This window comes from Liolophura sinensis, chromosome 13 (genome assembly GCF_032854445.1).
Source record: "Liolophura sinensis isolate JHLJ2023 chromosome 13, CUHK_Ljap_v2, whole genome shotgun sequence".
Taxonomy (NCBI): domain Eukaryota; kingdom Metazoa; phylum Mollusca; class Polyplacophora; order Chitonida; family Chitonidae; genus Liolophura; species Liolophura sinensis.
This window is the reverse complement of record NC_088307.1, coordinates 4802746-4874834: the sequence shown is the minus strand read 5'-3', so window position 1 is coordinate 4874834 and position 72089 is coordinate 4802746. Positions and strand designations below refer to the sequence as shown.

At 38.9% G+C, this 72089-nt stretch overlaps 2 protein-coding genes across 2 annotated transcripts; one reads left to right on the top strand and one right to left on the bottom strand.

Moving 5' to 3' along the window:
- Window positions 1-13185: 13185 nt before the first annotated feature.
- Window positions 13186-22025, bottom strand: LOC135480413 (mitochondrial adenyl nucleotide antiporter SLC25A24-like). Its single transcript, XM_064760243.1, is given in 15 exon segments — window positions 13186-13538; window positions 14308-14452; window positions 14966-15133; window positions 16128-16217; window positions 16219-16242; window positions 16516-16575; window positions 16577-16669; window positions 17397-17482; window positions 17485-17524; window positions 17526-17555; window positions 18583-18614; window positions 18617-18693; window positions 19278-19365; window positions 19513-19639; window positions 21900-22025. Coding segments are annotated over 15 exon segments (1362 nt in total). The 5' UTR covers window positions 22014-22025; the 3' UTR covers window positions 13186-13350.
- Window positions 22026-27427: 5402 nt separating this feature from the next.
- LOC135480454 (sodium-coupled monocarboxylate transporter 1-like) lies at window positions 27428-54689 on the top strand. The gene is made up of 16 exons (XM_064760291.1): window positions 27428-27784; window positions 28249-28317; window positions 32904-32955; window positions 37358-37425; window positions 37784-37864; window positions 38354-38427; window positions 39008-39145; window positions 40448-40583; window positions 41877-41965; window positions 43853-43965; window positions 45129-45199; window positions 46100-46186; window positions 46954-47144; window positions 47848-47948; window positions 51009-51142; window positions 54445-54689. Exons 1-16 carry the CDS (start codon window positions 27428-27430, stop codon window positions 54550-54552), a joined length of 1869 nt encoding a protein of 622 aa, XP_064616361.1. The 3' UTR covers window positions 54553-54689.
- Window positions 54690-72089: the final 17400 nt, after the last annotated feature.

Below are 72089 nucleotides of genomic sequence, written 5' to 3'. Positions count from 1 at the left end.
GTTTCTTCACCAAAATGTCACTAAAACCAGCAGTAAAATTTTGCTATATTCTGAACTAAAAAGTTACACATACATATATCCCCCCCCCCCCACCCCACCCGTATGAGGACTGCCAACCTCTAAAGCCTATTAAACCAAATTGGACTGATAAATGCTCTCTAACATGCATAAAAACACAAAACATTTTGTGGTCCAAAGTCAGAACAAAATTATATGACTTTGTCTGATTACATTCACTTAAAATATTTTAGTCCTTAACACTTGCTGTTGCAAAAACCTCTCAATAGACACATGTACTCCATAAGTGTTGTGAACACTTTAAATTACACAAGGTTCCAGGAGTGCTTCCCTTGGCTGTCATGTCAGTGATGCTAACTGTAGTGGTTTTATGATTGTGATGCATTCATGATCAGATTATCAAGTGAAACAATTGTTTCACATGTGTTCCAGAAGAAACTGCTAAGTGTGAAAGCTTTTTGTGTGAACTTGATAATACACTATTTGAAGCGTGGATGATTGTATGTACCTTGTAAATACAAAGTTTGTACCTGCTATGTGAAATGAATGTTTAGGCGATTTAGTGATTTATATTTATCTGCCTCGTTAAGTAGTCTTATGGCAAAGATGCTGTATCATTTTGTTAACATTTGAGGCCGACTTTGTGTACATTTATGTGAATGAGACGTTCACGTCAGTTTTGGTGAACAGAATGTTCATTTGTGCTGTAATCAAGATGCACATGTTGTTCGCTACAACATTGATACATGTGTGTGTGAATAAAACGTTTATTTGTGGGTTGCGTGAACATAATGTTGATGTTGTTCACTAACAAGACATTGTAACGGTGAACGAAATGTTGATGTGTCATTGTGTCATTGAACAAGATGTGCATGTTTGTGAACATGTTCATTGATGTGAACAGACAAGTTCTGTTCATATGCATATACTGGTCACATTGTGTTGAACTGGTATGTCCAGGTGTGTAGTTCATTGTTCAAGATCGATTTCTCCATTGCATAATTCCTTGCGAAGTGAATAGAAATCTTCAAATCTGAGTCCATCAAAGTGCAATTTCACCCAGATAATCCATTGAATGAAAATAGAGCTTAGGTTTGTTTGAAAAATTACTTAATTTGTATTTAAAGCAGTGAAAACAAGAAGCTTTGATTACAACTTTTTAAACTTAAATCATGCCAGAGCCCAAAAGTCTCTCTGGCCAAAACTTCTGACTTCCAAAACTCATTTTTTTTTGTCTCCTTTGTTGACTAACATTGATTCTGCTTGTACAATTAGTAACACAGAAGAAAGGTTTATTTGGCAGTTAAATTAATCAGGGTATTTCTTCGTAGCCTAATTGACCGAGAAAATGCACGTACCTGGAACCAATGTCCTTGAGGGAGTCCAGTTGGACATGCCCTCAGCATCGTGTGATGTCAAGTCTCTTTTGTATGCACATGTATAATGTGTGCATATGTGCATATCAGTACAAAAACCCGCTAGAAATTTACATGTCAAGTACAGTATCCTCTAACCAGTTTTGAAAGTCACCAATGATAAAATTGCTCCACAAACGTGTCTTGATTAGAGTCTGAATTTGGCTATTAATGTAAAGTGCGATTTGTTTTAATTTTTTTTTTTTTTTTTGTGCTCTTTTTTTATTATAATTTTATTTTTAATTTTGGGTTCCTGTGTGTTGACTATAAAAACCCGGTTGTAGGACAATCTTTTCATTCGCTCAAAGAGATCTACGAGACCAAATTTTGAGGAACCCACCATGTTGTGTTTAATTCGAAGGTACCTGTGCAAAATAGTCGTTTCTTTACTGCATATTCCATATTTTCACTTGTTTTATATAAGTTAATATTTGTCTTTGATACCTTGCAACTGAATGTGGCTCATCGTGTGCTAGCCTTGCAAGAGCTTTGATTTACTTCTATAAATTTTAGATACAGCCAGAGTTTTAAATGACTATAGATCCAGTATTATTGTAACAAATAGCGACCCAATTCCGAATGCGAGCATAACCTTTGTATACAAACCATTATTCAATGCCATTTTAGTTTCCCATATGTATATTTTAATTGTTTTCATCAAACACATTCTTTTTTTTTTTGCAATAGTGTGTTTATTGATCTTGTTGCCTGGGTGACAGGGCAGGTGATTATTTGTATACAGGTAGTATTAATTAGTACATGTAATTGTTGTATCCACTCCACTGGCAAGAAGTTTGTTAATGTAGCATCAGGAGTCTGTGCTCAGCTTGTTTAGTGAAATGGCTGAGTGTGATATACTAAAGCACTCCAGAAATCTACAGTGTGTTTACCTTCATGGCCAAATTGATTATTCACATTGAAATAGGCCTGATTAATGTTATTAACCTCTGAGCTGCACCTGGTCAGCCGGATTTGCATACGCCTGGTCAGCCGGATTTGCATACGCCTGGTCAGTCGACTTTGCGTACACCGGGTCAGCCGACTTTGCGCAGGCCTCGTCAGATGACCGTGTGAACGCCTGGTGAGATGACTTTGCGAATGCCTGGTCAGCCGGCTTTGCGAACACCTGGTCAGCCGGCTTTGCGAACGCCTGGTCAGCCAACATTGAGAACACCTGGTCATTCGACTGAAACAACAGGTGAGAATCCGGCTCATGTATATATTCTAATGTACATGTAAGGAAGGACTGACTGTTACGTGTGCACAAGTCATAGCTTCATGATATGGATGTGTGCTTTTAGTTCAATACTACTACACGTATCTGCCTAATTCAAGATTTCATATATATATATATATATACATACACATATATATAGCCGTGTACTTTTTCATTGTCCAATATTTCTTTTACCTTGTGTAAAGACGTGTGTATAGATTATAGCAAAGATATGTGGTCACTTGCTATGATTGTTTTGCTTTCACCCTGCAGATTGTGTAGATATGATCGAGAAAAATATGATCGCCTGCTTTTGTTTTGGGATTTTTTCCCCCCTTTTTTTTTCTGATTGTGTGATTGGATGTATGTATTTGTGAGGTATCAAACCCTTCATGGCTCTATGTATGCAGGCAGTCATATTCCAATTCCCTATTTAAATGAGTATATATAAGCCTAACTTGTCCACTGCTGTCTTTGCTCTGTATCGTGACCCTAATTCTTATGGCCAGTGTGTTTGGTATAGACATGTTTCTATAGACATGCCGCCTTTCCTATCGCTGTCTGTACAACTGTGTCTCCTTTCATTTCAATGCCATGGTGGTCATGATCAGCCAAAATAATAAAGAATAAGAAATCAAACCTTTGCTCTTCTCAGTCACTTTTTCTCTCCCGTAATGTGAAGTGTTAATGCATGTGCATCAGCCAGTATTTACTTTGGTGTTTTACGGCATATTCAATAATTTTTCACTTATAAGACGGGGGCCAGCATTGTGGCTGAAGGAAACCAGGCAGAGCCCGGGGGAAACCCATGATCATCCACGGGTGCTGGCAGACTTTCCCACATATGGCAGGAGAACTCCCTTGAACTTGCATTGGAGAGAGTCTCCTAGGTCATTGTGCCGCTCTAGTGGGCTAACCGAGTGGGTCATAAGTGTGTCTGCCAACAACCTGTGTGTGGTCATGGGTTTCCCCCAGGCTGTGTGTGGTTTCCTCCCACCATAATGCTGACCGATGTCGTATGAGCACGGCATAAAACTGCAATCAATGAAATAAATAAAAGAAAGGCAACAATATATGTATATATGCATCCATAATGTATTCCACAAAAAGTTTAAAAAGCAAGCTTTTTATTTTTGTGATGTTGCATAAATGAGATATGGCAACAAGTAAAGTAATCAAAATCATAACCAATAAGACAACTGAAAGTGCTGCCATGTTATGTAAATATATATATATATATAACCCGAGAACTCACCAGTTTCTGTCTTGCCATGATATGTCTGAGACAGTGCCGATGTGGCGCTAAACCATAATCATTCATTCATTCATTCATCGGTCTCTGAATCCACTTACCTGGCATGCCTGTGATACGGATGACACGATATAATGTCTCTAGTTTCTCTAATATGGTTTTATATGAATTCCAAGTTAATTTACAGAGTTATCAAGCTAGTCAGAACATAATTCTTGTGGCCATTTTGGTATGCTTTGTCCTCTCTTCCGATACACAGGTAACTAAGTTTAAATAAGTGGTTAAATTGTCTTTCCTTTCAACGAGGCACCTGACTGCCCATTGTGGCCATTTTGGTATGCTTTGTCCTCTCTTCCGATACACAGGTAACTAAGGTTAAATAAGTGGTTAAATTGTCTTTCCTTTCAACCAGGCACCTGACTGCCCATTGTGGCCATTTTGGTATGTTTTGTCCTCTCTTCCGATATACATGTAACTACGGTTAAATAAGTCATTAAATTGTCTTTTCTTTCAACAAAGCCCCTAACTGAAAGGCATCAAATTTTTGTGAGAAGTCAAAGCTATTGCAAATTTGCGCTTGTTGGCACACAGTGTATGGCGTACTATGACTGTACACAAGCAGAACAAGCCCTATGTGTATGTTATATGAGAGGGAGGCTAACAGACTTCAAGCACCATCACCTAAAATGGCCTGATAGGTGCTGTTGACTGCTTCATGCTGCCAAAGCCTCAAGAACTGTGGAGTCAGGAAATAGAGACTGAAATTGAAGACAAATGGACAAATATGTCCACCAAAAATGAAAACTTTATGCGGAAAACGCTTGGGAGTTATAGCCCGGATACGAAATCATGTCTATTTATATTTATTTTATTTGATTAGTGTTTTACGCTGTACTCAAGAATTTTTCACTTATACGGCCGTGGCCAGCATTATGGTGGGAGGAAACTAGGCACAGCCCAGGGGAAACCCACAACCATCCGCAGGTTGCTGGAAGACCTTCCCACATGCGGCCAGCATATCTATCTATCTATCTATATATATATATATATATATATATATATATATATATATATGGCTGTCTGGTTACCATGACTACCACAGAAATTGACAATTGCGAGTCGTGAAACATCATCATCTGTGTATCTATGTAACCACCAAAAATTAAAACCCTGAACACAAAATCATACATATTTTTATAGTATATATAAGGAAACCATGACAACTGCAAAAATGGGTAGTTGTGACACATTGTCGTGTTTATCTATGTATCCACCAAAAAACAGTTATAGCCCTGACACAAATTCATATCTATTTATGCAGTATATATGTAGGCAATCTGGTAACCATGGCAACTACAGAAATGGACAAATGCGAGTTGCCACACATCATCAAATGTGTATATATGTATTTACCAAACATTAAATTTCTACGCAGAAAACAGTTGGAGTTCATAAGAAAACAGTTGGAGTTCATAAGAAATCATATCTATTTATATAGTATATATAGGGAAAATGGCAATCGGGTAACCATGACAACCGCACCAATGGACAAATGTGAGTCACAACACATCATCTGTGCATGTGTCCACTAAAAATGAAAACTCCTCTTTGAAAACAATTGGAGACATAGCCTGGACACAAACACAGATGAACAGACAGACAGATGAACAAATTGCTATAACATTATACGCTTCGCCTAACGGTGGGGACGTATAAAAAATGGACTAAGAATAAAACTGAAAAGTTACCTTCCTCTTTTCTCTGATCTCGATATTTGTTATGGTTTTCATATTTTTCAAGGCTTTCCAAAAGCATGTAAACCTGTAATCAATAGGAAAATTGCCCAGGATAATCCCAACTTAGATGACTTTCAAGTTATATTTTCTCTTTTGTACCCTCCTCCAACATTAATAAAAGATGTATTCTACCCATGAAACAACAATTAAAATTGGTTTGGCCTTAATTCTATCATCAATTAGAATGCAGGTCATTTTGTGCATGATATAATTTATTTCTTTATTTGATAGGTGTTTTACGCCGTACTCAAGAATATTCAATTATACAACGCCGGCCAGCATTATGGCAGGAGGAAACCGGGCAGAGCACAAGGAAATCCCACGACCATCCGCAGGTTGCTCCAAGACCTTCCCACATGCGGTGCATCATATAAGTATCATTGTGATTTCAAGAGCCCTGTATATCAGGCTGACAAAGCGGACATTCTTGCTCCTGCCCTAAATGATAGGCATCATGCAAGAAGATAAAACAATCTTTAATATTTGCTTGACTAGCAAAATTAAGTCCTGTTGTGGATGTATGCTTGGAGTTTTATGTCGTACATTTACTTTACAATTTTTAGGTCCTGTGATGACAAGGAGTCATTCGGTATGTGTACATACACTTCTCGTGGCAGTGCGAGTCTATGCCACCAAACTGCCGCTGCTACTGAAGCATCATGCAGAAGACACCAGATAGGACACCCCACTCAGTCACATTATACTGACACCGGGCCCAACCAGTCCGGTTTCCTGGTTCCAACCTCTTGGTGCAGCAGCAAAAAGAACCATTTTAAAGGTTTTTGGTATGACCTGTCTCACGTTTAAGCGTAGGTCTCTCGACGTCAAGGCAGACACTCTTACCATTAGGCCACTGAAGCAGTGCGTTATGATTTGGAAGGGATTATCATTTAGCTTATTAGTGAAAGTTTTAGCCAATGAGTGAAGTGGGCAATTAATGCTCTGAGATATAAAGCAAATGTGGACAAGACATAAAGGAAGACAAGGCATATTCTGAAATAAAGAATTTCTTGTATCTTTGGTCTAAAGTTCAACAATCCAAAAGTGCATAAATAAGTGTTTATATGTAGATGTTAACCTAGAGATTACATTATAAATGTAAAATATGTAAACAAAATAGTGATGGTGCTATATTTCACGCTCCAGTCGCTTTAGCTGAGATAATGCTGAACCATTATAGTCGGAATACATTCTAACACCTTATGAATACATCACAGCTGCAATCAATGGTAGAATAGGTCAACAGATCAAAGGAGGTCAGAAAGAAGAAAAACAGCATGTCATATCAACAGAGAAAAGCAGGCAGAGATGTACATACAAGTACAGGGTTGACAATGATGGTACCCCTGGTAACTTGTACATCATGCAATCACATACTACACAATAGTGAAATATATCATGGAGTCTTCATCGAAAAAATAAAAATAAAAAAGAACACCTACCAGTGCCCTAAATCCTCAAAACATTCAACCACTGGACAAGGCATTCTTATGGATGTACAACTTCTTGGTTTATTTAACACGACGTTTCGATGCAGATACTAGCATCGTTATCAAGTGAATGACATCAAAAATTACCACTGCGCTTATATATGGCAAGAGAAGCAAATGTCAACAGATAAAACAAAAAGAGGGTAAACAGTCCTCAGGGGATTAAGGTGTCCTGGGGTGAGTGTTGGGGTACTGACTAGGCTCGGTGGGGTTCCTGAGCAGTTTGGAGGATTAGCAGATCATAAGCTGAGGGGAGGTAGGTGCCGTGATCTCTGTTCAGGCTGGGCTTTAATCTCTTAATCTGGATGGCTTCCTGTAGTTTTCGTTTCTTCCAATGCCATATATAAGCGCAGTGGTAATTTTTGATGTCATTCACTTGATAACGATGCTAGTATCTGCATCGAAACGTTGTGTTAAATAAACCAAGAAGTTGTACATCCATAAGAATGCCTTGTCCAGTGTATCCCCTCACCGACTTCTAAACGCCACTTAAGCAAACATTCAACCAGTGTACATTTAGAACAATTTGAAAACAGAATTCATAGCATTTTGTGGCTAAAATGTATTGTTCAGGTAGGTGTGCATATGAACTGTACAGCGATTAGACAATAACTCCAGTCCAGATAAGATAATATTCCTCAACCACACCCAAACATGCGCTATATTCGTTGTCTAATTTTCTAATCAGACAGACAATAAACACTGTAGTCTGTCAGCATCTGCAGTTTAGCTTTGCCGTTTGGTTAAAGACAAGTAGCACTATGCAAGAAGATGCACAGATTTTATCATATGTATGTGACTGGTATGAGAAAAGAATTCACTAAACAACTACATACGCATAGCTTAATCATACACTGAAACAAGGAAGGTTCTAATTTTCACCTGGGGACCATTCCATAAAGTGCACGTAACCTTACGCATACGTAACTTCCACGGCGCCAATCATGTAGGTATTACATTGCCATGGCAGTTATGTGTAACTTCCACGGTGGCCAGTGTAGGTATCACATCGCCATGTTATGTGTAATTTCGATGGTGACCAGTATTGTAGGCATTGCGTCGCCATGGTAGTTACGTGTAAGTTCCATGGCGACCAGTATTGTAGGTATCACGTTGCCGTTACATGTAACTTCCATGGCGGCCAGTATTGTAGGTATTACGTCACTATGGCAGTAACGTGTAACTTCCACGGCGGCCAGTATTGTAGGTATCGCGTCGTCATGGCAGTTATGTGTAATTTCCAGGGTGACCGGTATTGTAGGTATCACGTTGCCGTTACATGTAACTTCCATGGCGGCCAGTATTGTAGGTATCGCGTCGTCATGGCAGTTATGTGTAATTTCCAGGGTGACCGGTATTGTAGGTATCACATCGCCATGGTAGTTATGTGAAACTTCCACTGCGACCAGCATTGTAGGTATCACGTTACATGTAACTTCCATGGCAGCCAGTATTGTAGGTATTACATTGCCATGGCAGTAACGTGTAACTTCCACGCCGACCAGTATTGTAGGTATCAAGTCACCATGGCAGTTACGAGTTACTTCAACGACGACCAGTACAAGGCACCATGGCAGTTTATGTGTAACTTCCACGACGACCAGTATTGTAGGTACTACGTCGCCATGGCAGTTACCTGTAACTTCCACGACGACCAGTATTGTAGGTATTACGTCGCCATGGCAGTAATGTGTAACTTCCACGACGACCCGTACTGTAGGTATCAAGTCACCATGGCAGTTACGTGTTACTTCCACGACCAGTATTGTGGGTATTACGTCGCCATGGCAGTTATGTGTTACTTCAACAACGACCAGTATTGTAGGTACTACGTCGCCATGGCAGTTATGTGTAACTTCCACGGCGACCAGTATTGTAGGTATCAAGTCACCATGGCAGTTTATGTGTAACTTCCACAGCGACCAGTATTGTGGGTATTACGTCACCATGGCAGTTACGTGTTACTTCCATGACGACCAGTATTGTGGGTATTACGTCACCATGGCAGTTACGTGAACGAGTATAATAAGATTTAGCCTCATATCTACACAGACAGCTTTTCTTTATGCTCTGTATAAATGGTTCACCCTAGCATTGGAGCTTACCCTGAAGAAAATCCTACAAACATATCCATAAATATCAAGAACAAGTTTGCATCGGAACAATTTAAAATATAATATACACATAAATGTAGTATCAAAAAAATTTTCAAACAAATCGGAGTTTCAGTTCAGCTCATGTCACTACATACACAAACCAAAAATGAAATTCTACCAAGTATATCCATGAAATTTGTCAAATGCACCATTATAACTAAATACAAGTGCTGGTGAAAAAGTGTAGCATTTTATATATATAACAATAACTCAAAATGTCTAAAATTTCCAAATTAAAACAAGGCACTGATAAAGAATATGTAGGCATAAAATGATGACAATATGTACTTTAAAAACAATGCATCAGCAGTAATAGATTGAGTGCAAGTAAAACGTCAATTGATAATTGATAACATCAATTTATTAAATTTAAAAAAATATGTATAGTTAAAAAACATGCATGACTTGGTACAAATTTGTCTTTTCCAGGTGATGATATATAGATATATATATATATATATATATATATATATATATATATATATATATATATAGAGCTCAGCTTCGGGAGCTATTTTTTGATCCTTGGGGCTAAAACTGGGAACAATATACAAGTCTTAGTGAACTTTGAGAGTTGTAAATTATGCACTGTTTTGGAAAATTTGTGGAAACTTTCTACACCGCCATGCTTAATTGCGTAATAAAATATACCTCCAAGTTCATCACAGTTGATTTAAATATATGTGTAAATAAGAGACAAAAAGGAAGGAAGTAAACAAATGCATCAATTATGCATGATTCTATGTCACTAAAAAGCCAATATGTTACTGATTTAACAGGCAGTTTAAATTGTGTAGTCTTGGAAGATTGAAACATGACAGAAAGTGACTATACAGATCACAGCACCATGGCCTAAAGTTTGAGCAAAATAGCAGTGAAAAGAAAACATAGATAGGTTACACATTATACATGTAATATACATATATATGTAGAAGGCAGCAAATAGACACTTCAGAAAAACACCTATGTTTCAAGATAAGGAAACCATTTTGGGACATACTCCTAATGCATACAAGGACACCAACAAAACATTTCATTCAAACAAAACTTTCCTTAAGATCAGTGTTTTTCAAGAGGTTAATAACACGGAATATAACATTTCTTGAAATTCAAGTAATTGAAAAAAATTTAAACAGGTAACTTTTGCCCCTGAAAGTCCATTTCTGGGGGCATAAAAATGTCAAGAAATATTTTTATATGAAGCTGAAACGTTTTTGGTTGGATATCATCCTATATCTTCCAATGCCCTCAAAATGGTATATTTCTAAGATCAAACCTGTAAAGGCAAGGTAAAAGGAGAAAGTTATGGATAAAAAAATATAAGGTTATTTTACAGTTTCCTCCCTGTTCACAGCTAGTAACTGACTAATCAATGAAATAAAAAAAAAAAAAAAAAATAAAATAAAATAAAAATAAATAATCATGATCACAGCATTTTTGATCAATATGCATGACTGTGAGAATTATGATTGGTTCTACTGCTCTGTTCAAGGTCAACCATAGTTCAAAAAGGCCTTTGCCACTTTTATGAAAATGGGTTTCATTCCTCTTCTCAACATGAAGTTTTTGAAAATAATCTGACACATGAACACCAGTCTGTATGATAACATGCAAATCTTGCTTTAAAACATGAATTTCAATCCAGTAGTTAAACCACCCCTGAATTTTCATAAAACCAGTTTTTACCAGAGAATGTGCTGCCTCAGAATTTCACCTCCACTTGTAGCTTTATTGAACAAATGTACCATATAATTCAAGAAGAAATCTGAGTCAGCATCATAGGTATAAGAACTTGTATCACACCTATCTACTGACAGAATATACCGTCTTATATACTTACATACAGTGCCTCACCAAAAAAAAAAAAAAAAAAAAGCTTGAACTATTACATGTATAATAATATCACTAACATATTACCCAACATCAAATGTTTGTTCATCTAATTTGTTCATTGTTTTTTTTCTGGTCAGCATTTGATCGACTTTTCTTAAATATCTCTACGACAACACGTACATCCTTTTCTACAAAACACTGTTAACAATTGTCCTAAAACAACAGTGTCTCAACTTCACAACCATAAAATTCACCAGATGAAATATATTTTTAAACAATCTTGGATACAGGTATGAAAGTAATTACAAATTACCATAGTAATACTTTTACCCTTGGGTAGGCATACGACACTTTGGCAAGCTTAAGGTTTGATGGGTTGTAAATGGTACGGGCTAGGGAAGAGGTGTGGAGGGGGGGGGGGGGGGGGGGGGGGAGTGCAGAGTTAGTGTGGTGGGCTGTGGTATCTGTTTGAAGGTGGTCAGGTCTAACTGTACCAGATATTTTGCACAGAGAATTTTACCTTTGAAGTTTGGATTTTGAAACTAAAGTACATAAAAATTAAAAAAATTAATTCGCGAAATAGTATAAGGAAGTGGCAAGAGGCCTTTTAACATATAATATGAAAGGTGAGATGGTTCGGCCATTTCATAAATCAGTGAGATCAAAGTAACAGGTGATGTCACTGTGTCGCCAAGATGACACAATAAAAAGAGTGTGTTGTTCTGTTGGCTTGTTTCACAGATTCCGAAAATTATAGATCATTAGAATCTTTAACATATCAAAATATGGTATACATATATTCATGTAAAATGGTTAGTAACCTTTACAGTAACACATCATAATGGCACATGAGAAGAATTTTGACCTTCTCATTTACCAGATCCCCGACTTTGACCATTGGTTGACACTGACATGTAGGAAAAAGGGTAAATGACTGCGAACTCACCACCCCCCACTCCGTACTCCACCCCACCCCCTGCCTTCCCCTTGAAAATGGCAAATACATGTCATCACAATTCCCTTTTGATACTTAAGATACCTTTTTAAGATGAAGAAAACCCATTGAATCGGGCAAAATGAGCACAAATTTAGGTCAGTAATATGCAGTAATACCCCTTACAGACATCAGGTGTACACCTCAGTGCGAGGTATAGATGAGGTATACATGGGGTAAATGCCTCATGCACACCTTAGTGCGAGATATAGATGAGGTGTATATGGGACGAACGCCTCATTCACACCTTAGTGTAAAGTATACATAAAGATGAGGTGTATGTGAGGTGTATGCCTCATGCACACCTTAGGTATAGATGAGGTGTACACCCCACCTATATTATCCTGCCACAATTACACCTCAGCCATATGCGTACACCTCAGATATACCTCAGGAATTTTGAGCAGTGTTTGAATATGAGATAATGTACCACAAATACACCTCAACAATACTGAAAAAATCAACTCAGATGTACCTCAGAAATTTGAAAATATGTACATTAATACATGTATGTGACTTGGAAGAATGCCACATACAAGAAAGCTAAAACACTGCACAACTGATCCATATTAGATCAGCACTAAAATGTAACAGTCCTTTATATAAAATGTTTAAAAAGGTAAAATATAGGTGAATATAGCAATATTCAGTATGAATATTGTAGGTATGCTAGGATTTGATAGCGTGAAGTTTCCTATTTCCGAACACTTTTTAGTAGTTCTGCTGCAAAAAGCTGTGATAAATGCAGTATGCAGGTATTTACATGTAAATATATATATATATACCTTGACATTATGAAGACGAACAATAAATGCCTAAGAGCTGCTCAACATTATACATTGTTCAAATCTCGCACAGGTCATAAATGTAAAACAGCTGCTAAAACATCTGTGAATACAAGATATAAATACAAACGCAAGATATAAACCTTAAGAGCCCATGATTGGCACTTGGGTTCTTTAAAGTCACTTTCAAAAGAAAAACATAAAAACAGAATTCAGATAATTAATACATTACAAGATGATTCCATTTAGGATGCGATGGATAGCGCAATTTTTTGATGAAAGTAGTACCTGATGTTTTGTTTGATTCTTAATACAAAAAGTCAAAATAAAAAGAGTGCGTACAGATAATACTACCTTAAAGGAATACATTTTCTTGTTATACCCAGTTTACCATGTTATTTCGGATTGATCCCGAGATACTTTCGTGATCTTTCGTAGACGACGTAGCTTATACTAACTGCCGGCGCCACCTTTAGGAAGTTTGGGGCGATGCCGCGGTACAGTCCTCTTGGGCCGTCCTCTTTCAGGATCTTTGTGAACATGCTGACCATGGTGTCCTTGGCAGCAGAACCACCACCAGCAGCTGTGGAAGAAAAGATCACAATATCATTCCAGAGAAACCAACACAGTGTCATTAAACACACAAGCATAAATTTGCAACAAAAGCAACATCCGGCCAAAAGTCAATGTTTTCTTGCATTTCAATCAATCATTATGTGAATGTTAAAAGATACAATGTCAAAAATTTGATCACCAGTACAGCTGGAGAGACCGATCGCCCGACAGATAGACAGTGACAGCCAGGGAGAGCAATGTATGACTTCTCTTGGTTGTTTCCTTGGATTCAGAATCGTGAAGATAGTCACACAACCATTTTTGTAATCATATCATGGTATCAATCGACAAAAATTCAAGGATGATTTGGCGATGCTGGCTTTGAGATTTCTACACTTCAAATGACTTAAGGAATTTCTACACTTCAAATGACTTAGGGAATTTCTACACTTCAAATGACTTGGGGAATTTCTACACTTCAAATGACTTAGGGAATTTCTACACTTCAAATGACTTAGGGAATTTCTACACTTCAAATGACTTAGGGAATTGGTGCATACAAAATAGAAAGACGGGTTCCAGATGTAAAGGTCAGTGAAATTGTCCACGTGAACACAGAGGTAGCCGCTCAGGGCTCAACATAGTAAGAGCCCTGTACACCACTGGGCTAACCCTCTGGTCTTGCACACCAAGTGAGGAAGCACTTTGACTCTATCAGTATTTCCAGGCCAAGTATCTTTTATGACTGTTCATCATATAGCTGACGAGGCTGACTTGAGAGTTTCCTGAGGACTAACCTTGTGCCTGTAGCCTTGTCCTGACTAGAGCAAGCGGGTAACTGGCAAACTGACCACATGTACTACTGGTTGTTCCGCAGGCTAATAACACCATGATATTGGGATCAGTGTTCTTGTTTCGCTCCATGTAGAATCCCTTCAGAGTCTACAACACACAGAAACAGGGAAGGAATGAAAGCAGGATGTAAGGCATGAAAACATCACATAAAACCTTAGAACATTACATGTATTACAGTACACATGAAAATAAGGCATCAAAACTTCCCTATAGATTTATCCCTGAAATGAAACGACTACTAGGGGCTCAATCATACATTTATATTGTCTTTTATGTGTTGCTAAGTCTATGTTGCTTACATACGTTGCTGGGCCTATGTTGCCTTTTAAGCCTTGTTATGTTTATGTTGCCTTCTATGTGTTGCTATGTGTATGTTTGGTGTATGTTGCTTTCTATGTGTTGCTATGTGCCTTTTATGCGTTGCTATGTGCACGGTGCCTTTTGTGTGTTGCTATGCATGATGACTCTTCCTGTCAAATCGAATGAATGAAGGAATAATTAGGCCTTCCCTACTCACAGATGATACCTGCAACCCACATTTAGAAATTAAAAAAAGGGCATGAACTGGACAATAAATAACAAGAAAGTAGGTAGACCCACCTCATATATGGCCAAGTCAATTCCAGCATACGGAATAATACCGAGTATGTTGGGTAGGTAACCTCTGTAGAAGGCTTTCAGTCCCTCTTTCTTGTAAATCTTCATAGCACAGTCAAACATGCCATTATACTGTCCCGTTTTACGCAAGGCCAGGCGTGTTTTCATCACCTGGACAAAAACAGCTTATGATTAGTGCTTGTTTGCAAAAATAGCAGAATAAACATCAGGGTTATTAATACCCTAAATGGTCACAGAATTCAGCCACAAACACAGCACATGCTTTGGCATATTAGAGTGTTCTGATCTCAAAAGTAAGATTTGAGCATTTATTTCTGCTACAATTACATATACATTGGCTAAAATGAGCAGACCGAGTGTCCCAAAATTTAGAAAAAATAGCGTATTTCATTAATTTCTACAAAGTTAAAATGTTTTCATGAATAAATAAAACATTTCAGTCTACAAAACCTCATGAATTATGTTCATAAATTGCTCCAAAAGTTACATTTCACACGTCAAATTTGTTGAGGATTTAAGGTACATTCTTTTCTTCCTGGAGGCAAATAAGGTACATTCATACAGAATGCCAAATCAGTAATCAAATCAGTGTTTTACGCCGTACTTAAAAATATTTCAAGGTGGAAGGAAACCGGGTAGAGCCTGGGAGAGACCCCTCACCATCTGCAGTATGCTAGATGGCAGACCTTCATGCGTACGACTGGAAAGGAAGCCAGCATAAGCTGAAATTTTAAACTCACAATGACTGTTTTGACCCCAGGTTCCTGTTAGTGTGCTGTGTTAGCACACTAACCAATGGGCCTTGAAATCATATAACCCCAGATCTGCCAGCAACCTGGGGACGGTCCTGGGTTTCCCCGGGACTCTGCCAGGTTTCCTTCTACCATAATGGCTTGCCACCGTTGTATAAGTGAAATATTCTTGAGTACGGGCGTAAAACAAAATAAACATAACCTTATAAAGGCCGTATACATGTATCTTTCTCAATGACACAACATGATATAACCAATGGCAAAGTTTCACTGGACTGGAAGGATGAATTTGGGCAGCAACAGCAGAATATATTTGTTTTCATGAAGGTTTCATAGAATTTTCACTATTTCTACACAAGCGTGTGCATTCAAAAATCAGTGCACTGACTGACCTCCATGGGGTATATGATGGTCTGCGATGTGGCCCCAGCGAGAGACCCTGAACATAGCCTCTCTATTACACCCAGCTCCTTCTTTCCCCCCTTCCCCACGCATCAATGTCTTGATCTGAAACAACAACAACATGGCATATAAGCAAATAAACAAATAAGCACGTATATACATCTGCAGTTTTCAGCAATATACTTCCTATACTCCTCACAGTGAGGGAGCTGTTCACATTACTGACAAACACCTCTTGTTATACCTGTGCTACCCCCTGCATTTGACCTTCAAAACTTCTGTTTGTAAAGATGTTCAACCTTGATGTTATTTTCGCATGCTTTCCGCACCCCAATCCCCCCAGATAAAAGCCTTACCCATATTCCCCACCCCACTTACCTGTTCATAAGCCATAAATTTGAGTGCAGTTTCTGGAGCTATTTTCACCACATTCATGCCCGTTTCCTCGCCATAGTGACTTGACTCCGCCTTCCTGTAACATCTGTTTGAAGCCACCTACAATGCTGAGATTGTTGGACTTTGACCCATGCACCTAACAAAGGCAACAACAACAACAATAAATGTCCATTCAACACACATACATATAATATACCCTAATGTCTAACGTTTTCAAAGGTGAAAGAGCAACTTTCATTGAGATTCGCGTACGCTGTTAATTTGATTTTAGAACAAAACTATATCCTTTGGGTTCGCCAATTTTATCAGTCTACACAAAAAATTGCCATCAGAACATGCGCATAACATGAAGAATTACAAAATACAATACACATATACATAAATATACTGTATTTGAACTAAATTTTGGCCCTGACTAAGTTACTCACCATACCTTACTCTGAGAGCTCTTGATTGCTTCTGACTGATAGTAGAAAGGTGTTTTAAGGTTTGCTTGGAATGGAGGACTATATTATAATGGACAATTCACAGTTTCTGCAGGGAAAGTAACATTCTATGACCTTCAACTGCCTTAGACAGGCACTTTTTGGGGCTGAATGTTTAGGCCAATACAATATTTACACGTCTATGTTTTCGTGAAAAATATGTCATCAAATACAATACCGTATGTAAAGGTTTCAATTCTGATTCTGCCTTAAAATGATACTTTTGACACCCACGCTTAAATTTTTGTGAGAAGCAATCAGCCAAACCTCACAGGAAAAATCTTATGTGGCCCTGTATGGCGGACGAATCATTGAGAATCAGGCAAAATGTGCCACTAGAGAAATGACCGACAAAGTTAAATACAAATGTTAACAAACCTGAAGAAGTATTTTGAGACGATCAAGTGGCGCTGTGGAAGTCCGTGAGACAGCCCCCGCCATTCCTCCTGCCACAAGCTGGCGCACCATAGCCCCGTCTTCAGTTCCTTCTCTGTGAAGTCATCAGGGGACAATAACATCTTCACCTATGTCTATTATCTGTCAGGAAGAAACGGTCTGAAATGATTACCTGTCATGCTGATGAATACCATGATACCATGTATTGAATTTATTACAACAGACAGAGTTAGTACACCTGAGTTAGAACACCTAGGCTTCTGATTTCCAGGCACAAAACTCACATTTTCCATGCTACTTGGGCTAAGTATTCTACAACTTACACCAGCATAAAGAAATTTGAAATGATTTAATTTGTAAATTTTCATAAACACAACAGTGCTTCAAGCAATTTCAAAATTACACAAAAACAAATTTCTCCAAGAGAAAGTCAGCACACTACATCATATATACAGTGTAAGCTCAGGTTGATTCTGTTGTCTGTGAAAAGATCCATAGTACAAGGCCTGCAAAATAATCTTTCAATTTCCAGGCTTTTCAAGGTTTTCAAGGCTCCACATGAATCCTGAATAAATCTATACAGAAAAAGTGAGCGGAATGAGCGAATGAGTGAGTGGAGTGCTTGGGGTTTAACGTTGTACTTAACAATTTTTCAGTCATGTGACAACGAAGGAATATTAGAGTGGCATGTAATGCACCTCCTTAATGCAGGACGGATTTCCACCACTCTTTTATCTAGTGCTGCTCCACTGAGACGCCTTACCGAAGGCAAGTAAGCCGCCCCACCTGAGCCATTATACTAATACGGTTCACTGATAGTCATTTCACTATCCCCTTCCTCTTTTAAAATCTTAGGTGTCACTCGACCCAGGATTGACCCTGGTTCTACTGCCTCCCAAAGCGGATGCTCTACCAACTGTGCTATTCAGGCTGGTACAAGAAAAAGCAATGGTTACTGTCGCGTACTTTATCCAAGAAGTAAAAACATTTTTAACTACCTACGTTTATCGCCTCAGCAATAGACATACTGCATGTTTGGTTACAAAATATATTTTGACAATTTTTGTGAGTGTGTGTCCAGTGGGGGGGGGGGGGGGAGTGTAGAGAGAGCATGGGTTCAAATCATAATAAGAAGAAACTAGGACAAAACAACAAATACAGTACTGACACTGGAGTGTCTCCAGTAGTGAAGAATGTCTTGATGTCAGCACCAGGTTGGAACAACAAGAACTCTTTCCATTCCTCCCAGTCAATCTTCAACGTGTGGTTTTTGTCTATCCTGAAAACAGAGACAGGAGACAAATGCAGCCCACACTAACGTAGAGAAGGGGACACAGGGCAAGTTGTGTCCATCAACACACTTCACACATACATTAGCAGATTTATTGATTTATTGATTTATTTCATTGTGCTCAATGCAATGTTCAAGAATTTTTGCTTCAGGCTGATCACACTAGATTCCTAGTTTCCTGTCACCAGTTATATATCCTGCATAGGGATTCTTTATTTCATGTTTTGCCAGATTTCTGCTGCCTGTACCAATTTTCTAAAGTATTTTGTCCATAAACAAGGAATCAGATGTCATTGGCCTTACACATACATGTACCCCATACGTCAGATTCCTGGGTGCAGGACACTTGTGTGCCCCGAAGTAAAACACTGACATTTGTCAGGCGCCTGAAAAGCCTCCTCATTTAAAATTTCTGCCAGACCTCTGAGAGCTGCATATGAGAACCCAGTCTCACTGGTTAAAGGCCAGAGTTGCAGCTGAGTTATTGCTTTATAAACTGCCTGAGCCAGAGAGGTAGATCCTTCACGCTTTCAGTCTGGGCAATAATCTAACAAGTGCACCAACAAACTTACCGATTCAGCAAATCTTCTGCCTCTACATTTGTTATTGCAACGCCAAGATCTTTGAAACACGCGATGATTTCATCTGCATCAATGTTACCTGTCAACAATAGCCAAAAATATGCTCTATTTAAAATTTCTCCTTAATGAGAACCATGACACAAGAGCATGTACTCCTTTCTAGGTGAAGCTTAATCTCTCTTATATTAAAGGTTTACCATGTCTATAAAACATCATGCTGACATACCATCTTTGTTTCTGTCTAAGTTTTCAAAGGCTAGTTTCAGCTCCTTTACGTGTGAACTCATGTACTCTGTGAACTCTTCGATGTCAAGTTCGTCATCTTTGTCTTTGTCAGACACTTCAAAGAATTTCTGGAAAAAAAAAAATGAGAATCAGTATCATAATTAACTATCATAGTGAAGCCTACATGTACAAACATCGAACCTTTGGGGTCAGGCAAAATGGTCAGTTTGAACAGATTGCTAGGCTAATGGACCCCAAAATACTCAATAAAAAATTGATGAACTCAACAAAACATGAAAAATGAACATTCACATGGTGTAAAGTCATCTATTTGCCTAAAATTTGTAACCCTTGAAAATAATACGATATATGATGTGTACACCTAATTTATCAACCTCTTCAACACCCTCTGCGACCAATATTTTGAAACATTCTGAAAGAATGTGCAGAGAAATAATTCCCTTGGTTTTATGAAGCATGCATCATTAGTGAGAGAAACGAATTATTTGTAGCATCATTTTCATAATAATTGTATGCATAAATTTCTGTAAAAAAATGCTTTAGCGGTTGAAAGGATTGAAGATTTACAGTATGCTTTATACAAGTACGTGAACAAACTGATGAAATGATTTGCTGATTGTTTACATGTTAGCCCTAAAGAAGCTACAGGAGGTAAAAGCTCTGGCCATGGGATCACGAAGCCATCTAAGACTTAAGTCAAAACTTCAGTCAACAAATCTGGTATGTTCCTTTCCGTTATTATTACAATAATACTACAATATCCAGAATTTACATTTTCAAGCAAAATTTGGGCCTTGTAACATTAGAAACAACAATTTTAAGGCGATTTGAAATTTTGGCTTAAGTCTAAGATCTTTTCATGATCCCTACAGGCACGGGGCCTGACCCTTAGACAGCCTTCTACTGCACAGATTTTCTCTCAAAGGCAGATAATGAAGTTGCACCTCTAGTGCTTCACGGGTTAGATGGCCTGCATCTAACTCACTGCCGCCATGATATGGCTGAAATACTGCTGTTATGGCGTTACGCCATAATCATTCATTCACTTTAACTCCCCATAAGCAACATTTACATTTCAGGCTGTGCTCTAACAATCGTCACAAAAAGGGCAATCCCAGGCAAATTAGTACCCAGTCACAGACTGTGGCCTTTGAAGTTTTCAGGTTGGAGATGCTGTTTACACCTTATAAAAACAGAGACATTTCAAAGTAACACTTTCTACTTTTTAGTTTTTAGTTTTTTTTTTTTAGTTTATACAATGTTTCTGCTACAAAGGTACTGTGGATGTTAATACAATTTGCAATGTAATTTCCATTAAACAGACATTTAATGTAATGAACACGTCACTGCTCGGTTAAGTCATAGGGTACTGAGTGTAAATTAGCACAAAGATCCAGTATACTGCAAGCTGTCGCGACTTTTCAACTAAAAAAATGGTCACCGTAAGAAATGTTAAATATGGCTTATTTCCTGCAACAAATGTGGACCCAGCAAATGCCAGAAGCACTGATAATATTATCTCTGATGGCAGTAAAATGTTTCTTTCCTAGCTCATCATAATTTATTTATTTATTTAATTATTGGATTGGTGTTTTACGCTGTACTCAGAATGTTTCACTTATACAGCAGCAGCAGTATAGTGGTAGGAAACCGGGATGGCCTGGGGAAACCCCAGACCATCCGCAACTTGCTGCTCCCACATATGGCCTAAGACGAAGCCAGCATGAGCTGGAATTGAACTCGCAGTGACCGCATCGGTGGAAGACTTCTTGGTCATTGTGCTGCACTATCACGTAACCACTAGGTCACAGAGGCGCCCTAGCTCATCATAATGATGTCATATCAAGGACAAAACAACATAACAGTAGAAACCGATAATATACTAACAATGACTCAAGGTACTTCAGCCCCACAGGACAAAAAAATATATGCCACCACCTTATTAGGTGTTAACTTCATAGTGATAAGCAGCACAGATAACACTGCAAGTTCACATCAAGAAAAAAGGTCTAAAGTCGCGAACGCTTTCGTTTTTGTTGCCATGTTGTCTACACACTAGCTTATTGAAAATAAACACAAAATGGATAGACCAGAGTGGGGTTTCCCGGGGCAATAGCCAACGCCCATTTTTCCGAGGTTTGGGTATGTAAACAGAACTTTTTGACGAATATCACATATTACATAAGTGCAAACTCTACATTTCTAAGATTTTAAAAAGACCACTTAATCGTTTAAATTTATCAGCTCTCAATGAGCCGACTTATCCTGTCAGCAGTACAATGTTGTTGTTGTTGCAGTAATTTCTTCAAACTTTTTCGGGGAAACTTTCGGATCACTCGATACTTGTTTGTTTTTTGTTTTTTTTACCTTTGCTTCATCGCCAACCATTCCTCTTTCCTTCAGGGCCTGTGCCAACTCCTTCACGTCTAGACGCCCATCTTTGTTTACGTCCAGCGATTCAAAGAGCTTACGGTACTCCATGGCTTTGGACGCCAGTTTATCGGCAAGGCTCATTTTGTCTGATTACGGCCGTCGGGCATTCAGGAGTGATAGTGGACAAGCCGGTCAGAGTTACGCCCCTTTCCCCAGGCAGCGCTCAAGTTTTTCACCGCTCGTGAGATCGGTAGGCCTTCATGTAAATGAAGATATGCGGTAAACCACACGCCCTGGTATCGACCCTACAGGCGCGGCCACCCTACTGTGTATATAAAGAAGATCCTTCTTTATATAAACACAGTACTCATATAAAAGTATGATCTGTCCTGTATGATCGATGAAAGGGCTAAGAAGTAAACTTCCTCATCTGCTGCTGACGCGTTTCAGCTCGCGCACGCGCACCCGCACGCGCACTCCAACAGCGCTGCAGCGTCCTAATGTCTTGTGTATTTATAGCACATGTAAGTTCATCGAGCACGAATCCTGTCTTGAGAAGCACATGTAGGCCTACCCGAAAGCTAAGCTGGACGTTCTTACCGTAACGCCCAGCTTCGGTGAATATCGGGGACTATTCTATATGTATACAATAGTCTCAGGTCATATGAACTTCAACGTGGACAGTTTCACTGGCTCGAACCCTGCCTTATTTTTGCTATTCACCGATTCCCTAAAACTCCCGAAATGTTATATGTCAAAGCCAGCATTGGTAAACCACCTTTCAACAGTAATCCAGCCGTTTAAACTTTCGAATCGGACAACTCAAATAAACGTTTGCCATGTTTGGAATTTTTTTCAAATGGTGGTCCTCCACCAATGCGGTCGCTGTGAGTTCAAGTCCAACTCATGTTAAATTTTCTTGAGCCCGGCGTAAAACACCAATCAAATAAATAAATAGATAAATAAATAAATACTTTGTTTTTACTTTGGTGATCGCTGTATAGGACACGGACGTGAGAGTTCAATCCCGGAATTGGCTAGGGATTTTGTACTTGTGGCCACTCGCTCAGTGTAACGTACGTTGAAGACCGCTTGTTCCCATCACTGAGGTGATGTACACCACACATCAGTAGGCCTACGTCACACATCAGTTCGTCACACGTCAGTATACGTCACATGTCGGTCAGTACGTCATCCGTTGTGTAGTTTAATTAACCCGGCCACTCATCGTTTCTTATACCCCCTATGCATAAAACTAACCACGCTGTACGCTGAAAAAATTCTTGATTATGGCGTTAAACACCATTCAAAAAAATACTTAATTAGCCAAATTTTTTGTTCTCAATTATTATATTGGTTCCCCAGGATCAATATTTTGGTTTCAATTTGGCAAGTTTTCAATTTTCAATTCTTAATTTATACTAGTTCCCCATCAGGCTAACGGGAATAGACATAATCTGTTACCGTTACATGTGTTACTGTGAAAATAGGAAGAGATCATTTACCTTATCAAGTGATCGATCACATATCTGTATACCCCTCGGCTGTATAACGTATGTGACCCAGTAGGCATTTCTATGGCCTTGCACTTAAAGATCGATGGTGATACCCCTCGCTTTCAACCAATATATGACACACACATGTGGAAAGTTTGCCAGTTATTTCATAATTAAAAGTCGGTAGTTCCTCCGGGCACCGGTTTCCTCCGTTCACAGATTTCTTCCGCCCATCGGTTTCCTCCGGGCACCTGGAGGAAACTGGTTTTTTCCGTTCAAAGATTTCCTTCGGGCACCGTTTAACTCCACTTATGAAACCCACTCGTCGTATTTATATGTGAAATATTATATAGTGTAGCGCCAATAGTGATAAAGGCATTATGACCTATAAAACCGCAACTTGTAACAAAATTAAAGCAAACTTGATTGGAATTAACCTGCACTTCAATTTTCGGTGGTTTCCTCCACCCACTTGACTTCTTCAGTTAAATAAAACTCAAATAAATCAGCCTTTGCCTTGAAGGCTTTCTATGTGATGTACAGGTTTTCTCTGCAATTAAAATGTAGTTACCTCTGTGATAGAAACAATTTCCCCACGGTGTAAATACCTTTTCACCAAGAAGGTTTCCTCGGCGGTGGAAATACTTTTGTCCGCGGAGAAAACGATTTTATTGCAATGTAAATATTTTCTCTGCTATGGAAATTTTTTTTCACAATGCAAAACGTTTCTCTGCGGTGGAAAGGCGTTCTATACGCGGTATAAACGTTTCCTCTGAGGCTTTCATCCGCGGTCAAACAGGTATGTCGTGTAATAGGATGGTTTTCTCCACAGAAATGATATTTGCGGACTCGATCGCCGAACAGAAATCGGCGGATTATTTCAGCGCACACAGGCCGATTTTTATCGGCGAAACCGTTTTTCCTCGGGGAAAAAGTCGGGAACTGGTGTGTGTGCAATAGTTGCAGACACACTAGGCAGCTTTTTCCTTGGTCAGTGTAGGTCATATCATGTGACCTAGTAAATAATGTGACACAAACAAAATGTCAGAGGTCAACATAATTCCGTGGTGTTTGATTGGTCATCTTGATCGTCTCTAGCGCTGAAATTCGCTGGAGTGAACACAGTACGCGCGGGACAGGGTAGAAATCACCGGTGTATTTCTTCGCTAGAATCATACATGCTTGATACAAGCGAATTTTTTTTTCTCAGAAATTCATAAAATACGCCTGTACGGACGAAAAAATCCGTCAACTCTGTTCCCTAGCCAAACGGTTTCAGCGCTGAGAAAATGTTTACGCTGCGGAGAAAACTTTTCTGGGATGGCACATAAATATAAGCGTCATGTCCACCATTCATATACCATTCGAAGTCCGTAAAGGCGTTCCAAGTCGATAATGGCAAGATCCATTTCCAAGGATGTTAAAAGCCCTCCTTACATTCAGGACATTAAAATTGTGCACATACAATTTCTGTTCGTGCTTCGTTTTTCATTTTCTCACATTTATGTAGCCATTTACAAGGGAATGCGGAATGCGTGTGTCATACTTGTGCTTTATATACAGTTGGTTTGCGGCCTTTCACCAGAATGTGGGAAGCGTGTATCATGTCGGGGTGTCGCGAGAGAATACGACAAGATCCACACTGGCTTACTCTTCATACCCTGTGCATATCGTGTTGAAAGTGGTTTTTCAAATCACAACTGGGACAACAACAAAGTTCTGCCCGAGTTAGGTAATATACGGAAGAACGCCGACCTCTGAGAATCTGTCTTCAGCGTTCTGCTAAGAATCTGTCTCCAGCGTGCTGCTACTTATGTACCAGCTTTTCTTTTTTTTCAGGGATTCCTGCAGTTTTGGAGTCGAAAGATGAAAGGAGCACACAGATCGGTTACTGAAGAAGATAACTTTATCCTGAGGCTATAGACAAAGGGATACAAAAGAAAAACTAAATGTTTATTCGACAGACAGACAGAAAGACAGACAAAGAAGAAAAGATAATGATTTTTAGCAATTCACGTCCATAGTTTTTAACTCTGCGACATCTCTGTAGATGTATTTACCTGGAATATACACGTATAATACGTATACTTTAAAGTTCTTCAGACTGTGGCGCTAAGCGATGCTCAGATAAGTAATACTAAATAAATAAATAAATAAATATGAGAAAGCCGACGCCTTTATGTTCAGTATATACGGGTAAGTATATACTGCATGTTTGGCCAAAACGAAGTTCCGTAGATTTCGAAGGCTGTACATCCATGCATATAACTATGTACTAATAAGTAGACTATGTACGATACCTTATATTGTCCTATATATTTAAGTGTGTGTGTGTAAACGCTGTCCAATCAGCGGTTGTGATACATGTACGATAACGGCCGTGGTGAGCACGGGCCATGTAGGCTGTTCAGCGTGGAGAGATTCTGATGACTTGTTCCTTTAACTGTAGAAAAGCATCAAGTACATAGGCAGTTCTACTCTATTTAAAAGTACGAGAGGGCGGCTACACATAGCCTTGTTGGCTGAGCACCGGTGGTTGAGGCAGAGCGCAATTATACTTGACGATTTTGTAGTGAAGGCTTATAGGTGGAATAACAAACTCTTCTTACTGTTTGCACTAAGGTAGGCCAGTGTGGTTATCTAACAATGCGTGTTGTCTGCAGGAGAGTTATCATCTAAACATCTTTTAAGATAGCTCGTGTGTATATGGTTTACACTAAAAAAAAAATAATGTTAATTTTAACAGAAAATCTGTTGTCTGAGTGATGCTATAGAATGTATGCTGCTATTGCAGTAGATTGTCAAATCTAACACACATATTCAATTAATTCACCGTAAAGCTTCTTTTAAACTAACAGGATGTTATGCTGAATAAGGCAGAATATTGTGCTATAATTATAACTGAATACATTCTAGTATCACTCAAGCAACAGACTGTATGTTAAAATTAACAGTTTTTGAGTGTACGAACTGCGTGTATAGTTAGAAAACGCACATATATTTTAAACCTGTACTCTTTAGATTCTTTAAATGAATTTAGTCAGGCTTGACATGTAATACTTTCCACTTTTCGATCTGTTTTCAGTTGGATTTTAAACAGCGTATATATTTTATGAGATCTGTATGTTACATAGACTAATAGCATTTTGCGTCCAGGCAAATAAGACTGGTTATTTCAGTGTTAATATAAGGCACTTTTTGCCGCTCCGTCTACCGGTCTATAGTTTATAACAGTACGCTAGCTACAGTTCTGTATCAAGACCCTACTCATATGGAACGCCAGGCGAGTTCCACAGCGTATGTAGTTTTCTTTTTTTTCTTTGCGCCTGATGCCTCCTGTGATACAGCAGAAAACCATTTTAGAAGTGGAACCAGATTTATATACCTATGTTTCTCTCAGAAGAACTCTTGTGGCATCACCTGTGTAATGTCTGGATGGTTTATAGCTGTTAACCGTATATGATATGGGTTTATTTACGGAGGGGGGTAGGGGAGCTTCACATTGGTTTCATCACTCCTCACGTGATTCGTCATGTGATTGTCACTGGAACTATTCAAGGTGTTTATTTATTTATTTCATTGTTGATACAAGAATTTTTGTCACATACAAGAATTTTTATGGCGGTTAATGTCATGGGTTGAGGAAACCCGGATTACCCACAGGGAAAACAAAAGGGCTACTTTTCTAAGAATTGAATAAGGAACCCTGACCATTAATGGTAATTATTTAAAGTGAACCGAAATAGTAGGTGACAGATTAAAGCCACAAATGGTTCTTAAATGGCTACAGGGTTTGCTAATTCAAAAGGTTTGCTAATTCAAAAGGTTTGCTAATTCAAAGGATTTGCTAGTTCAAATAGTTTGCGTAATGAATCTTGGAACGACAGTATTTGTAACCAAAAAGGATTCCTCAGTTGCCTCTTTAAGGTTCCGTACGACACTGTTTTCATAAGGGAGTCTTCCTTACATTATACAATTTACAGGTTCACAGTGGCACCTGACTGAGGGTAACAGCAAGGTAAAACAATGGATAAACTGGAATTACGGGAGCGAGCCTCCTTCCACGTAGCCGATTACGTCATATTCGGGCTGACGGTGGCCATTTCCTCTGGCGTTGGGATTTACTTCGCCGTCGCTGGCGGGCGTCAAAAGACGACGTCGGAATACCTGGTGGGGAATCGGAAGATGAAGATCGGGCCGGTGGCGTTGTCTCTGATTGTGTCGTTTGAGTCATCTGTGTTGATGCTGGGATTTCCCGCCGAGATGTATGGCTACGGTACTCAATTCTGGATGTGGCATATTGGACTGGCCTTCTCCATACTCTTCATCGCACAGGTGTTCGTCCCTCTAATCCACCCACTAGGCGTTACCAGTGCCTACGAGGTGAGATCAATAAATCAAAGCATGCTTCCATATTTTAACCACGTTTTCGCACGCATTCGGTATTGTGTATTGTCAGCGGCTATTCGTTATAGAGGGGGGCCGAGGTGGTTAGCACACCACCTCGGCGCAATGGCCCAAGAGCCTCTCACCAAAGCATTGTGATTTCGCTGAGTTCAAGTCCATCTCCTGCTGGCTTCTTCTCCGACCGTGCTTGGGAAGGTCTGCCAATAAACAAATAAATAAATAAATATTCGTTATAGAACTATATCCTGTGGTTATCTGGCTGTTTAGAGGGCAGCTCTTAGTCAGGAAGTTCCTCAGATATCTACCGAAGGTCGGTGGTACATTCCGGTCACTCAGGTTTACGCCACCCGTAAAACGTGGTAGCCTTTATATAAGTGGAAATTTCTTGAGCGTTGAGCAATCTTACATGTGCATTTTCCTATTTCTTTTTCTAATCACAGTATCTGGAACTTCGTTACAACTCGCGTGCTGTCCGCATTTTGGGTTCCATTCTGGGTATCTTGAATCAGGTAAGGAGTCAATCTACACCGAATACATATTTTGCTTTTATCGATGACTTATATAAACTAGCGTAGTGCACGATGTGTATACTGATTAAATTCTTTAGCATAGAACATCCAACTTGGGTCCCTAGAGTAAACCTCTCTCTTACAAGTAAGATCTTTCTTTCTTACATGTAAAGTATAAACGTTGTCATGTTTGTCAAGGACACGTCATTCTGACCTTGAGGGAGAGACAAGACGACCTTACGTTAAAGTGACGCCTGCATAATTTATTGAAATGATCAGTGCATTTTGTCTACTTGGTGAATTTTTTTTTTATCTAATGGTTTGGTGACATTTGCAACTAAATGAAATCCCGCAGAGGGCACTGGGACAGGAGTATGGTTGTGCATTGCTGTTCAGTTGCAGCCCGTCTTCTGCCATCGAAATGAGGAAACCCTGTTTCATTATGCTTATTACGCCGCTATAGCATGCAGGCTTCACTTTAACGTGGGGGTTGTCAAGGTCAGAATGACAGTGTCTTTTAACATATTTGACAACATTTATTTATTTATTTGATTGGTGTTTTACGCAGTACTCAAGAATATTTCACTTATACGACTGCGGCCAGCATTATGGTGGGAAAACCTACGACCATCCGCAGGTTGGTGCAAAACCTTCCCGCTTAGGACCAGAGAGGAAGCCAGCATGAGTTGAACTTGAACTCACAACGACCGCATTGATGAGAGGCTTCTGGGGCAATACGCTGCGCTAGCACGCTAACCAACTGAGCCATAGAGGCCCCTGACAACATTTATACTCGACATGTAAGAGAGATCTTCAGTTACTTTTGAGATTTTATTGGGATTGAGAGTTTTACTCTGTGCAACCAAGCTTCATTTGCTCCAAATAGCGTCAACAAATAAATATCTATTACCTGCCAAACACAGTTGGCATATAAATCAAGGTTGCCTTAGATTTGGAATGTCCCATTTAAGGACATTCCTCACTCGTATAGGTAGTAGGAGGGAGGGCGGGGGATACCTGTACTCATCACATAGGCCGTGTCTGAGCATGTATGAGGACAAGGGTGACCTGGGGCGAGCTTTCGGGAGAAGTATTACAAGCTCTCAGATAAACTGGCAAAACATGCTGTTATGCGGAGATGTAGGACAGGGCTGAATAAAACCCTTCGTTATTATGAGGTAGGCGCAATGATGTTAGCCTTGCTTACATTTATCTATGGTTTTACTCCATGGTCAGTACACATAAGTAGGTATATGGGTATCAAACGAAGCTCAACAAGTACATATACGCGCCAACCTCAAATATTTGAGGATATCACAATTACAATAATAACTCCTTATTCTTCGGGTTCGCTGTGTCATGCTCGCCTAATTTTCATATTCTGGGTCATATTTACCCAGAACACCTGCCCTGCATGTGAATAGGTTTGTTTCCATAATGCGACGTTTTCGCCCCTGTGTATACAGAGACGACCATTCTGTTATACTCTACAGCATGGCAACACTCGACCTTGGGCGACGCCATTGTAAAAGAAAAGACAAAGCTGGACCAAGTGTATATTTGCCTCGATAAAGTATCCCACATAAAGTTTAAAAAGTAAATCGTTTTATTCTTGTTACGTTGATTTACCCAGATATCGCAGTTCAAAGTAAGCACCTTTTTAGTCGAGAGCGCCGCCATGTTATCAGTTTTAACCAATCAAGCGTGAGTTGTTTCCATACCCAGTGTTGTACCATTCATCATTGAGCTGTAGCCCAGTGTTTTACCATTCAGCACTGCGACATAGCGCAGGATTATACCATTCAGAATTGCGACATGCTATCTAACAATGCGCTATGGACGAGAATCGTGTCATTCGGTATTGCGCTACAGTGATGCTCATTTTGTGACATTCAATATATGTGTCTACTCCGCATTGTGTCCATTGGAAAAAGAGCCCTTGTGACATGTGTCCGTTTACATGGACTTACATGGACGTTCACTGAAGACAGCTCGTTTTTCTCCAGTCTATACACGCAAGTCAAAAGTGGGAAAGTTTGTCAGTAACATGCCAAAGGCCGCTGGTTTTCTCCGGCACTCGGACTGACTGTATCCATTAAAGTGATCCCCTTCGTATAAAATCTCATGAGTATAACGTTAAACAAGTCAAACTGGATACATCCAGTACTAGCAAATAAAATGAAATAGTGTGCCGACAGCTTGCTCTACGTTGGCCCAATACACTTTAGCTGGATTAAATTTGTTTTATCAGTTGTGACATGTATGGTGAAGATCTAAAGGTGGTATGAACACGGGCGTATATACTTGTATTCATGTATGCCAATGTATGACAGACATATATACGTAGATAACAGCCGGCATATTACATAACACAACGTATTAAACCTAATACGTGTTTAGACAGTAAAGCCCAGTTTGATCATTTTACTGGTGAATTATGGAAATTAATTTTGATAATTTTTTTGTGATGACAAGGGGTAGAGAGGTGGAGATCACTGGCTGAAGGCGATTAAAACTCTGGCTTGCTATGACTATCGGGTCACTGTCCAGTGAGATCGCGTGTTCGAATCCAGGTCTCGATGTTTCGGCTGCGACTTGTTGAAAGTGAACTAATGAAAGTAAATTAATATCAATTCATGATTGGTGAAAAATAATTATGGCTGAGCAGCATAGACAAAAAAGGGTAATGGAAAATTAACAAATAAGTATTTTAGATATATATATGTAGTGTTGGACACTGTGTTAACTCATTGGGTATCTGCAGAATTCCTTGCGACCTTTTATATAGCTTTTGGAAGCTACGTTTGTATGTGCTCTTTTGTTCTTTGGTGTTGTACATCACATTTTGGGACGCGCACTCTCATAAAACACGCAGGCTGCACAAAAACTTAACACTGACGGCAGTGTTTGGAATTGCTTGGTCTCAGTTTCCCAGTAGAATACATGTGTGTAAGATTTTGTAAGAATAATGTGACATAAAGTCAAGGTCAAAGGTCATTGCAACTAGTCATGTACTATTGATAATGTGATAAGAAAAGTGACATATAACAGTTAAGCTATTCTTATTAGTGAATTGTATTCTGATAATACCGTACACACAAAAAACACCTGTGTTGTATGAGCACAAACTTGTGCTCTGGCCACCCCCAATATCTTGTGTTGAATCAACACAAGGGTCTTGTTTGTGTTTCATTAATTTGTAACACAAACATGTATGTACTTCACAATTATTTAACACGTTTGTGCTAGAGTAACACATTTCTGCGTGGAATGAAAACAACGCAAGTTGTTGTGTCAGTTTACTTTACTCTCTTTACCCCGATGTCCGCTTGCATAAATAACATTCACTTCCTTGGGTGCAAAACAAAAATATTAAATGAGATCACTAGAATGGAAATCTGCTATGGTTGCTAAGCAATGATTCCTTTGATTTATTTATTTATTTAATTGGTGTTTTACGCCGTACTCAGACTCTTTTGAGACTATAACCTAGTGGCCAAAACCCCATATATACATACATACATACATACATACATACACACATGCATATATATGTCACAAAAAAAAACACCCCCAAAAACATTGACACTTTGTTTACTCACACAAGCCTGTATATTGGCCCCCCAACCATGGGCATAAAGATGACTCCATTTATCATTGACTTTCCATTATCCTCTTACAATAGGTCGGAATGTCGTGTAACCACTTTTTAAAATGTATATTTATTCCTTCTTGTCTAGAAAACTTAAAAAAAAAATGTTTACTTCAGCACGTGCGTTAGCACTCAGACGCATTTTCCAGCACCCATGTCTATCAGTCCTGATGGCCTGACGTCATAATGTCAAAATGACGTCATAATGTCAGCCCCGTAATGAATACTTTTGATTTGATCTTTTCACATAAAATAGAAAAAAAATTGTTCTTTGTTCTCCTTTTACCGGGTTATAAAGCCTTTAAACAATGGTTTTCAATCTTGCTCCCAGGAGCACTTCAATAAAATATAAAATGATGCCAAAATTAGATGAAAGAGCGTCAAAACTTATTTGCATATAAGGTCTTTAATATTTTTTTTTCGTTTTTTTCAGGAGAAAAGGGTATTTGAAACTATTTTTGTACAGTGGGTATTTGGTACCACCTTTTGGTATTTATCGTCGTTGCATAATAATGCTTTAAATAAGGACGTGACGCGTGTCTCATCAATTTGTTTGAATTTATATTTGTTGCTTACATCTAAACATATGCATTTAATCTGAATTATGATAATATTTAAGACTATATCAAAAATATAAATTTGATAAAAATTAGGGTGAACACATTTTTAGCTGAAAATACTAAATTCCAGGGTACATATATTCATTAAACAACTATATACATGTATAACAACTATATATACTAAACGCTGGTCCCAAATACCCACCATACAAAAAATTTTTTTCATGTGTCCTAGTTTCTTTTAAGAAAAATCGAAAAAAATATTCAAGACCATGTTCACAACTAATTCTTCCACCTGAGCTGTTTATAATCTTAATGTTTCACCACCTTTAAATATAAAGCTTTATGACAGATTTTGTTGTGCTTCTTTGCAGACATTTTACATGGGGATCGTGTTATTCGGTCCAGCCACAGCTTTAGAGGCAGGTAAGTAGTACGATACTAGAAATTCAGGGCCATGAAATGTCTTCTAGATCGCTACTACAATATTTATTTATTTGGTTGGTGTTTTACGCCGTACTCAAGAATATTTCACTTATACGACGGCGACCAGCATTATGGTGGGAGGAAACCGGGCTGAGTGGGGAAACCCACGACCATCCACAGGTTGCTGACAGACGCTACTACAATAGGCCATGTCTATAAAGATAAATAACAAGTACTATAAATACTTGACAAAATACAAATGGAGTAGATCAAGAAAAAGTACAGTACAAGTACGAGTAACTGCACTAGGTTCTCAGTATACTGAAATACACTCATTATAGACTGAATGCTTCGGTGGCCAAATGGTTTGATCGTCCGCCTCATAGCCGGGAGACCGAAGATCAAACCCGGATCGGGTCATACCAAAAAGACTTCAAAAGTAGTACTTATTGCCGCCTCACCACTGAGAGGAAACAGGACTGATTGGCCCGGTGTCAATGTATAATGGGACTGGGTGTCATGTCTGGTGTCTTCGGTATGATACTTCAGTGGCGGTAGCACTTTGGCGGCATGGATTCGCCCTGCCACAAGAAGACACATGTACACACACCTGAGGATTTCTCGTCGTCCTATAACTGAAGAATTGTTAAGTACAGCCTGTAAAACCCCAAGCACACATACATATAAAAAGAAATTGGCAGCCTTTGGGGGCGATATGCATGCCTACATTTTCTGTGTATGGCGATGAATATAAATAGTACTAAGGCTGTACATGTATACTGACAAATAAAAATGGTGTAGCAATTTTATCAGCATCTGCTATAAATTATGTACTTTGAAGTTTGTATTTGACCCGTATGTGCGTGCGTTTGTTGTTGGGTGTGTTTGGGTGGTCGATGTTGGCAGAACCGTTAATTCTAGCTAATAATAAACCATTGGGACTTCAGACGTCAGCGTCAAGCATCAAGCTTTAACTTTATAGTACTTCTGAGTATAACTAGTCAGCCAGGTTTTGTCAGTAATACCCCACGGCAAGCTACTAAGGCATATACAATATTCTTGAATACAGCAATTTAACGAAAGCTGAATAATAAGTAAGACATTAATTGAAATAGAAAAAAATCCAGTATAACAAAGCGGAGTGCAAGCAAACTGAAAGGTGCATAATATTAGACACGGTGTATAAGCAGACGACAGAAGTTTACATGTCAGATACCCCAACGCCTTCCCCCCTCCGCCTGCTTTATGTATATATATACTATATTATTCTATACGGGGTTGAATAAACAAATGCACAAATTAATTAACAAAACTAAAAAAAGACTCAAGAAATGAAGCTGCTTGCAACCGTACTAGAAAGTTATACTAGACACGGTGTGTAAGCAGACGACAGAAGTTACACTAGACACGGCGTGTAAGCAGACGACAGAAGTTACACTAGACACGGTGTGTAAGCAGAGGACAGAAATGTGCCTGTACCAATTAGACCCATATAGCTACCATTGCCTTTTTTACTGAATAAATTACTCTCCGACCTCTGTTTTGACGTCCGCTTCCATGAACTTTTAAAATTAAAATTGTATAAGGCCACGTTTGTCGTACTAGAAATGTTTCACACTGGATGTTGCACGGAGATGTTTATCTCTTTGCTTCAGGCAATATTGCAATAGTGTGAATAGTGGATGAGTGTTTTCATGTTATTGTGTATTAAATGTGATTTTTTTTTACCACTTATATCTAATAACTTGCAGTAAACATCAGTGCAATTTCTTTTACCTAATTCTGCTTAAGCTATGGTGCTATATGTAGAAGGTGTGTAATATGCTACTATTTAAAAATTTACTTGAAGTTAGAATAAAACCCTGACAGAAGTAAATTGACAGGGGCTTCAATTTACCCCCTGAGGGTTACGGGAGATCATTTGCCAGCTATCATACTGTTGTCGCTGCTCTTGTTTTACTCTCTACACTGTACGTCATTAGTTATATTGGACTCTACGTGAAGTCTATACGTATACTGGTATTCAAGTCTGCAAACACAAACTACATAGACAGCAGCGACTGATATTCATCTCTTTATTTGTGTGATCAGAGGTAACGAGTTATAAATGTCGGCCGTAACATTAATATCATCATCCGGGCCTAGCGAATAACGTCATTGCCACTTGTATCTTTTTTATTTATATCATCACCCAGGCCTAGCGAATAAAGTCATTGCCACTTGTATCTTTTTTATTTATATCATCACCCAGGCCTAGCGAATAAAGTCATTGCCACTTGTATCTTTTTTATTTATATCATCACCCAGGCCTAGCGAATAAAATCATTGCCACTTGTATCTTTTTTATTTATATCATCACCCAGACCTAGCGAATAAGGTCATTGCCACTTGTATCTTTTTTATTTATATCATCACCCAGGCCTAGCGAATAAAGTCATTGCCACTTGTATCTTTTTTATTTATATCATCACCCAGGCCTAGCGAATAAAGTCATTGCCACTTGTATCTTTTTTATTTATATCATCATCCAGACCTAGCGAATAAGGTCATTGCCACTTGTATCTTCTTAATTTATATCTTCACCCAGACCTAGCGAATAAAGTCATTGCCACTTGTATCTTTTTTATTGATATCATCACCCAGGCCTAGAGAATAACGTCATTGCCACTTGTATCTTCTTTATTTATATCATCACCCAGACCTAGCGAATAAAGTCATTGCCACTTGTATCTTCTTAATTTATATCTTCACCCAGACCTAGCGAATAAAGTCATTGCCACTTGTATCTTTTTTATTTACATCATCACCCAGGCCTAGAGAATAGCGTCATTGCCACTTGTATCTTCTTTATTTATATCATCCTAGCGAATAACGTCATTGCCACTTGTATCTTCCTAATTTATATCTTCACCCAGGCCTAGCGAATAAGATTGCCACTTGTATCTTCTTTATTTATATCATCACCCAAACCTAGCGAATAAGGTCATTGCCACTTGTATCTTTTTGCGACTTCTACAAAGGCTGTCAGTATAATAAGCGGAGTAAACCGAAATTCGCAGAGGTAAACCACCGATCTTTGGCAAGTTAACTGTACACAGTCTGTGTAAGTTACAGACTTACAGATTTCTTCGTTTTCAAACGCTTTAAGCACTCAGCTATAACCCGGTCGCTAGTATAGGTGATCGCTCATAAAGATGGCGTGGGTTCGAGTCCGGTATACCCGCGTTGGCTTTTTCTGGGGCAGTTTTTTGCGCTCAAAAGAAAGTAACTAACTAACAAATTAATTCGCGTCCTAACTAGCTAACACATTACACCTTGCTAAGTCTAACAAGGTAATAAACTATAGCTAACTTATGACTTTCTTATGAACACTTTAGAGATAAATAAAAATATCCTGCATGTATAACTCAAACTCTTCTTAGCCAACGGCTAAAATAGATAGGCCTACACGGTTCTGCATGGCCTACATCATTTGTGAAATGAATGTGCATTGTTGATTTCGATTAGATATCACCGGCCCCGATAGCACAGTTGCTAGAGCGTCCGCTTAGGGAGCGGTAGATCCAGGGTCACACTTAAGACCTTACAAGAGGAAGTTGTAACTTCCTTGCCTGGTCCGCTTCGGGACTGGTAGATCCAGGATCAATCCTTGATCGAGTCACACCTAAGACTTTAAAAGAGGAAGTTGTAACTTCCTCGCTTGGCGTTCAGCATGAAGGAGATAGTGCAACGACTGGTTGACCCGTATCAGTATAATGGCTCGGGCGGGGCGGCTTACTTACCTTCGGTAAGTCGTCTCAGTGAAGCAGCACTAAATAAAAGAGCGGTGGAAATCCGTCCTGCAACAAGGAGGCACATTACACGTACATGCAACCTAATGATTCCTTCGTCGTCATATGACTGAAAAATTGTTGAGTACGACGTTAAACCCCAAGCACTCACTCACTCACTCCTTGCCTGGTCTTCAGCATGAAGGGAATAGTGCAACGACTGTTTGACCCTGATCAGTATAATGGCTCGAGTGGGGCGAATTACTTGCCTTCGGTAAGGCGTCTAAGTGAAGCAGCACTAGATAAAACAGCGGTGGAAATCCGTCCTGCAACAAGGAGGTACATTGCATGCACTCTAAGGATCCTTCGTCATCATATGACTGACAAATTGTTAAGTACGACCTTAAACCCCAAGCAATGACTCACTTACTCACTCACTCGATTAGGTATCGCAATTGTGTTGAATTTTAGTGTGAATTTTTCGATTTTGATCTTTTAAGCCCTGCTTTTTCACAAATGGACTGTCTTATAAGAGCAAAGAGGCTGTACAATTCCTTAAAAAGTCTTCATGGTGTGCTTTCAAAGGTTCAGATATTTTTTTCATCAAGCCACGTATTTTCCCTTGGTTTCAGTGACGGGATTCCCAGTCTGGTACTCAGTGATTCTAGTGGCAGCCGCCTCCGTGTTCTACACTTCTCTGGTATGTCACATATATAAAAAAACACGGTGTATTTATTGATGTGTAGGTTTGGTGTTTGGGGCTTTTTCACCGCGTTCTCTATATTCTTGTTTATAATATTTCTATTATAAGTTTATCAGGGAACGTGGCTTGATTCAGATCGGATCACACCTTAATGAATGAACCGGCGTTATAATATATACTGACGTAGTATTATGCGATACGATGCTATATTTGTAATTTTGTTATTGACTCAGCAAGGAGTAATCTCATCAATGGTAAGTAAGGTGACAGCAACTACTTTGCCTCAAAGCAAAAGGCAAGAAAATAATATATGTACTATAAGACAACTGCAGCTGAATTTTGGCATGTTTTTCAGGGTGGAATAAAAGCTGTGATCTGGACGGACGCCATTCAGTTTATCATCATGGTTGGTGGAATACTGGCTGTTATTATTATGGTATGTATATTGCACTGGACAAACGTCAAATGTATTTAGAAACCTATTATTTTGTTTTATAACATCATACACAAGAACGAGAGATTATTGGACAGTGGTCTGATATATACAGTCGGGAGTGGGGGGATGGAGGAGGCAGAGGGGCCCGCATAATTCTAACATTCTCTCCCCTTGTGTCACTCATGATCTTTCTGTGATCAGAATAAACCTTGTCGAGCGGCTCCAGGATCTCCACGTATCTGGGACAAACATCTGACCATTCAACTTGGTTTCAAGCACCATTTCTAGATATTATGCAAATAATGTCAGTAACAAAATAATAATAAAACAAACTAATTTCGGTACATAACTGTCATTCTTATCAACAGTCATATTTTCAGCTTTGCACACTTTTCTAAAAGCGTAGGAATTGACAAGTTGATTTTTACAATGGATAAAAATCTGTACGCTAAAAGTGGATATATTCCTGTTTTGTTTTTTGTTATCCAGGGATGCATTTATGTGGGAGGATTCGACAAGATGTGGCAACTAAATGTGGACGGAGGCAGGGTGAAATTCTTTGAGTACGGTGTCCTTCTGTCTCAATTCATTCGTATTACTTAACTAATAATGACTACTTCACTTAATTATTGGGTGGAGGGGGGGGGGGTGTCGGGGATAATAACAGAATAAGAATACAAATATAATGCGCGCAGAGGCAAGCCACAGACAACTAACCGTCAGCTGGATTCGAACTCTCAACCTCTGGATTAGTGGGAACCTTTCTATCAGTCAATAAGATGTCTTGCAGCTTTTCATGTAGTATATTCATGTATTATATTGTTAGCTTTACTTAACCCGGGTATATTTATCAAATGGAATTTATAATTTTGTTTATCTGATTAGTGTTTTACGCCGCACTAAATATATTTCACTTATTCGACGGCGGGAGAAAGGGGATAGAATATAATATGAAATGCACTCTTTGTGCGAAGGCGATATGGACGATTGACCATTGTAATACACGAGCTTCCAGTTAACGATTTGCCCACAGTACCATGGTAACTAAGGCAGCAATGAACAGCCGACTACACAGCTTGGACCCACATTTTATTAGGCCTAAAGTATTCCTCATTGAAGCACCTCTTCACATTCACATTTCAGTTTTGACCCCAATCCTTTAGTTCGACACACCTTCTGGACTCTGGTGGTAGGGAACACCATCCGGAACTTCCATCTGGGCTTCAACCAATCAACGGTCCAGAGAGTAGTATCCATGGAAACCTTAACGAAAGCTAAGATGTGAGTTTATTGTAGTATTAATGTAGTTAAGCCTGTTTTGTCTTGTTGTAACTAAACTTAAATAGAAGATTCGAATCTTGACATCCAGATGTTTTCATCATTGGACGATCTAGTGTTCCTCCTGCTGAAGAGAAACCATTTGTAAGCTGGATAAAATCTGTTCGGGAGAAATTTTACGTCCCACTAATATGTGAAAAAAAAATTAAGAAGGAACAATATCCCCAACAACAGCATCATCATCCAATACGTGTAACTGGTCATTGCAGCGGAAAGTGTGGAGTATTTAAGTCAGGGTGTAGTTAACGTATAAGAATGAAACTGAAAGCACGTCTCAAGAGCATCGAACCTCGATGATTCTAGAGAAGAGCAAAATCGTAATATATGGAACCAAGGGATGAAAGAAAATAAAAGCAATTATTATGGGCAATATGAATTTAAAGTCATTATAAATTTACAAAAGTACAAAACGTTCTTAGGACACAACGATTATCAGGTTGACACCCATGGTATACATTTGAGGAAAGGCAGTGTGGGTAAGGGAAGACTTTCCTGCTTTGAAGCAGTTTTAAACAGCGCCATTTGACGAGTTAGCATATTTTCAGACAGTTGGTCTTGAATGCGTGAAAGAACTACATCTTGGTTATCGCATGGCTTTATAACCCATACGTCCTCTTTCAGTCTTGTTGTCATGAGCTATTGAAAATGTAAATCCACGTAGTGTTAAACAGTACACACCTGTGAGAAATTAAGACGTGACCAAACGAGATTACCAGCACGTGTGACTATTATACTTGGCACGAGAACGAGGGCAACATCTTATCGGCACGTGGTAGACTCTCATGGGCATGTGTCAATTTTACCGGCTACAAGAAAAATGTCTAGAGTCTGTCATTTTAAACACTAGAAACTTACAACTTTTCCCGCTACTTTTTATTTGTTATTATGTTTTTAACCGTAGTAGTATGAAAGCTTCGCCTATAAACATGTAAGAAAACTCCTATTTACGCGAGTAAAAATCAAGTAGATATGCTGTAACTTTTTCCAAGTTTGAACCTTTCTCAACCTTTCTTTACAGATATTTTTTTATCTGGTATTAGACGAGTGGGCTTAATTATGTTTACGTATACCTGTTCCACAAATTCCTCCAAAAGATGAATGTTAGAAGGATTTTAACAATTTTTATTTTATAAGTGCTTAAATATGGATATGACTGTCAGAAAATGGAAATTTGAAGTCGCACAATTTTTAAATTATGGGGAGTAATTTTATTTTGAATTGGATTTTTTTTTTCTCATTTCTCAGAATAGTCCTGTTTGCTATTCCGGGATTCCTCTTGTTTGGAACTCTGGCCTGTTTAGAAGGAATGATCTCCTATGCGTATTTCGCCTACACGGAATGTGATCCTTACGGGGCAGGGCTGATCAGTAACACGAATCAGGTATATGACATATCATATAACACTGTGATGGCGTTACACAAGGAATCCAGCTGGCTATGATCTGTTTTATATTTGTCATTTATATGTGAAATCCCATCTAATATTATTATTTTAAATTTCTTGGAAACTTTGTGCGTACATCGGAACGAATCTGAAATCTTAACAAAACATATTTTTTATCTTATTAATTAAATATAGGCATATTTATTTATAGTTTTTATTCATTTACTGGCGTTTTTCAGTATATTTTGTTCGCGGAGATTTCACGTATACGATGTCGGTCAGGCTTATGGATGCTGAGACATCGTGGACATCGTGTACAAACATAGGCATAAAGCCACAAAACACAAGCAGCTGGCTTTGAAGATGTGAAGGCTGACCCAGATAGTTAAAGCCCTGGCTCGCTGCCACTATAAGGTCCTTGACCAGTAAGATCGGATGTTCGAATCCAACTCTCGCTTTTTTTGCTATGGGCAAATCAGGAGGTTTTTAACGAGGGTCAGCGGTCCACTCTGGGCACTATTTTTGCCCTCGCCATTAAACCGAACCGCTGTCATAAATATGAAGAAGCAAATACCAGCTTATGTTAATACCAACGTTTAAGGAGAAGGAAACAAAACATTGGCACTATAAACTAAAAAGACCACATTTTTTCTATATGGTGGTGCCTGCTGCATAATTTTGCGATTTTTCCTAATTAATGTAATTTATGCTGGGGATGTGTTGGCTCTCAGCCAGTTAGAATTGTAAAAACTGCCGGCTTGTTCATGTAAACTCGGAACCTACGTCCAACATTCCGGTTTCCCGATCGACAAACGGAAAACGTACGAACTGCGCTTCGGCGATTTCCGACGGCAATTCTCCCCCTAACACAGGAGACTTCAGGACTAGGCCTATATCTTAGGTAAAATGGAGTCGCCCACAGCGGATTTTGGCGCTGACTTTGTAATTTATCAACTTGAGGTAAATATTAGAATTTTCTTATGGCATGCACCTGCGAGAAAATGCGTACTTTTTTCAACGGTATTTGCTTGATATTTATATTTTCTTCTCCTTTTCCTATACATGGACAACAATAAAATGTTGCCATGCGCTGAAGCAAAGACTAACAGCGACTTCAACACGAGGCGAACAGCACTTGCCTGAGTGAGGCATCCATGGCAGATTAATACGTTGAAAGCTCTGCCAGCGACGTGGGGATGGTCGTGGGTTACCTCCCACCATAATGCTGACTGCCCGTCGTCCAAGTAAAATATTCTTGAATAAATAAATAAATTGTGCAATCTCCAACAGGTGCTACCGTTTGTTGTGATGGAACTGTTCCGGAATCTACCTGGTCTCCCTGGGCTATTCCTGGCATCTCTCTTCAGTGCTTCACTAAGGTAGAGCCTGTTGACATAACCCAAGGGACTTATTCAGTAGTACGTGGGAAGGTCTTCTAACAACCTGCGGATGGTCATGGGTTTCCCCCGGGCTCTGCCCGGTTTCCTCCTACCATAATGCTGGCCCCCATCGTATAAATGAAATATTTTTGAGTACGGCGTAATACACCAATCAAAAAAAATAATAATAAAAAATAAATAAATAAATAAATAAGTAAATAAATAAATAAATAAATAAATAAATAAACTTACTCAGTATCCTAAAGAAAATTTTATTTTATTTATGGACCTACATGATTAGTGTATTTAAGACATCGTACCTAGGGAATTCCACTAATACGACAGCAGTCAGGTTTGTGGGAAACCATGGCAACGTGTTCAGTACCTCCTGATTTATTACACCTAAACAGTAGCGGAGCACCAAATTTTGATGTCGAATATGTGATGTCATGAATTAATGTTAAATGCCAACAAAACATATATGATGTAAAGTACAGTGTACTAAAGCATGGACAGTAAAAGCAGAGCAGCAACGACAATTTGAAAGTTGTCAAATGGTCATACGGGGTGTCGTCAGTTTACCTTAGTGTTTCACAGGACGTCATCGGTCAAGAATTGTTCAGAATGCTGTGGTGTAGTTGCATTTAAGAAGCCAAGCAAGAAATCGGGTTTCAGTGTAAATGAAAAGGTCGGGTAAACTAGTAAACTGTTGTTCAAAAGTGTGTTAGGGTTTAGGCCCGGTATTAACTTTAGTCCAGACTTTGTGCCTTTTACTTTGTAAAAAGGATGTGAACAGTATTGAGATTTACGTCTGATTTAACTGGAATACACTATTGAACATCTGGCCTGAGGCATCTCAAAGAGGCGAAGATTAAAAAGGGTCAGAGAGCGAACTATGCTTTGCACAGTCAAACTTTGGTAATGGTGATATCTAGTCAACTGGGTTTAGGACTCGATGTTTAATGTAAAACAAAGCCAAAATATGAAACAAGGTTCATCACACCAACAACGAAAAATTATGCGTAAAAATACTTTCATTTAGTTTTTCGAATTTTGTGAAGAGTGTTGAATCTATTTATTCATTTATTTGATTGGTGTATTAAGCCGTACTCAGGATTATCGCACTCATACGACGGCGGCCAGCATTATGGTGGAAGGAAACCGGGCAGAGATCGGGGGAAACCCACGACCATCCACAGGTTGCTGCCGGACCTTCCCACTTACGACCGTAGAAAGAGTGTTGAAAGGCATTTGAATACTATTGTGGGCTCTATGAGCCATACTGACGGTATCAAGGAACTCTGACGTTACATCACCTTTTTCCTGATGTTCATCAGAAAAACAGGAATTTTTGAGAAGATTATTTCAGTAATGTTTTATTCATGGGTAAAAAGAGTTATTCGAACATTCAGTGTCGTTATTAGAGTTGTAAAAACTTCCTGTAACCTCAGAGCTCCTAAACTCTGATAGTATTATAATAAAGCCCAATGAAAGCATATTTATGCATAGTTGAAAGTGGTGTGTATGGTAATTCTTGCTTTGATTTTTAGAGGTCGTTTCCTTTAACATGCTATACTGGGGACAGTGGACATTGTGTCCATTCCAAACAATGAAAGTGCGTAGTCCCTGTTTTGTTTGCCGTGGGCCTACATAGCTAAGGAACAAGTTTACGAGTTTCAGTGTTTTGAAGAGTTTGACGATAACAAGCATCAGTTTTACTGTACAGTAAGCTGTATTTCTACGTCATTCATTCTTAAGCAGGTTTTTGGGAAGGCAGCTTGATTTGTTGACTTTCATGACGGCTATGGTGGCTATTTCACGTCGTCCATTTGCAGTATGCGATTTGTTTCACTCCCAACCATGACATTTTCGGAACTTCATTTACAGCACCTTATCTTCGGCTCTCAGCAGTATATCAGCCATGGTCTGGACAGATTTTCTTCAACCTCATATGAAAAATGCCTCGGAGACAAGAGCCACCATAGCTGCCAAGATCGTTGGTGAGTTTGGATAATGACAATTCTGTGGTGTTTGATTTTCAACAAAATAAAAGACTACATCATAGGGAGGCATCTTGTCCCTTTACCTCATTTAATGATTTATTTTACCTGTTCATATAAATACTTAAATACACACAATCCCCACCATCATCTCTTAAGCCGAGTTAGGTAAATAAATATACCGAGCATGATGTTAATTGCAATGTATTAGACGCCAGAGGTCTAGAATAACTGAGAAAACTGTGCTGTACGTCTTTAACAAAAACATATGGTAAGGTACTATATTTCAGTACGTTAAGACGCCATATCTATTGACTGCAATACGCACCACCATATTAGGGTTGATTGACAACTTGAAGTTCATCCATAAGGTCAGCGGTTAACCGCAAGCTGATTGCATGGGGGGTCGTTTAGTAGCAAGTATAGTGTGACCTTGACCTTGACTTAACCTAACTGGTCAAAATTCAAAACTTTAATTTTCAAGGTCAATTTTTAATGCGATTACCCATTTAGTGGCCTACAATTAGTCCACTCTCCTCGGCTTTGACCTGTTTTTTTGTGTCCCCCCCGAAAAAATAACATTGACCCAAATAACAAAGACCCCAAAAGTGGCCCAAAATGACCGTATAATTGTGATATGAGGCCATACTATGGTATTATATTCTTCCCAGAAATCAGCAAACCGCATTTCCGTCGTTTAAGTGAAATATTCTTGAGTGCGGCGTAAAACACCAATCAAATAAATAAATAAATATATAAATATGTAAATAAATAAACGGATAAATAAATAAATAAATAAAATACAAATATTATTATTGGAAATAATAATTCATCAACCGGATACGTGAAGGTCTGATCATTTAATATATTTAAAAAAAAACCTCATAAAACATATATCGGTCACAAAGTTTGTGTAAACCCTTCTTTGATCCTTGCAACAATTTACCCTTTATTTGTTTTCCCATCATTGCGTCTATATTTCACTGGTTGTACAACTGTAGAGCCCGTACATATCTTACATTTGCTGTATACAGCAGTTGTTGTGTTAGAATGTTTCCGGGTGTTTCATTTGGTAAATATAGCGGTGGTGATGTTAGAATCGTTCCTTCTGTTTTAGTGGTGGTACAACGTGAGTAAATTTAGAATCAGTTATTGCCTTTCAGTGGTTGTGTTCGGTGGAGTTTCAGTTGGAATCGCTTTCCTCATCATGTTAATCGGTGGACCTTTGCAACAGGTACTTCTGTAATTTATCTATAGCATTGCTTTATTTCTCCAAAATATTTGTTTCTACTTGCTCGGTTAGGTTTTACCCATTGAATTCAGCAGTGTTTTGGTCCTGTCACCGGGTGTAGCGGTGTAAGAGATATGTTTTGATGTCGAAATGTTTAATTTAAGTGCAGCCTCACTGAAACACTGTTACGAAGATATCAGGCAAGACGCCCAATCCGTTTAACCCGGGATTAAACAAGGCTTTAAAACCCTAGCCATGATCGCACATGGATTTGAAATACGGGCCTCACACTTCTGAAGAGATCGTTCCAGTCTTTAATATTTCATTTGCTTTCATTATTACCTTCATGCCATGCAGAAAAATATCGTATTACTTTGCATGAAAAATGTACAAAAAGCTCTTGAACTATGATTTCTGCATGATAAGCCTCAGCTTTCTTTGATTTGATCTGATTATTGTTTAACGTTGTCTCTAGAATGCCTCCCTGATATCACGGGGATCAGATTTTTGAGTGGATCAAACCAGACTCTCCGTGGAAAACTATCAGAAAGGCCTACCTGTTAAACGCCCTAACTTAAAACCACAGTCGCACTAGGGTGAGCTGGAATCGAAGACTTGACTTCATTGGTCCAGGGCGTGACGTTTAAACGTAGTTTTCTTTGATTCTGTTCGCGTTAAACTTACGTTCTGGCTCGACGCAACCGTCTTCGCAATCAACTCATTCCATCCCTCCACACGCCCCCCCCCCCCCCTCAAATTCTCGCCCGATATGGCAGAAGTATTGCCGATATTAAGTTAAGCCATACTCATTTATTATTCATTCTTATGAAAGAATACGTATATGTATTTAATTAACATGTCGCCTCCAGGCATCTTTGATAACATGTCTCATTTCCGGTTTAGGTGTCCTACGGCGTTCTCGGGTCTATATCAGGGCCTCTTACCGGAATATTCATCGCTGGTTGCTTCTTTCCTTTCACCAACTCCGTGGTAAGCAGCTGTTTGTGGGGACACGTCGTGATTAATCTTAACCTCATTACAATAGGTCTGGTGTCCCTTTCTCTTTACGGAGTTGTTCTAAACTATACATATACATATGAAGTAATACGTATGAAGAACGTCCCGCAGATCGACTAAGGGTCGGTCGAAACACAAGTAATGTTAACTGGAAGTCTGGGACGATTTTGTACTCAATATTTCAGCATTTTATTATGTTTTATTGGACGAGCATTTCCATCAATAAGCAAACCTCTCCAAGTATAATGTACTATTTTGTGTTCTTTTCTGTGATACGATACTGTGTCTGTGCAGTTAGGCTCGTAAAGCCAAGACGAAGTTCACAAACACATAACAGCATAGAATAATATGTCTTTAATACAGCCTTTGGCAACCAACTTGTTTTGAGGGTAAATGTTCTTAATTGCTAGCGCCTACAACCCGTCTTTGACTGAAGAGGTTTAGCACTGGTAATACCAATCAAAATTATTGGTTCATTTCCAAAATGATCTGAGCGAAAGGCCTTGTTTCACTTCCAAAAAACAATGCAAACTGAAGATTTCAAAAAAAAATGTTCACTTTGGTCGAAACGGAGACGTATAATATTGGTCGTCACAGCAGATATTTACTGTACGTATCTAGTCCCTAAGACATATTTGAACCAAGTTCTCTTCAGTCCTCAAGAGGTGAGTAAGGGAGCAATTTATAGAAATCGTGTAGTATTGAATATGGATTTTTATATAGTATATTGTTTTTACAAGGGTGCTATCGTGGGGGCCGTGTTCTCATTTGGGGTCAGCATGTGGTTGTCCCTGGGGTCTAGTTTCTCGCCGTACACCCGGAAGACGCCGTACCTACCTCCGGCCCCAATACACAACTGCTACGTGAACGGTACTTTAAATAATACCATCCTGTCCACGCCAGCACCAGTCGTGAACGTCACAGATGACGTGTATGTATTGCAACATATTTGTGTTTAATTTTATATAGATATTAACCCTTTGAGGTATTGAACCGTATCATTTGTTTCCTCCAAAATCTGTTTGGTTTCCTCCAGAACATGTTTGATTTCCTCCAAAATCTGTTTGGTCCCCTCCAAAATATATTTGGTTCCCTCCAAAATCTGTTTGATTTTCTCCAAAATCTGTTTGGTTTCCTCCAGAATCTGTTTGATTTCCTCCAAAATCTGTTTGGTTCCCTCCAAAATATATTTGGTTTCCTCCAGAATCTATTTGATTTTCTCCAAAATCTGTTTGATTTTCTCCAAAATCTGTTTAGTTTCCTCCAGGGGCCTCCGTGGCTCAGTCGGTTAGCGCGCTAGCGCAGCGTAATGACCCAGTAGCCTCTCACCAATGCGGTTGCTGTGAGTTCAAGTCCAGCTCATGCTGGCTTCCTCTCCGGCCGTAAGTGGGAAGGTCTGCAGCAACCTGCGGATGGTCGTGGGTTTCCCCCGGGCTCTGCCCGGTTTCCACCCACCATAATGCTGGCCGCCGTCGTATAAATGAAATATTCTTGAGTACGGCGTAAAACACCAATCAAATAAATAAATAAATAGTTTCCTCCAGAATCTGTTTGGTTTTCTCCACCCTTAAAAATTTGAATAAGACGTGCGCTATAGGATATAAATACGCCATATGTACACTTTTATTTTCCAGACCTGGGATCACAACATTTTACTCCATATCATACCAATATTTTGGACCTATAGGAATGCTCTCTTGTATCCTCATCGCTTTGCTGGCGAGCGCTTTGACAGGTGAGTGTCATCAACTGATTTACGTACAACTTCTTCGTGTGAATGTACCTGTTTTGCTCATCTGTATGTGTATGCTGTATGTAAGAGAGGAATATAATATAAAATTAACAGCATGAACAGTAAAACCAGCCAGGACAGTGTCATACTTGGCAAATGGCCTCTTTTCATAACTCCATCCTAGTTTCGTACTTAATGTACTTTCTTAGTTCTTTTGTAGTTTGTGTTAAGAGTCGTTTTGGGAATTACCTTTGTGATTATTGCCACTGAACATCTTGGTTGATGGTAAATTCTTATCAATTTACCTCATTCAGTGTTTTATTCTAACTACTCAAGACGAATGTTTTTTCCACACTTATGAAGGATCAATGAAATATTAAATGTGTCTTGGAAATTGATAAAATCATAGAAGAACATTTAATACTGTTATCATTTAATCAGAAACTGCGACGAGACTTGTTTGGTTTAAACCATGATGCTAGGTGGCGAGTAAGTTGTTCCTGTTGATGCATTTACATGAACAGTCAGAAGAAAACCCTGCCTGAGGTAAACTGACAAGAGGCTGTATTTCACGGTTATGTATGACCATTTGCCAGCTATGACACTTTCGTCGCTGATCTGGATTTACTCTCTGTGCTGTACGTCTTTAAGTATATTCTTAATAGTTGCATGTGAAGCCACTGCAGGGCGAAATAATGTATCCATAAGTTTGATTGGTGTTTAATCTATGCGTCTCAAGACCAGCTCATCCTGGCTTCCTCTCCGGCCGTACGTGGACAGATCTTCCAGCAACCTGCGGATGGTCGTGCTTTCCCTCGGGTTGTGACCGGTTTCCTCCCACCCTAATGCTGGCCGCCGTCATATAAGTGAAATATTCTTGAGTATGGCGTAAAACACCAATCAAATAAATAAACAGATAGTCTATGCGTCAAGTCCGACATTCGTTTATCTCTCGAGAACCATGAAAGAGCATTCCAAGTGAATACTCGCAAGGTCCGTTTTAAGAAATAATCCACTTCCCAAACCACTATATGAAACAATATATAAATAGTTGACAAAGCTGGTATTCTGCCTTGCTGCTAGTTGCGGGCCGTGTGCAAACATACATATTAAACAGGCATGAGCTTTCAAACAACATCGAGTGTGTCACGCAAGACACCGGCCGATACCTTTACCTCCCCGAGTAATGTAATTTCGTACTGTTTATATCCACAAATAAGAGAATATGCGTTTGTTTACTTGTTAGATTTGACTTTGTCATTGATATAAAGGTGAACTATCGGAATTTCCTTCAGTGATAAAAGTGTTATTTCGCACAGTTTGTAGATATCGCTTGTGTTTTTACATTTTTGATAGATTACACCCAAACGCCAAGACGTGGAGTGAGTGTGTGAGTGCTTAGGGTTTAACGTCGTTCTTAACAATTTTTCATTCATATGACGACGAATGAATCATTAGAGTGCATGTAGTAGTCCTTGTTGCAGACCGGATTTTCACCGCCGTTTTATCTAGTGCTGCTTCACTGAGACGCCTTACCGAAGGCAAGTAAGCCTTAACTTTTCCACTTAATAAACTATTTTTTTGGATCCAAAGTAAATTAAATGTTTAGGATATGTGCCGTTACATAAATGTGTACGCCCTCTTGTTTTCTCCTGTCAGACTCTGTTACTCCAATGTACTAATCATGCTGTTGCACTTAAATAAACTAAATTTACAAATTAATTTCGTAACAAATATTTCTGATAGACGAAATTACATTTTACTAGGATCCTGCACATAGGTTGAAAAAACATTGTTTTAAAAAAGAAAAAAACATTCTGCCTAGCGTAAGTTCATTATTTTGAGGGCAGTTGCTCTAAATGTAATGTTTGATAAACACCAGACATACCTGGAAGAGACCAAACTGATTCTAGCAGCACACCAAGGCAGATAAAAACGAATTACAGAAGGAGACCTACAAGAGTCGTGGCCGCTAAAGAAGTATTGCTAAAGACAAATAGTATTTACTACAAAATCTGATGAGTGGCTAAAGCGACTGGCTGCAAAAATACTGAACCAGAGGAAGTCCTGCATAATAATATATGGCGTTCATTTTTTTACCGAGCCAAGGCCAGGTCAAAGGATATGTCGCATTACAGAGGTGAAGGGCAGATATTTCGTGCAAAAGCAAGCGTACTATTCAGTATACATTCATGCAAATTAAAGCATCTATAATTCAGATGAAAAATATAGTCTTTAATTTGCACCATGATATGTTCAAACTAGCCTTGAAAATGACAAAAAAACTCCTGGAAAACTCCTTGAATTTCATTTTCATATACTTGTACGAACCATGTTTAAGGTCTTAGGTGTGACTCGACCCAGGGTTGACCCTGGATGGCTCCCGAGGCCATGGTGTGGAAAAAGAAACATTTGTTTTATGACGTTCAAATCTGAGCTCAGCGGTATGACGTCATAATACATTTGCAGCGCAAATTTACATTTCTACGTCATACATATACAGCTTTGAAATATCTAGGTCAACTGCAATGCAATGAGTTTGCCGTTGGTTAGTCTAAAATGTATGGCCTGTGCGGAGGGAGGGAAAGACAACGGCAGCAAAAAGCTGCATAAAATATGTCGTTTTTTGCCTCATTTTTTTTTTCATTCTTGGGGGTATAATAGGCTTTAACACGTTCGTCTTGGTGTTTGTTGTGTAACCCGATACCGCTGAACCGCTGTTTTGTACCCACCATTGTTCTCCAGCAAGTACCTGGCAAACCTCATGCATAAGTCAGACTTATCAAGAGAATCAGCATTTTATTCATTTGATTGGTTTTTTACGTCGTACTCAAGGATATTTCAATTCGACGACGTCAGCCAACTTTATGGTGGAAGGGAATCGACCATCAGCAGGTTGCTGGCAGACCTTTCCACTAACGGTCGGAGAGGAAGCCAGTCTAAGCTGAACTTGAACTCACAGCGACCGCATTGCTGAGAGGCTCCTGGGTCATTGCATCGCGATGGCGCACTAGCTCCTTCGGCCACCAGCATTTTATACTCTTCGTGATGTTTATTTACCAGGGGGTTGCAGTACAGCCGACGATGTTGATCCTAAATACATCTCCCCGCTTTGGGATAACATATGCTGTTGTTTCCCGGAATCTTGTCGGCGGGTGCTTAGGCATAAAGTTCACAAACGCCAAGATTATTACAAGGTAAGTTTACAGGTTCAGCAGGGGTATGCACCTGCATAATATGTCAGATAAAAAAAGTTACCCCAAGGCGCAACAACCTTTCTGGTTAAGCAATATTTTTCTTCATCACAAAAAGATTTCCTCTCGGCGAACAAAACTTTCTAGAGTTTAAAGTGGTACGGTGGACAATCAGTGGACAAGGGCAGTCTTGGCAATTCAGATTGGAGGTTTGAATCGTGTTCCCACCGGCAGAACCCTGTAAATGAACTTATTTTTTTCCTCCAAAATTTAGCTAGTTGTGTTTGTTTATTTATTTGATTGGTGTTTTACGCCGCACTCAAGGATATTTCAATTATACCATGGCGGCCAGCATTATGATGGGAGGAAACTGGGGAAACTTTTGAATAATTAGCTTTTCCAAGAGAAGATTTTAAATGTATTGCATGTTGTGACAAAACATTGTCATTTGTAACTGTATGTCGTCAGTACTTTGAATTAAGAACTTGCTCTTGATATACATACCTTTGTACAGCTACCCAAAGATGTCTACCGGTACCGGGGTTTATGTATTTTGTTGAACGAGTCCAAGGTTAATTGCGAAATAGCTGACATTTTACACCGTTCAACCCATGTTGGTACTATGTAAAGAGAAAACAGCAATTTGTGGACTTCAATATTTGGCGCAAAACACTAATCAAAAGAAAAAAAATCAATATTTGGCATCATTCACGTAAATAACATAATTTTGTTATCGTTTCACAGCTATTAACTACCGTTTTTTATTATGGGAATATTGAAAGTAACGTCTATAAAATATTTACATTCTAATTTAATTTACAAGAAAAAAGAAAAAAAAACATCCTTGCTTATTGTAAGAATGCACCGTTTTGTGCGAGGTTTTCTCCTGTCATATTCCTTCACTTTTGAACTTCCAGAATGACTAGTCGCATCTGAGGTGAAAAATAAGGGGGGCTCAGTTTCTGTAACGGTTGTAATTCATCGTATTTGTAATGTCTCTAAACGTTACTCTAGATACAAATTGCTAACCTGGATTATCTACGAGATAACAAAGATGACAAAAAATATGAGACCGTCTTCTGATCAGGTGTGGTGAGATCACTTCCGGTACAAAGATAGATGGAAACCTTGTGGTCGCCATCTTGTTTGTATCTGTTTTGTCTTTTTGCTTACATATGTGCTTAACAGTTTAATGGTTTGTGGATATAGCGACTGAATTTGTTGATATTATCACGATATGTTATCTTACATCTAAACGGGAATTATTCACATGCAAATAAACTGGTTTTAGACACTTTAAAATGTTCACCTATGTTGCTAAAATTTGCATGCAGCATGTTAACGAAATGGAAATGGATAGCATGCAACTTGCACAACCTTTGCAGATCAGTCTCTATTTGCTGATCACGCTTTGCCGTCGGAAATTAGGGTACACTAAAAAATTAATCTGTTAATTTTAACAGAAAGTCTGCTGTCCAAGTCATGCATTTATTTATTATACCATAATTTTCTGTTATATTCAGCATAATATCTTGTTAATCTAATAGAATCTTTATGTTGAATAAATGAAGTTTGTGTATTATATTTAAGAGAATATAATAACAGAATACAATCTGTCATCAATCAGACGACAGACTTTATGTCAAATTTAACAGAATAATTTTTTGAGAGTAAGGGGACAGATACCATGGACGTATCTGTGTCTGGCACTCTATGCATTCAGGCAAAAGCTCGAGCTAGACTGCGTCAGCGTCACTGGATGCCGGTACCTGTCACTGGATGTCGGTATCTGTCACGGGATGTCGGTATCTGTCACTGGATGAGTGTTATGTTTGGTGTCGACATCGCACTTCATTTGCATTATACATGTGGCGGCATCTGGACTATCCAGTATTCAGATATTGTTGAACTAACGTCAAAAGTGACTTTATTTCCCGAAGCAAACGAACAAAAATAGGAAATGTAAGTATACTGCACAACGCAGAAATCTTTCCCAGTTGCACTTGATGGCGGAGACGTATTGCCGTGACTAAAGAGCTGGTGTAGTCAGTCGTTCTCCAAGATTTAGTCTTGAGTCTGCGGTCCGGGCCTGCCTAGCGTTTTAATATTTGTAACAGTTAATTGATTATCTGGGTTGACAATTAGCAGAAAAGGGTAGGCGTAGTGTTGGTTTGGTCTTTTATCAGCAGGTTTGTTCATATAAAGTGACCAGGTGAAGCGCCATGCTTTTTTTTCGGGGTGTTTCACGGACTGCAAGAGAGGAGCTCACACGATTATTCAAATAAACAAGCTTACATAAACGAACTAATCAACAATTAAACAACGCAAGCCAATAAACAAGTAACAAGCTTGCAAGCAAGGCAACAAACAAAAAAGAAAATTAAAAGAAAAGTAAACAAGTAAACAACGTTGTATTATGGAAGATTCTCCATTGTCTGTTATATTATTACTTACCATTGTAAATAAGCAATTTACACATATGCGCAGTCGGGTGTAGGTTTGAAGCCTTTACTATACACTTAGCCTTAGGCGAAAAAAACAAAATGCTTATTATATTAATAGGTTTTCATCATGGCACATGACCTGAAATTCCGACCATGACTGAGTTGCCCAATTTGTCAAGTTTTTACAGTTCTGTTTATCTTGGAAAGGTGTTTTGAAGTTTGTTTACAAGATAAGATTTTGTTCTGAACAGAGATGGAAAAATGTAAGATTCTGATCGAAAAGACGTTTATTAAAAATGCACTTTTTTCGGCGACATTTAAGGTTATTTAGTGAATTCAGGAGTCGACACATATTCAGGTCAGATGTCGAAACAACATAAACGTGCGTGGTAACGAATAACACAGTTTTGAAGGAATGTAGATTGTAATAGGTATTTAGTCAACGGCATGCATATGAAAGTGCACGATACTAAAGATGAAAGTACTCTTTAACAATGTTGAAAATCAGTCGAGTCCCAAATTGATTTCAACATAAATATATACATATATATCCATAAAGTATGTCCTTATATCACTTTTTGGATTACATATCTTTATTTTTAATTCTGCCTCTGTGGTAATACACTTGTACGCAATATCGCAGTACCTGTTAAAATTCAATTTTAATTTTTCGTTGCTTAAATTATAGAATCTCATAACTTTTATCATCTACATCTTTGATACCATATACATGGAAGCAGTATTGCAATATCCTTTAAAATTCTGATGTACTTGGGATATTTTCTGCTAGGTTTTTTTAATTGTTGTTAAGTAAAGTCATTACTTATTTGAAATAAACTGTGACGTCTGCCGTTATAACAGGACAAGGCCCGTAACTCTTGGGAAGACGAGAGGAATGGATATGACAACCCGTCGATGTCAATGAAGTTGTCTGAAAAGTCTGAATTTTCGAAAATGGAGGAAACATAGACATGAGGATTAGTTAAAGATGTGTTTCTTCTCAGACGAGATTTTCCGAGTGGTTGGGAAAAATACATTGTGAGACATTACTGTTTTATAAGAGACGACGAACGGAGTGTTAAGGTAAACCAGTACGCATGTGTAGATTGAGGGGTTATCACAATTTTGTTTGTTCAGAACTCTATGACCAGAAATTGTTTTCTGAATGCCTGGTGTACAGCAGTGTGAATTTTGGCGTGGTCCCAGACGAGTGATGTTCTAGATATATTTGGCACTATTTATGTCGATTATTTTGAACTGGCTATTTAGCATTTTTTGTGCCCTTTTTCTGAATGTCACTTTTATAGGGCAAGTTTTCGTGAGCATTGTTCAGAAATCGGGCACTTTGTCTTTTCGATAGGCAGGAACTGAAAAGTTTTACCAGCACACCATATCGAAATTATTACCAGCAATTTTCCTAAGATCGTTCAGCATCAGACTAAGAAGGATCTGTTCTTTTTCTGGGACTGCGACACCATAGAGCGTTGATTGGTCAACAAATGGAACATAATTGCTGTAAAGGGATAATCAAGGGGGCTTAACTATGATGGCTGATAAGAATCACAGTATGACTCCAGTAATACCTTTGGCGATGAAGTCAAGGGGCGAAGTCAAGTTGCGATGCGAAGGGGCGATGCAACTTAGCCTCATCGCAACTTCGCCTGTTCGCTTCATCACCCTCGATATTACTTGAAGGCATACTGTGGCCCTCAACAGCCATCATACGTATAACTGAAACATTTTCCAGTAAATGACACCAAATAACATGCGCTGTCGACAGTTTATTATATTTTAACACAAGCCATTGACAGTGTATCAATTTAAATGTATTTTTGACAAACTGGACTTTGTATTAGACTGGTGTTTTATTTTTTGTCCGCACAAGTTGCGTTATTTGTCTAGGAAGGAAGGTGCCCATTCTCAACTGGTTTTTCATGACCAGCTGTCACACAAGACTTTTTCTCCCAAATCCAATCCCTGTTAACATGATGTACTAGTCCTAATTGTGCTCTGCCACAATGCGGAATAAATAATTATCTAAATAAATAAATAAATAAATGATTAAGTAAATAAATAAATACATTTCGCAGCTACTGCTAGGAGAGTGCTTCTGAATGACAACATAGTGGGGATTTCTCCATTCTGACATACTGTGCATGGCCTACCTCATGTTTTTCTGTGGTTTCTATTCTATTTTTCGGAAAAAATATATTGCACGAAACAGATTTTGAAACGCAGACTTATCTTTGATCACCTTAAAAGATACAAATTACTGAGTGTGGCCTTAAACAATCAATCGGTCAAGGCATCAATCCATTCTTAAACGCCAATTATGCGATTTCAATTCAGATACAGGTAAAGCGTTGTTCCCTGAGCAGCCGGTTCAAAACTAAACGAAGTCCCAGGTTCGAATCCAGCTGTCGCTGGTATGGATGCAGCTTTGTTCGGGGATTTTATCCCCGGTTTCCTCCACCCATGTACCATATATTGTCTTGGGATGTATTAAAAATTCTTGAGTTCGGAGCGGAGGCACTCTGTATACAAAAGTAATTATATCTGATAAGAATTTCGCAATATAACGTAAATTTAATATAATATGATAAGATATGGCTTATGGAAATATAATGTAACGTAATGTCGTTATAATGGATCAAGCAGTATGATGTACAGGCATTTGTTTTTCACAAATTTTACTGAAGTGTAATGTATAAACTGGTCGGAATTGTGAAACATGTAAGAGACAACAAAAACGGAAGCCTTCACCCTAATAAGACACACCACTGAACAATCTTTGAATATAAAAATAATAATAAAATGCACTTAAATATGTGAATTTGTAATAATGAGAGATGTATGGAGACTGTTGGTAGTGTTCAAAAAAATTCAAACATTTAAATGTTTTTTTAACTGGAAGGAAAAGAGTTTACACGAGTGTGTATGATGGTGATGGAGTTTCCATGAGGTATTATACACTAACCATTCTGCTATTTCTGTATCTTCCAATTCTGATATATACCTGTATGCTTCGCTTTCACTATTTGTGATAATTAATATATACGTCTATCCCAATGTCCCATTGTGACATTTCTGTAGCTGCAATCACTAATTGTATTTGTTTTATATACATTGTATATTTTTACAAATAATATTTACGCTATACCTGATAACCGGAGCTCTGTTTCGTGTTAAACAGATGTAACCGTTGTACATTTCATCAGATATACATGTATTTGGTTGAATAAACATTTCTTACTTTTTTACATGCTGTTTACGCGTCTTTAATATACTTCAATATGATTCACAAGCACTGTTACAACGTTTATAGCTCAGAAGGGACCTTCGTAGCCGAGGGGGTTAGCGCGCCAGTGCGACGCAATTACCCAGGAGCCTCTCACCAGTACGGTCGCTATAAGTTCAGCTCATGCTGGCTTCCTCTCGTAGGTGCCGTAGGTGGAAAGGTCTGGCACAAACCCGCGGATGGTCGTGTGTTAATCTGAGTGGTACTAAAGGTATTCAAACAAACATTCTGACTGGTACTAAGACTTGACGTCTACAACCAAGGAGTGAGTGAGTGAGTGCTTGGGGTTTAACGTCGTACTCAACGATTTTTCAGTCATATGACGACGAAGGAATCTTTAGGGTGCATGTACCTGTAATGTGCCTCCTTGTAGCAGGACGGATTTCCACCGCTCTTTTATCTAGTGCTGCATCACTGAGACGACTTACCGAAGGCAAGTCAGCCGCCCCACCCGAGCCATTATACTGATACGGGTCAACCAGTCGTTGCACTATCCCCTTCATGCTGAACGCCAAGCGAGGAAGTTACAACTTCCTCTTTTAAAGTCTTAGGTGTGACTCGACCAAGGATTGATCCTGGATCTACCGGTCCCGAAGCGACAACCAAGGAGAGATCGGTGTCAAACCTATATGTAGCTGACGACCTAGAACACCAATCAAGTAAATAAATATATGTAGTTAGTCTGAATTATGTTAGATTACAGACGTACCCAGTAAATATAATTGTAATAATTTAATTTAGTGAAGCGGACAATCTTTATCGTGAGAATCATATCATGTTATGTGTTTTCTCATTTCCCCAAGGTCAAGGTCATCTCGTCGTGACTCGGGGAACCAACCGGAAGAAGAGTCAATATCCCTAAAGGATACCGTTTCTCAATTCAGGGCATTAACAGGCTACGTGAAAATCCGTGGTTATGTTTGTCCAACTTTTTTGTTGTTTTGTCACCGTTTTACATTTTTTATGATTGATGAATTTGATTTTCAGTATTTGGTGAATTTATACATTGTTTGTGAACCGAACCATAATGGAAAGGAAGAAGAAGAATAAAATTTCCTTGACTTATCAGGTTGAGTTGTGTTTTGCAAAGTAACCACCGTCTTACAAACGTTTCAAAAACATATCTCCCAACATGCCCCAAAAACACGTCAGCGTCAGTAGTAAGACTGTTGAAAACTATATCCAAACCTACCTGTATTTTATTGATTTTATTTTAGATTAAAACGAAATGAAGAGAAGTATTTGAGTTCTACGCTGGGGTTTTTGAATTAATTGATAACCTGATTGTCATTTTTATCCAAATGATTTTCATCCAAGAATGAAAACGATAGTACAAAAGCACATTTTCATGTCGATGGAAACGATAATACTAAACCTCATTTTCACGTCACTGGCAACATTATCCATCTTGTCCTGAAAGCACACTATAGAAGTCAAGCAATTAACTGCATTTCAGCCAGCCAAAAATATTGTCTAAAATAGATTTGCATGTGGTTTTCAGCGCTTTCTTCAGTAACGATTATCTATGTTTTTATGTTTCGTTTTGCTTTACCTGGGAAGGTCTTCCAGCGACCTGCGGATGGTCGTGGGTTTCCCCAGGGCTCTGCCCAGTTTCCACCCACTATAATACTGGCCGCCGTCGTATAAGTGAAATATTCTTGAGTTGGCGTAAAACACCAATCAAATAAAAAAATAAATCCTTTTGCTTTAAGATGCTGGTGACATAAATTACAGAGAGATCACGAGAGACATGTAACATTTGTTGGAAATATACCTGCCAGTTGAACGGAGTTTAAAGTAGCAGAGCTGTGCAAATGCGGATATTATACAAAAAAGTGAAGGAACCAGACCGCACCATACCTGGAACCTGGTAAACTGACTGCCTTAGAGCCGTGGCCAAACCTGCGGGATACTAAGCAGAGTGCGGTCCTGCCACTTAATTGCTCTAGTAATTAACCATTTGAAAAAGCCATAGGTCGCTTTTTCACCTTTATTTGATTTATTTGCTTTGTATTCTATATTCAAAACTTTCTCTTTTGGATGATGACAGTCAGTTTTTGTGATGAAGGGAGCGGCAGTGTGCGGTGAAAACCACAGACGTTTGGCAAGCTGCTAACGAACTTTTTAATCATAAGCAGTCTTCATCGAGCGTTAGACTGGACAAACTACCAAATGTTTTGTCACCAATTTTTTGTCATGTGATGATGAAGGACTCTTCAGAGTGCATGTAATGTGCCTCCTTGTGCAGGACGGTTTCCACCGTTCTTTTATCTAGTGCTGATTCACTGGGACGACTTCCAGTACCGAATGCAAGTAAAATGTCCCACCCGAGCCATTGTACTAACCTGTCATTGCTCTGTCCCCTTAATGCTGAACGCCAGGCGAGGAAGCTACAACTTCCTGTTTTAATGTCTTTGGTGTGACTCGATCAGGATTCACCCTCGATCTACCGCCCCCAAAGCTGACGCTCTACCAACTAAGCTGTCGGGGCCGGTAGGGATTGAAAGACTAGCCAATTATTTGACCATATTTGTGGCGAGGGGATTCCCCATGTTGACCACGGCAAGTAGATAGTGTAGTTCTACGTCATTAAACGTCATGCCCTATTTACATCAGCGGAATATGGTACCCTTGCAATGAACATTACGTCACCAGTTTGCCCACAAAACGTCAATGGAAACAATGGAAGGAATGGACACGAGACTGTACAGCTTCGGCAAGAGTTACTGTTGACGGGACAAGTTCCAAACAGATTTCATCGGTGCATTCAAATATAAACATCGCCACGTGCTTGTGCCCACTTGAAACGGTCTATTTTTAGTACCTACAGAATGTTTATTGCCATAGAAAAATCGTACAAAATATTTAAACACATAATGTACTTGAGTTAAGATACGTGTAACCCTGTCTCTTGATGTGTAATGTATTACTTACATTTTAAGTTAAATATACTAGGAATAACGGACAAAACAGCAAGCAAATCGAATGCATGTGAATAAAATACGAACTATACACTCCAAACTCGCAGCCCATGACTAACTTGCGTATTCTAAGTTGAATACACCAGCGAAACTGATACTGGTCCATTTTAACATTGTCGAGTTTTAGAGGATAATTCTGTCCTTGTAGGATAATTTGAATGCGGAGAAAAAATTGTGAAAGAAACAGCTGTTAAGAAGCTTTCCATTTAGTAGGCCTCTAATGAGCAAACAGTGGGTGAGAAGGGGATGCTGTTTTCATTCCCGCGTAATGGCGACACAGGTTCAATTTGGACTGACCATTGTTCTCTTTCGATGAATGGTCGATGAACTACGTCACCAGTTTGCCCACAAAACGTCATCAAAAAGGCAGGATTGAGCAAGAGATTAAACATCTTAGGCAAGAGTTACTATGTGCAGGATAGCTTCGACCAACCTATGGCTGTTTTGGCTGGCAGTCTGATTTTCATGTCACTGGTCTCACAGCATAGAGAGTAAAACCAAAGCGGCGACAGCAGTATGATAATAAATGGTCACACATAAATTTGCCTCCGTTAGAGTTTTAGTCTGATGAACTCTAGTTTCCAAATACCGACTGTCTTCGTATATAAATGAAAAATTCTTGTTTATGGCTTTAAGCATCGATCAGTCCATCAATTACTCTTTTCAACCTTTCAAGGACCTCTTTAGGTGGAGCTTTATTTTGCCGAGATTTTTGAAGGCAAAGAACGTTTAAGACTGAAATATTCATTATGTTAAACTATGGACAATGTAAACCTGGAAGCCGTATTTTACATTTTTCCCATTTAAAATTAAGCCACAGATCTACATACATCCACGTACGTGGGAAGGTTTGCCAGCAACCTGCGGATGGTCATGGGGTTCTCTCAGGCTCTGCCCGGTTTCCTCCCACCATAATTCTGGCCGCCGTCGTAGAAGTCAAATAGTCTTGAGTATGGCATAAAACACCAATCAAATAAAATAAATAAATAAATACTAGTACATCCAAATACTTAAACTGAAAGATGGGACTTGTGAAACACTTTCATAGTATGAGCATATTTGTGTTCAATAAGTTGACATAAGTGCATTGTAGGTTTGGGAAAAAGTCACAAAATTCTTTGAAGACTGAAATATCCCAATAGCCACTTTGTAATTTACTCAATTTATTTTTGGGAATAAACACACTTTTTCAAACTGTCCTTTGTCATGGTCTATAGCTTGAGGTACCCCCGTGCTTCAGGTTTATATTTTAACCGTTTATATTTTAACTACCAACCGTCGCCAGGTATCTAAAAATTCTCTTGCCCTTTGGCCGCAGCGGAAACGACGAGACTTGGATTTGAACGTGCGACCTTTCTAGTGAAGAAACTGTCGTCACCTGTTTTCATGGTACTCGCATTTACTTGGCAATGCCTACAAATGCCCGATTTTGAGCACGAGATGGGTTGGATCGTTTATCAGACAATCTTTATCCAAATGAATTTGATCCCAGATTCCGGTTAGCAATCAACTAATGCCATAATACGCCCAGAAGTAAATTTAACTCTTAAAGCTGTCGCCTCTTCGGCTCCTATGTTCAAAGTGTTAATACTACGAAAATTCATGACGCCATGTTAATGATGGAAATTTGAAACAAGGGCATTTCAGAAAACTGAGCTGCAGAATTGGCGGTCAGATAATACATAACCGTAAATCAATATACCCAAGTCTCACAGAGCGAATAAAACTGAAAGCTTATACCATCCTCCTCACTGCCCACCCTAACACCCAATAGCTCATTCTGTTATCTTGAATCACATAGGCATTTCAAGAATTTCGTGGGTTCACGCAAGATTGGACAAGACAGGGTGGGCGCTCTCGTCAACTAACGCGAAGAAAGGCCAGATTTTACGGTAACTGCTAATGGCGCCTTAATGCCGCCACACCCGACTATGCGGGGTGTATACTCAGTCTAGCAAATACCGTAAAACCTCTTCTTTAGCTGCGTTAGTCTGCGAGAGCCCCCACCCTGTCTCGTCCATATCTGCGTGAACACGTCTTGTTGTGATCACAGATCAAGGTCATCCACCCACAATACACTAAAAGGAATTTTCCTATCACTTGCACAGCTCTGCTACTTTAAATTCCGTTCAACTGGCAGGTGTATTTCCAACAAATGTTACATGTCTCTCGTGATCTCTCTGTAATTTATGTCTCCAGTATCTTAAAGCAAGAGGATTTATTTTTTTGTTTGATTGGTGTTTTACGCCGAACTCAAGAATATTTCACTTATACGACGGCGGCCAGCATTATGGTGGGTGGAAACCCACGACCATCCGCAGGTCGCTGGAAGGCATTCCCAGGTAAAGCAAAAGGATACATAAAGACATAGATAATCGTTACTGGAAACACCGCTGAAAACTACACGCAAAACTATTTTAGACAATATTTTTGGCTGGCTGAAATGCAGTTAATTGCTTGACTTCTATAGTGTGCTTTCAGGACAAGATGGATAATGTTGCCAGTGACGTGAAAATGAGCTTTAGTAGTATCGTTTTCATCCTTGGATGAATATCTTTTGGATGAAAATGACAATCAGGTTATAAATTAATTTAAAAATCCCAGCGTAGAACTCAAATACTTCACTTCATTTCGTTTTAATCTAAAATAAAATCAATAAATACAGGTAGGTTTGGATATAGTTTTCAACAGTCTTACTACTGAAGCTGACGTGTATTTGGAGTATGTTGGGAGATATGTTTTTTAAACGTTTGTAAGACGGTGGTTACTTTGCAAAACACAACTCAACCTGATAAGTCAAGGAAATTTTATTCTTCTTCTTCCTTTCCATTATGGTTCGGTTCACAAACAATGAATAAATTTACCAAATACTGGAAATTCATCAATCATAAAAAATGTAAAACGGTGACAAACAACAAAAAGCTGGACTAACATAACCACGGATTTTCACGTAGCCTGTCAATGCTCTGAATTAAGAAACGGTATCCTTTAAGGATATTGACTCTTCTTCCGGTTGGTTCCCCGAGTCACGACGAGATGACCTTGACCTTGGGGAAAGGAGAAAACACTTTCATAAAATGATATGATTCTCACGATAAAGATTGTCCGCTTCACTAAATTAAATTATTACAATTATATTTACTGGGTACGTCTGTAATCTAACATAATTCAGACTAACTACATGTATTTATTTACTTGATTGGTGTTCTAGGTCGTCAACTACATATGGGTTTGACACCTATTCCGCCGATCTCTCCTTGGTTGTAGACGTCAAGTCTTAGTACCAATCAGATTAATCGTTTATATACCCTTAGAGCTAATCAGAATCGTCCTTTTTTATACCCTTTGTACCAATCAGAATATTCCTTTCAATACCCTTAGTACCAATCAGTTTCGTCCTGTCAGTATCCTTAATACCAATCAGTTTCGAGATTTCAATATTCTTAGTATCGATCAGGTCCGTCGTTTCAATGTCTTTAGTACCAATCAGTTTCTTGTGTACGGCATAAAACACCAATCAAATAAATAAATAAATAAATAAATAAATAAATAAATAAATAAATAAATAAATAAATAAATAAATAAATAAATAAATAAAAACCAATCGGTTTCGCCGTTACAATATTCTGAGTACCAATGAGTTTCGTCTTTGCAATACCCTTAGTGCCAATCAGTTTCGCCCTTTCATTACAAAGACCGTTCATTGTCACCATATGCTTCAGCCTACATTTGTCATCCTATCCATTGTTCTTGGACTTTCAATGGTGTTCTTTTGTGCGGGCATGTTGTAGACCAGCTGATGTGTTTCACACTTGACAAACTTCGTCCGTAACGCGATCAGTGTCGATATCGCTTACTAAAGGGCCTCTGGTTTCCTCCACCCATAAAACCTCATTGCAAAGGTGAAAAATTCTGAATTATGGCATGTAAGGAATATCTCGCCAGAACGTGTGACAATGCTGAATGGTTACGTTACCTGGCGTGACCTTTGAGCCTGAGTCTTCCTCGCCAAGCTTCCGGTGTACAGCAGCATAGTTGGTCCCATACAGGTGTTATATATCGGGGATCCACCTGGAGGCTGGTTCTGCAGCCACCTACAAACGCCAGGAGAATGGTTTCGTTGGCGTTATTTATTTATTTATTTATTCATTCATTCATTTACACTCAAAAATTTAATCTGCTAATTTTAACACAAAGTCTGTCATCTGAGTAATGCGTCACTGAGACAACAGACTTTCTGTTAAAATTAACAGATTAATTTTTTGAGTGTATTTATTTTTACGTTTATTTAAGAAAAAGAAGTGTTCATCTCTTGGTAGCTATATACATGTACATGTAAACGGTGAAAAATTTATAGTGGCAGGACTGAAGTCAGAGGGACTTGTACCTTCTCGGATGTAAATGGGAGAATAAAAATATAACTGATTACACAAGTATAATGAAAATAGCGAAATATTGTAAATTTTCAGAAACTATAAATCTGTAAAGGAATTATACCATGAAGATAAACAGTGTGCTGCATGATAATAATAAAAAGTTCATTTCATCACAGACGTATGTAAAGATAATTTAAATCTGTATTGTTACTACTGTTGCTAATGTAGAAACGCCATTTTTTATACTTGTCTGGACCATTGGAACATTAGAGTTTATATCAAATCACGCAACGTCAGCGATAAGGTTACCATCAACGCTTTTCTGATAAAAAGTAAATAATGCGGTGAAAGCAGAGGGATTGCGTTTTTCTGAATACTACAACTAAGTTCAACATTTAACATTTCTTCTCCTGAAAAGTAAAATTTGAAAGTACTTGTTTTAGTGAAGTGATTATTGCGACAATGGTGTTTGTAACACATTATAACGTTTAGCATTTCACCTGTGATTGTACTGGTCACGATGGCAACTAGTACACAGGTAATCATGCCGATAGGGCCGAAATAATGGTAGGATATGGAATAGATAGCCGTCAGTCCAGAGCTGAAAGTAAAAAAAAATATACAGGACATTAGATATAGGAATACTGACTGATTTGTCAAGAAAACAATACGGAATTAAAAGATTTATGGGTTAAACGATGGCTCGAACAATCTGTCATCAAAAGCCCGGATCCAGTCTAAAATCGTGTGAGATTTATTAATAAACCAACAGCGAAACATAGGGCATACAGATACATCACGTTTTTATTTTATCAAATGACAAAAGTAGGGTCAAAAGCAGATTTTGCTATTTTAGGGCGTTTTCCTGCGGGAATTCCCTTTATAATAAACATATGATAACGTAAACAAAACTTATTTCCACATATTTGGTGTCTAGTTAAGTAACGAAGTATCCTGTTGGTTCATGCAATCATATTTTTATAAATCGGAAAAAAATAAAATAATTTGGAAGCTCAGAGGTACTCTACATTCACCATTATATTTCATGGCTTCTGTGCCATTGTAAGCATTGGCCCAGTGGTAACATGCGTGCCTTGAAACAGTAGTGTTGAATACGATATCGAGCTCGATTCCTATAACTGCAGGCTTTTCAGTGCTTAACAAATAAGATAATGGAGAGGGGGATTAATTTGACCAACACAAGAAGTCATTTCTTCGTATATTATCAGTATTCTTCCAATGAAAGCTCAAAGCTAGTCACTTCAACTAACAGGATATCGTAAAGTTAGATTGAAAAGAGGGACACCTGTTTATCAGTTTAGCTTCGTAATAATGTTTACTAAAGACGCTGTTATATATATTTACAGTACAATTCGGAGGATAAAACTTGTTTCAAATACTAAAACTAGACGGAAAAGGATAGAATCCTATGCCTTTAGCGGTATACAGTAGGTTGATGGTTCGCAACGTATATTTTAGTTTGACCCATTTTATCGGCTACATGATTTAATTGGGTAGATTTTGGTTTTTGTGGTTTTCGTTTTTTTAATATTGTATACATTAAATGTGATGACAACACAGCATTTTGGGCACTTCAAGACCAGTAATGTCTGACAAAGTGCAATTAACATTACTACATTTTGTTACCTAATTTTGCTTTAACCATGGCGCTAAGGGGCGTGTCATTTGCTACTATTTATGCATTAACATGAACAGTTAGAATGAAACCCTAACTGAGGGAAAGTGACAAGAGGCTGTATTTCACCGGTTACGTGTGACCATTTGCGAGCTATCACACAGTCGTCGCTGTTCTGGGTTTACCCTATATGCTGTACGTCTATCACACTGTCGTCGCTGCTCTGGGTTCACCCTATATGCTGTATGTCTATCACACAGTCGTCGCTGCTCTGGGTTTACCCTATATGTTGTACGTCTATCACATACTCGTCGCTGCTCTGGGTTTACACTATATGCTGTACGTCTATCACACAGTCGTCGCTGCTCTGGGTTTACCCTATATGTTGTACGTCTATCACACAGTCGTCGCTGCTCTGGGTTTACCCTATATGCTGTACGTCTATCACACAGTCGTCGCTGCTCTGGGTTTACCCCATATGCTGTACGTCTATCACACAATCGTCGCTGCTCTGGGTTTACCCTATATGCTGTACGTCTATCACACTGTCGTCTCCGCTCTGGGTTTACCCTATATGCTGTACGTCTATCACACAGTCGTCTCTGCTGTGGGTTCACCCTATATGCTGTACGTCTATCACACAGTCGTCGCTGCTCTGGGTTTACCCTATATGCTGTACGTCTATCACACAGTCGTCGCTGCTCTGGGTTTACCCTATATGCTGTACGTCTATCACACTGTCGTCGCTGCTCTGGGTTTACCCTATATGTTGTACGTCTATCACACTGTCGTCGCTGCTCTGGGTTTACCCTATATGCTGTACGTCCATCACACTGTCGTCGCTGCTCTGGGTTCACCCTATATGCTGTACGTCTATCACACTGTCGTCGCTGCTCTGGGTTTACCCTATATGTTGTACGTCTATCACACTGTCGTCGCTGCTCTGGGTTTACCCTATATGCTGTACGTCCATCACACTGTCGTCGCTGCTCTGGGTTCACCCTATATGCTGTACGTCTATCACACTGTCGTCGCTGCTCTGGGTTTACACTATATGCTGTACGTCTATCACACTGTCGTCGCTGCTCTGGGTTTACCCTATATGCTGTACGTCTATCACACAGTCGTCGCTGCTCTGGGTTTACCCTATATGCTGTACGTCTTAGATTAAAGGTTGCAAGCGTCCAGCAATATTTCGGCTTTCATTTTTTATATGCGGAATAATCTAAAAAAAACAGTGTAAATCACGTTTCGACACACTCTTGCACGAGGGGATTGTAAGTTAAGACAGTTGTACATGCATTTCATGGCGTCATTTTTACATATTAGGCTGGGGGCCTCAATGGCTTAGTGATTAGCATACAATACTTACGTGTCAGAAGTGTCGTTTAAAGATGGAACAGGTGTGGTGAAAACAGTTTGATTTAGAGTAGCATTCACGTAGCAGTTGTTTATGGGGGCCGGAGGTAGGTAAGGGGTCTTCTTGGTGTACGGGGAAAAACTGGACCCCAGGGACAACCACATGCTGACCCCAAACGAGAACACAGTTCCGCTGATCGCACCCTAGGAGCGGGATAAACTTTCTTAAAAAATGTTGTTATGCAATGCAAAATAAAATACAGAGTGGCTCTACGCTGATTCACTGGAAGATCCTGATCAAACAGGACTGCCCTGATCAAACAGGAATGCCCTGATCAAATCGGAGTGCCCTGATCATACCGGAGTGCCCTGATCAAACCATCGACATTTGTCAAAGCGTATATTTATCAAACGTCTCAAGGTTTAAATCTGAAGTTCAGTCAAAGCTATAATTAAAATGTTTCGCTGTAGAAAATTTAAAATTTGTACACTGATTCTTTACCGCAGAACAATGTACCAACTACAGTTTGAGTTTTTTCGTGGTCTGAATTTGACTTTTTAAGCACTTACAATTTATGTCTTCAGTCTGAAGTTGTTAAATAAAGAGCTAGTCCAGGTATAAAGGTACCTGACATACTTCTTGAAACAGCGAGAGATGGATTCGAATCAGGGACCTCTCTTGCGAAGAGCGAGCCAACGGTTTAATTATCTGAGCCAGCGAGATGCTCAAAAGTTTTTGTAGGGATTCATACCTAATTTATGTTCTTCCAGTTCACAGTTATGGGGAATATTTGTCAGGCATAGATGGTTATTATTCGTTCTATTTTGCCATGACTGGAACTCTTCTTAAGAATGATACTTTGCATTCGACTTTCCACGAAGGCACAGAAGACATCATCACGTCACGGTGGAATTGAAAAGATAAGCAAAGGAAGGGATGGACACACCTGTTGGCCTACTGAAAACGGTTCTTTTCGAAGAGTTACAAATCATTTAATCTGATTAGGCTAAAACAGCAGACAAAAATGGACACCTTTACTGGACACTTTACAAATGGGTCGGGTCGAAGTTGAATAGACCATTTTACTCTTGTCATGAATGAGTACAACGTGACCAGTTTGTCCCCGCAAAACGTCATCATATAGACGGGAATGAGCTGTAGACTACACCGCTAAAGCCTGACTTGCTTAAGGCGGGAAAGATTCCTCATTTAAGAGCGTAGAGCATAAATTACGAAAACGGTTTTTTACGAAAATAAGACATGCAGGCATATGAAGATGCTAGGTTTCTTACCACAGAGTTGGTGAAGGGAAAAATACAACCAGCTAAAAACAAACCAGTCAGAGGTCCTGAGATAGAGCCGAGGATGCTGTAGGAGACCTGAAAACAGACGAGGGATGTCAATCGGAGTTATTTCCCCTCTTCACACTACCTGATCAAAAACGACTAACCAAAGATGAAAACAAAGCTAAAAGCTCAAGCTGAAGCACACTGTCTGACAGATCTCCTGGAACTATGAAAATATACTCAATTTTTCTCATAGACCTATTTCAATTGCAAGGTGCGCATTATTCTTCGCCTAAAATGGCGTTTTTCATAGCAGCAACCCTTGGTTTACTGGAAAGGAAAGATATAAAATTCAGATGTGGCGTTAACTTTTACTCATATTATGTGTGTTTGTGTACGTAAAAATGATAATGTTGAGGCCAGGGGAAAATATATGTGACGCCACTGGGGATATATCATTGCACTGCTTTTAATTCAGTGAAAAAAATTGTAAACAAGTAAAAGTAGTTTCAGATACTAGTTTTGATATTCTTTCTACCGGTACATTCTTCGTTTTAATTTTGTTTTAATTTAAGGTACAAGAGTATAGTCTAAAAGGTTAGTGATGTCGTTTCAGTTAGATTTTTCCATAATCAATCAGATGGCGATACTCACATTAGGTTGTCTTTATATGTCAATATATATGTATATATATTTATATGTAGGTATTAAATGATCAGAATAATTAAGCAATGCCTGTACGTGTAACCCTAGAACCCAAATAAGTGTCCCCCTCATACAATAGTTCAGCGATGAACATTATCTGAAAGGCGATGCCCATATATGTAAACACCATAACACACAACCGAACTGTTGCAATGGTCCACCAGTGGTCATTGTCAGGAAGGCTATACTAATACATGTGTATATGCAAACGCCATAAAATAAATGAAGATATAAATGTTACATCAATAGATTTAATCAGGAAGGCGACGTCAATATGTGCAAACATAACAACATCAATGAGAGCCCACCTGTTGTAACTGTTCATCAACATATTTCATCAGGAAGGCGACGTCTGTATATGCAAACATAACAACACCAATGAGGATATACCTTTTGTAATGGTCCATCAACAGATTTAATTAGGAAGGCGACGTCAATATGTGTAAACACAATAACATCAGTGAGGAAATACCTTTTGTAATTGTCCATCAGAAGACTTTGTCAGGAAGGCGACGACAATATATGCAAACATAATAACACCAGTGAGAACATACCTGTTGTAATGGTCCACCAATAGATTTAATTAGGAAGGCAATGCCAATAGACAATACTCCAAACACAATAACTGCAACAAAGAGTTAAATTTTAATATATTTTTTATGATATAAGGTGGGAAAAAGTCAATAGTAATAATCATCCTGAAGTTGACTGAATATATATAATTCTTTTATTAGCAAATGTATATACAGCGGTAGTAAATGTATCTCGGCCCTTGAGCGCCATAAACAGAACTTCAGTATGGAAATACCAAATAGTTATTAGAATTATCCCGCTGTAAATGTAAACATTTAACCCAGCTAGTTTTATGAGAACTCAAAAAAAAAAAACTAGAACAGATAATTATTTGGTAATTCAAACGATGCTATCTGTTTTTTAAATGATTAAAAATGATTTTACGAAACAAATAACATTAGCCTAAGTGATACACACTTCACGGGTTTTTCGAGTTTAAAAGGCAATTAAAAGGATGTATGAGTACTGCTTACCGTATTGAGCCAGAATAAAGTACTGGGCTACCTTCACAAAACTTCGTAAATCAGTTTTTCTAAACTTTTCTTGTAAATCACACAGCCTTTAGTCGCCACAACTTGGATAACGTCTTTTATAAAAGGCAAATTTACGAAGTTTTGTGAAAAGTTTCCCCACAATTTTTCATATCTTCTTTGAACTCACCGACGATCTTGGCAGCAATTGTTGCTCTCAATTCAGAAGCGTTTTTCATGAAAGGCTGGAGGAAGTCTGTCCAGACCATGGCCGATATACTACTCAGAGACGAAGACAATGTGCTGGAAATGAAGTTCCATTTAAGTGGAATCGTTCGATTGGACAAGAACATCTGTGACTTAACACAAAAATAGAGGTCACATCAGCAGGATTTCAAACGAACGCTAAGTGCTTATAATGTCCGTAGCAACAAATTTTACCATCTTTTTGTTGAGAAATTGGGTCCTGCAAAGATTGGAAAAAACATTATTGTAAAGTTGTAAATTAGATGTGGTCTCTCATCAAATGTGAAGGCAGAGTGCTTTACATCACTAGTTTGGGTGTCGACACACAACTTATACAGCGCTCTCTGGAACGTGATAAGTACAATTAGAAATAGAATCGCGAGTGAAGACAGGGTATACGACATTATTCCGAGGGAAAGAACTTCATGGCTAATTTGTGTGTGTGTGCTCAACATGGTGGCGCCGACTTGTTTATACTCGGTTTGATCAGTTACTCAGTTACACGATACCCTGCTTGATCAGTTACTCAGTTACACTATACTCTGATGAGTTACTTAGTTACACGATAATGTGTTTGATCAGTTACTCAATTACAAAAATTGTTGAACGGCACAAATACCACCAAGTGAAAGATAATAATCCTTTTTTCTGTTGATATTTAACATGAGTTGAGGGTTGGTGTTAAAAATGTAAATGTACTGCATTTATATTGTACTGGGATGTTCACATTTTCACACATTTGTGTTCACACTGCTTTTGTTAAGTGTTCACAATTTAAATTCCTACACGTAAATCAAATTTCATGTTTTTGACTTATGTCCAAACTGATTTTGTGTAATCAATCCCTGAACCTTTGACATGTTTGCATTTTGTGCCTCTTGTGTTGTTATTCATGAACACAGGTAACGGTGAATGTAGGTAACGGTGAATGCAGGTAACGATGAATAGTGGTAACGATGAAGTTTATTTTTAGGCTGTAGGCCTACACATTGTTGCTTAACCGGAGACCTTCGTCATTTGCTCAGTGCTAATTAATGGTAAATCTATCCGAACTTTCGTGATTTCTAAGTCAATATTAAATAAGGAATATCTCCGAGAAAAGTCAGTAGCCCAGAAATGTGAGATTTAATGCGGGGTCTAATAAACTGCAATTAAAACCTTTGCACTTTTTAAAATTCCAATTCTGCTGAAGCCACAGAGCTAGGGGCTGTGTAAATTTTGGGCATTTACATGAACTGTTAGAATAAAACCTTAACCGGCAAACCGACAAGTGGCCGGATGTCACTAGTTACAGCCTGGATATGAAGTGATAATGTACCTTATTTACCTTAAACAAGCGCTAAACAGAGATGCCAGAAAGAGCCCGGACAACCCCGGTAACGTCTGGAAGAGGTCGGTCACAACATACGGGAGTACCTTAAACGAGACAAAACAATTACGGTCTTCAGACTCCTACTCACAGTAAGTTAAATGACAAGCGTGTACTAAAGCCTCGTTTATGTTTCCGTTTTATTAAAACACTCATCCAGTTGTGTCTGGAAATTGTGATATCTGATATTGTCTGGAATCAGTGCC

Excerpts from the sequence above, each read along its gene's own strand:
- LOC135480454 (XM_064760291.1), top strand. The coding sequence starts at position 27,428 with ATGGATAAACTGGAATTACGGGAGCGAGCCTCCTTCCACGTAGCCGAT. Across the intron at positions 37,426-37,783 it reads CCGTGTTCTACACTTCTCTG|GGTGGAATAAAAGCTGTGAT; the intron begins GTATGTCACATA and ends CATGTTTTTCAG. Across the intron at positions 47,949-51,008 it reads GCTGGCGAGCGCTTTGACAG|GGGGTTGCAGTACAGCCGAC; the intron begins GTGAGTGTCATC and ends TTTATTTACCAG.